General features: G+C 47.6%; 3 protein-coding genes across 31 annotated transcripts; 1 reads left to right on the forward strand and 2 right to left on the reverse strand.

Annotated features, from left to right (window-relative positions):
- The first annotated feature begins 1,360 nt into the window (after positions 1-1,360).
- On the forward strand, positions 1,361-15,671 carry LOC103306729 (zinc finger protein 501-like). Of its 6 annotated transcripts, none has more exons than XM_065594348.1 (5): positions 1,405-1,696; positions 3,161-3,287; positions 4,389-4,505; positions 6,115-6,204; positions 6,811-11,396. In XM_065594348.1, the coding sequence occupies exons 2-5, from the start codon at positions 3,161-3,163 to the stop codon at positions 8,097-8,099; spliced, it is 1,623 nt and encodes a 540-aa protein (XP_065450420.1). In that variant the 5' UTR covers positions 1,405-1,696; the 3' UTR covers positions 8,100-11,396. The 6 variants fall into 6 exon arrangements, with proteins under 6 accessions (XP_065450424.1, XP_065450425.1, XP_065450422.1 ...); XM_065594349.1 differs by having other exon boundaries at positions 1,408-1,696; positions 4,392-4,505; XM_065594352.1 differs by lacking the exons at positions 6,115-6,204; positions 6,811-11,396 and adding an exon at positions 12,222-15,671 and having other exon boundaries at positions 1,361-1,696.
- Positions 15,672-23,990: 8,319 nt separating this feature from the next.
- On the reverse strand, positions 23,991-34,303 carry LOC101951880 (zinc finger protein 501-like). Of its 12 annotated transcripts, none has more exons than XM_065594302.1 (5): positions 34,060-34,303; positions 32,479-32,605; positions 31,098-31,306; positions 28,836-28,925; positions 23,991-28,234 (listed from the first exon to the last, which is right to left on the reverse strand). In XM_065594302.1, exons 2-5 carry the CDS (start codon positions 32,603-32,605, stop codon positions 28,217-28,219), a joined length of 444 nt encoding a protein of 147 aa, XP_065450374.1. In that variant the 5' UTR covers positions 34,060-34,303; the 3' UTR covers positions 23,991-28,216. The 12 variants fall into 12 exon arrangements, 11 of the variants coding, with proteins under 11 accessions (XP_065450374.1, XP_065450368.1, XP_065450367.1 ...); XM_065594296.1 differs by having other exon boundaries at positions 23,991-28,231; positions 31,199-31,306; positions 34,060-34,199; XM_065594295.1 differs by having other exon boundaries at positions 31,199-31,306; positions 34,060-34,199.
- An 860-nt stretch (positions 34,304-35,163) lies between these two features.
- LOC101952148 (zinc finger protein 883-like) lies at positions 35,164-50,194 on the reverse strand. 13 transcript variants are annotated; one of them, XR_010600904.1, is made up of 7 exons: positions 50,065-50,194; positions 48,559-48,685; positions 46,440-46,547; positions 44,056-44,145; positions 38,054-43,450; positions 36,095-36,877; positions 35,164-35,817 (listed from the first exon to the last, which is right to left on the reverse strand). XR_010600904.1 is itself a non-coding variant. In XM_065594347.1 (5 exons), exons 2-5 carry the CDS (start codon positions 48,683-48,685, stop codon positions 42,009-42,011), a joined length of 1,764 nt encoding a protein of 587 aa, XP_065450419.1. In that variant the 5' UTR covers positions 50,065-50,194; the 3' UTR covers positions 35,164-42,008. The 13 variants fall into 13 exon arrangements, 3 of the variants coding, with proteins under 3 accessions (XP_065450419.1, XP_065450418.1, XP_008173691.2); XR_010600906.1 differs by having other exon boundaries at positions 35,164-36,873; positions 40,691-43,450; positions 46,452-46,547; XR_010600903.1 differs by having other exon boundaries at positions 35,164-36,877; positions 40,695-43,450.
- Positions 50,195-58,250: the final 8,056 nt, after the last annotated feature.

Raw genomic sequence — 58,250 nt, forward strand, 5'->3', positions numbered from 1 at the left:
CCCCTTACAGGTAAAGGAGGGATTTTATGCTACCCTTCGCTGTATGTTTATGACAGCACAGATGAAGAGTTCTCCAAGTAACTTGAAAAGTAAAGTGTATTAAGCAAAGCCACACTACTACTGTGCAACTCTCCCAGCAACATTAAAGACTGGTTTAACTAGTTGTAGTGTGTGAGGGAATAGGGTAGTATCCCTCTAAGTTATTTGTGAGTCCTTTAATGGTGCTCACTGTGATCTGTGTTTTAGAAGCCATCTGAAATCAGTCCAAGCACAGTGTGCACTAAGCAAGGTCTTGTATGTTTGTACATAAATAAACATGGTTTTGGGGGGCCATCTGTGCCTGTGTAGTTTCTTCATATAATTTTTGTTGTGCACCAAGCAAAACACATGACACTAATTATAACATTTAAAAAATATTTATAACACAATGAAACAAGTTCTGATAAATGTAGCCATTTCCCCTGCTCTTAATTTGTCTAAGAACCAATCAGGGTTAGTCCTATAAGAACGGCCATACCGGGTCAGATCAAAGGTCCATCTAGCCCAGTATCCTGTCTACCGACAGTGGCCAATGCCAGGTGCCCCAGAGGGAGTGAACCTAACAGGTAATGATCAAGTGATCTCTCTCCTGCCATCCATCTCCCCCTCTGACAAACAGAGACTAGGGACACCATTCCTTACCCATCCTGGCTAATAGCCATTAACGGACTTAATCACCATGAATTTATCCAGTTCTCTTTTAAATGCTGTTATAGTCCTAGCCTTCACAACCTCCTCAGGTAAGGAGTTCCACAAGTTGACTGTGCGCTGTGTGAAGAAGAACTTCCTTTGATTTGTTTAAAACCTGCTGCCTATCAATTTCATTTGGTGACCCCTAGTTCTTGTATTATGGGAATAAGTAAATAACTTTTCCTTATCCACTTTCTCCACATCACTCATGATTTTATATACCTATAGATTTCTTAAATTGTAACTGTCCATATAATTTCTGTGAAAACATTACCTCTGGATCTGTAACAATTCGGTTGACCGTTGCTTTTGGTTGATTCCCCCCCATGCATGTGGTATGGCTACTGTCAAATAGATACAAAATGGGGGTATGATATTTGGCAGAGTGTAGCCCAGAGAGGGAATTTCAACTCCGGGAACGGTATATTCTTGTCTCACCACTGTGGCACTTACAGCCACTCTGATCCCAGATCCAGATTTGAATAATTATTAAATAATGTATTAATTTACTAATAGACACTGTTCTGAATCTCAATCCATATTGATTCTGGTGAAATGTTTGAAAAGGCGTCTCTCACCCTGATGAATTACTAAGAAATGTTCTGTGAACGGGGGGGGCAGGAGCGGCAGCACCCCTGGTTTGAAGTGGTTTCCATCCTACACAGGGTGTCCAGCCCCCACTATAACATAGTTCCAATACCCGCCCTTGCAGCAGGGAGGGGAGGGACCGGGAGCCACCAACAAACAGGGAACCGACTTCACCTCGTCTCCCCTAGTGGCTCCCTCTGCAACTCGCTTCCCCGCCCGAGCTGCTTAAGGGTTAAAGCCACAGAGCTCCGAGTCCTCCACAGCCTAGACACGCCCAGTAATTGCTGCGGGGGGGGGGGCGGGCAGGGGCCGAGCCCGGCCCGAGCTGCGCGTGCGGAGCGAGCCCCCTCTGCAGGCTGCAGCCCCAGCGCCCGGCGCGGTGAGCGGGGCCCGGGGAGGGAAATCGCCGCCTGGGGAGGGAGCTGCTGGGACCGGAGAGACCCCCCCGGGGGCCGGTTTGTGCAGCGGTCGGAGCCCGGCAGGGTCCGCGCCCCAGCCCGCGACAGCCCGACCGACCCTCCTGCTCGCTCCTGGGGGCGGGCGGGCCCCTTCCCCGGGGCGGTGCTCCGGGGGCTGCCGGGTTCTTCCCCCTTCCCGCAGAGCAGGCACCGGCCGGGGCTGGAGGCGGGGCTGGGGGGCAGGTCCTGGCTGACAGGTCCTCTGGCCTGTGCTGCTGGGGCTGTGAGCAGCCTGCTCGGGAGAGCGGGGTCGGGGCCAGGCTGGGGCCGCTGCACACACTGGCAATGGGAGGCGCTGGGGGAGGCTGAACGGAGTCCCTGGGGACCGCGGGGGAGGGAGGTTCCTTGTCCGACTGCCCCATCGGGCAGCGTGTTGGGGATTCAACCAGAGCCCTCCGGAGCTGAAAGCCTGGGCTGCTACTGCTGGAGCCACAGCTCTCTGGCTGGGGCGCCCAGGGTGTGTGTAGGGGGCAACTCAAATCTGCAGCCGGGCTGTGCCAGCTGACTCGGGCTCATGGGGCCCAGGGGCTCATGGGCTGTTTAATTGCGGTGCAGACATTTGTACACAGGCTGGAGCCTGGCTCTAGGTCCCTGCTCTGCGTAGCTCAGGCACTTCTCTCTTTCACCAACAGAAGATGGTCCAGTAAGAGATATTATCTCCACCCCCTTGTCTCTCTAATATCCCGGGACCGACAAGGCTACAACAGTGTAACCCTAATTCCTGCCCAGTACAGAGGGCAAGCCCAGGGAGGGAGCGACTGGAGCGTGAACCAACCCTGTACTCCCCCCACAGTGCAGCTCCAGCAGCTTGTGTATTTTGTACGGCTGAGTCCAGATCCTCACTCTCACCCCGCAGCAGTGGCTCCAGCAGGGTCTTGAGGAGCTGGGCCTGGTGCCCTGTTCTGGGCATTGCCTCATGGCATGTGAGGTTGCAGTGCTGTCCAGGTTGGTCTGCCCAGCCCTCCAGCATGGTGACAGAGGGACGGGTGTGCAGGCTAAATGTAAGTGGGGCTGTGACCCGGTTGCTCTGGGTCGCAGCAACGCTCACTGAAGTTTGACCTGCCTGCTCCATCATGACAGAGGGTCAGGAGGACTAACCCTCAGCAGTGGTGCAACTCTTTGTGCCAGGATACAACACTCAGAGCAGGGGGGCGGGCCCACTGTGGGGTGAGTCACAGACAGAAAAAAAATCACAGGAAAACACTGTCCGTTACTTTTTCCACATTGTGGCAAACCTGAACCCATAATAATGGTACGAACTTTCAAGCCTCCCTGGGCCCTCCCAGTTGTGTGGACCACTTGTACATCCGCATCACCTGCTACAGCTATTCCTCTACCACTGTTTTTAACTTTGCCATGCTGAGTTGGGTTGTTTGTCCTTTCAGATGGCGGTGACGTTTGAGGATGTGGCCATGTATTTCTCCCCAGCGGAGTGGGCGCTGCTGGGCAAGGAGCAAAGGCAACTTTACAGACACGTCATGTGGGAAAATTACCAGACTCTGGTCTCGTTAGGTGAGGAGCTGTGTGTGAGAGATCAGGGCCCCAGTGCACTGGGTGCTGCACAGAGACACAGTAACTGAGATGGAACGTTAGTATGAGTGGTTGGGTGGAGAGATGTCTGTGGGGTTGGAAGGAGGGGCGCATGGGTGTGGAGGGATAGAGGTGTGTTTAATGGAGCAGAGCAACCCTTTCATGGTGAGACAAAGTGAGTGTGAGAAGCTTTTGAGCCACACAGAGCTCTTCTTCAGGGCTGGGAAAGAAGTTGGTCCAATAAAAGATATTCCCTCACCCACCTGGTCTCTCTAATATCCTTGGACTGATACAGCTACAACTACACTGCATAGCTTGAAGAGGACGCACTTTCACCCATGGTCACTAGGGCTCCACAGTTTAAGGCAAGAGAATTCTGGCTCCTGTAGTTCCCCAGACAGCATGTGAGCATTGGGTTGTGTGTTCTGCAGGCCTACAGGATGAGAGGCCAGCCAACACCACAGTTAAGGTGAAAGAAAGACTGGGTTCATCTATGCTGGAATAAACGACCCACGGCACGGCCATGGCTGGCCTGGGTCAGTTGACTCAGGACGTGGGGGTCAGGTTGTGGGGCTAAAAATTGCAGTGTAGATGTTCAGGCTCGGGCTGGAGCCTGGGCTCTGCGACCCTCCCCCCAGATATCCACTCAGCAATTTTACAGTCCCACAGCCTGAGCCCCTCAAGCCCAAGACATCTGACCCAGGCCAGCTACAGGTGTTTAATTCCTATGTAAACATATCCACAGGAGGGAGGGGGATGCTGGGCCATAGTAGAATAACTCTCTTGGGCCAAGGAGAAATATACACCATGTGCCACATCTGTTCCCCCCAATCCCCTCAGACACCGCAGTCCTCTCCAGCTCCCCTTTCCACAAGGGCCAGGTTGTTTGCAACTCAGTATCCTGCCACTGCCATGTGCAGGCAGTACTGACCATAAGCTGCAGTTCATGTTTCCATAGAAAACAAATGCAAATATGTAGATCAGCTAATTGCCACAGTGCATATGGAGCTGCGCAAAGTGCAGCAGTTCCGTGGCTAGAAGTGCTTAGCTTAGATCTAATGGACGGTGATGCTTTTCTCTAAGCAGGAATCCAAACCCCCAAGCCAGTGGTGATCTCCAGCATAGAGCGAGGGGAAGAGCTGTGTGTCCAGGGTCCCACAGAAGATGAAGATAGGGACATCCTGAGAGGCACCCGCCCAGGTGAGGAAGGAGTTAAAGTGATGTGGAGGGATCAAATGAGTAGCCTGAAGGCAGCTAAAATCCTGATACATTGTGGCCAAAGTGACAATACATCCCAGAATGTTAGTCTTTTAGTCTCATGTTGTTCGGCTTTTTTGCAACAATATCACATTGTCGGCTCTCATTCAATTCATGATCCACCGTAACCACCACATTCTTTTCTGCTGTACTGCTGCCAAGCCAGTTATTCCCCATTTTCTACTATGCATCTGATTTTTCTTTCCTAAGAGAACTACTTTGTACTTGCGTTTCTTGAATTTCATCTTGGTGATTTCAGACCAATTCTCCACTTTGTCAAGATCATATTGAATTCTAATCCCGTCCACCAAAGTGTTTGTAACCCCTCCCTAGCTGTCTGAATCATTGACCGAGCAGCACTTGGGAATCTCCCTTCCCAGTTCAGGCCCAACATGATTCCATCGTTTTTTTGGGCTCTCAATTGACATTAATAAGGGATTTCCTTATTACTCCCCAGGATGGTCTGATCAGCCAATTAGAGGCCTACCTGGCAAACGTGTACCAGCATTGGGCTGTTCTGGGCAGTGCTTTTGGCTGCTTCTTTGATCACAGGCTTACAGCGAGGTTGCAAACTATGGCAGTTTTGGCCACCTAAGCCAGACTCTTATTTAATATAAAGCCAAGGGAGAAGAATAGGAAAGAGAAGAAATAAGTTGGGGAACGAAAAGAACTCACGGTGCTTGAGGAGGTAGGGGACAAAGTCTCACATTCCAGGTGATTTTGCGGAGTTAGCCAGAACTGGTAACGGTGGCTGTATTCTCTGGCTCCCTCTCTCTGGTCCAGTCTTGTTAGGACGTTTCTTAGGATAAGGATGAAGAAGATCTGGGGTCCCAAGAGAAGTTCAGGGTGGCAGCAGGATGGTATCGCTTGCTGCAGCAGTTTTTTACACACACCTGCTGTTGCTGCTGCTTTCGAGGGTTGCATTCAGTTCCCCTCCTTTATTTCCCCCCCCCCAAAGTGTTTTCTTTTGAACCCCCCCCAAAAGGAAGTAAGGGGCAAAATAGCCCAGCCCCTCATTGAGTTTTCCTCCATTTAGGCCTAAATTCTGACATTCATTTTGGTTCATTAATTTCCGGTTCCACACTTGTCTTGTTTACCAGCCATCATTTTAACACTGTCCTTGAATTGCATTATAGGCCTTTTTTGTTTAGACTAATTCCGTCATCTTGTTTATATTTTGCACCTTTTCCCATTGACATTTATTGTTGTAGGATATTGTAACACTTTATAAACTTTCTCACAGTTTTTACAGTTATACGGCCAATTAGGGTAAATTTGTGGGCCCAATTATTACAACAGCAAGTTACTCCTTTGGGTCAGGTTCTCTCCCACCCTTTGTGTATTTAGTATATAAGCTCTTCAACATCAGGACGATCTCTCTGTGCAGCGCCTGGTGCTATGCAACTGCAAACTCAGTTGTGCTACCACAATACAAATTGAAAATCAAGCCCCCATTTTATGCATCATTGATGGTGTTGAGGAAAAGGGCTTCTCTCAGTGATATTCATTCGGTCCATGCGTTGTCAACCAAAGACCTTTTGTCTTGGTGCAGATTTTCCAGATGTAGAAGAGACCTGGGACTGGCCAGCAATTGAAAGCTCCTTGGGCTTCTTCCTCACACAAAGCTCTTCCCCTGGAGCAGGTAGGGAACCATCTCTGTCCTTTCCACCAGTGGGAGCCGGAGAGCTCATTTCATGAATCATCCATCAGCAGCAAACTCTCCTCTCACAGAGCATTACAATAGGGATTGAGGCCCAAACATGAGAAATTCTACAGCTCCTCACCCTGACATCCCCCTAGAAACTCCATCTCTCCCCTTACGCAGATTCCCTCAGTCTCTTCCCCTCCCCCATTTTCCATAGAACATGGAGGGGTTGGGATCCATCACAGTGTGAGTGTTCCATGTGTGTCCCTCAGGAGAGGGGTGTCACTGCTGGTGTGTGGTGATGCTGTTCTCCTCACTGAGATGGGCCTCAGAGTAGGGAGAGAATCGTGGGGGCTGGTTCTCATGTTCATTGACTTGGGGGGCTATTATCAGGGCCTATTCCCACACTGACCTTCTCCTCCTTTCCCAGCACTGGGGCCCCTGGGAGTTTGGCCTCTTGCACTCAAGTGTCGAGGGCCAGCCCTGCTCTGAGGGGAGAGACATGGGGCTGACTCAGGCACATCCCCCTGCTGGGAATACTAGTGGCCTCCCTTTGTGAGCAGCACAAGAAATAACATCTGGATTCTCTTTGCCACCGAGCAGGGGTGAGGAACTTGAACGGAGCTGAGGGGCAGACTCCTGAGGAAGAGCCTGGTAACCTGGAGCCACTCAGGCCTTTCCCAAGGACATCAGGGAAGAACCATTCCAAGAAATCTGAGCAAGGAAGGCACCAGAAGAGACAGTGCAAGCCACAGAGGCAGAGGAAGAACCTGACCAGGAAGGAGCCAACAACCCCAAAAAGCCAGCAAAGGAGATCCAGGTCACATCTAAAGCCTCCTGCAGAGGGACAATCTGAGCCCAGAAAGACCCTATATACCTGCCGTGTGTGCAGGGAAACATTCAAGGTGCAGAAAGACTTGATAAGTCACCACTGGACGGTTCATAGGAGACATAAATTGTATCACTGTAGCGAATGTGGGGAGAGCTTCAGGAGAAAGAAGGCATTCAAAGCCCATGGGAAAATCCACAGAAAGGAGAGAGCCCATCCCTGTTCTGAGTGTGGGAAAATATTCAACCGGGCCTCCCATCTCATTGCCCACCAGAGAATCCACACTGGAGAGAGACCCTATTGCTGTGCTGAGTGTGGAAAAAGATTCTTCCAAATATCAGCTCTTACCATGCACAAGAGAATCCACTCAGGAGAGAGACCCTATGCCTGCGCTGAGTGCGGGAAGTGCTTTATGTATTCGTCCACCCTTAACAGACACCAGAGAATCCACTCAGAGAAGCGGCCCCATTGCTGTAACCAGTGTGGGAAAGGCTTCAAACTTACATCAAGTCTTACTAGACATCTGAGAATCCACAGTGGAGAGAGACCCTTCCTGTGCCACGAGTGTGGGAAAAGATTCAACCTGCAAGAACATCTCATTAGACACCAGACAATACACACGGGGGAGCGACCCCATCGCTGCGCTGAGTGCGGGAAAAGTTTCAGTCTCCTTCAAAGTCTCCGGAGACACCAGAGAATCCACAGTGGGGGGATCCCTCATCACTGCGCTGAGTGTGGGAAAACATTCAGTTGTCTAGAAAATCTCACTAGACACCAGAGAGTCCACACGGGGGAGAAACTCCATCGCTGCACTGACTGTGGGAAAGGCTTTGTCCGTCTACATCATCTCACTAGCCACCAGAGGATCCACACTGGGGAGAGACCTCATTGCTGCACTGAGTGCGGGAAAAGATTCACCCAGTTGTCAGGCCTCACCACCCACCTGAGAATCCACACGGGAGAGCGACCCTATCCCTGCACTCAGTGTGAGAAGCGCTTTGCTCACTCGTTGTCTCTTGCGAAACACCAGAGAACCCATGGGGCGGGGACTCCTGACCCTTGAGTTTGATGGGGGGGAACCTCTGCCTGTACTCACCTCACCGTTCTCCCCGCAGCCAGTGCACAGGAGGGAGACCGTCTACCTGCCCTAAAATGCTCCCACCTCCCCATTAACCAGGTACTAGATTAGAGTTTTATTGGAATGGATATTTCAGTTTTCCCAGAGGTGGTTCTGGACTTAACGGAAACCCAGGAAGGAAGTGTTCCTAAGCTTGTGTGTGATAACCTGCATATTGCCAGTGAGGAAAGCTGCCGAGGGAAAGAGAGGGCCTCCAGCCCGGCTTTAACCACGGAATGTAGCAGATTGCCGGAAAGGGGGTTCTGTGAAAATCCTCTTCATGTTCCAGGGATGATTCTGGGTGTAAGTGAAACTCAGAAGGAGTTTGTTGTGGCTCCACAGAGCCACGCTTCTGTAGAGCAGAAAAAAGCTGGGTTGTTGCTTAGAGAAGCTCCTAGGGAGAAGAATCCTCATGGTAGTTTTTCCTAACAGTTTGCTGCAACTGATAGGTGTAAAAGTGATTTGGGTGAGTTAACTCAGGGTGAATCCATTATATAGAGAAAGCAACAGTTGGTTTGGGAGACTGGCAGTTAGGAACTGAAACCAAAGTCTTTGAGGTGTCTACATCCACTGACCCCTTGCTTTAGAAAGACCCAGTGTGGCTAGCCTAGAGGAGGTTTCAGATTCGGGGGTGGAATTGTTAGAGAAATTGAACAGCCCTGTAGCCAAGTGGCTGGGCTGGGCCATCATGTTCTCCAGGCTGATTCTTTGAGTAAGCAGTCTGGGCCTCAGAGTCTGAGGAAAGAGTGGGTTACTGGTTTTTCAGAGCAGAACAGCCTTATGACTGAACCTACAAGGATGCAGGGGAGAGCAGGCAAACTCTCATCTCTAGGCACTTGGGATTTGTTTGGTATCTCTTTAAAACAGAGTCCAGTCTCTAAGCTGTTGCTGGTGGTGGATCCACAAGGAAGCATGCAGGAGAGTGTCTGTGTAGATGTTCATAGCACAGAGGGGCTGCAGTTGGGGAACACACCTAGCCAGCAAAGGGATCTCTGTAAGCAGGGATGTTCAGTTTTCAACCTTCTAGGAGAACGGGGAGGTGGGGGTGGGGAAGGACCCAATCCTGACGAGGGGAAGAATGAGTGTCAGCCTTGAAATTGGCAGCAGGTGAGAATTTGAAAGCTAGTGTCTGGGTTGATACAATCTACCTGGCTAACAAGGGAGGGGGAGATTTGCCCCATAGCAGGTAGCACTGAGGATACACCTGGCCAGCCAAGGGATTCAGTGAGACAAGAAGCATGGTATGATCAAGATACTTATAAACACTGACTTGTAACAAATGTGGTGCTACTGTTAAGGTTTAGCCTTCTAATGTATTTGATTTTGACGTCAACCCTGGTTAAAAGGTACAATGTGTATGACTTTGATAAAAAGCCTTTTAAAATATTGGGGATAATACCTACAAACACACTGTGTACCAGAGAGCTGTATACTAGTGAAATGTTACAACTGATACCTGTAAGCAATTGTAAAACTTGTCACAGCAGAGAAACCTTTACAAATCTAGTATCAGAGGGGTAGCCGTGTTAGTCTGGATCTGTAAAAAGCAACAGAGAGTCCTGTGGCACCTTTAAGACTAACAGATGTATTGTTTACAAATCTAGTCTGCTGTATAGAAAGGGAAACTGAGGCACATTGCTGTCATGGCTAAATGCCAAGGTAATTACACCCTTGAGAGCATTAATGTCTATACTAAAGTAACGTTAGATGAGAAGACTTTCAGAAAATGAAGGTAGCCGTATATACAGAGCCTGATTTAGTCAGGCATGATTTTGATAAATTATTTCTGTTGTATACTAATACTTGTGATGTAAACCAGAAGTGTAATAATAGAGGACCAAGAATGGAAAATTCTTGTGCTGCATTCAGCAGTGTCTAGGAACACCCCTTTCCGCATCAATTTTACGTGGAGTGTGTGATGCTGAATGGAATTTAGGGGACACTTTAGGATATTATGAATATCAATATTGTAGAATGGCAATGAATTATGCCAGATAGGCCATGTAAGATATCTGCAAAAATGTCATCATTTGCCAGATATGATCTCATTTATGTGTTTGTATCGCCTTTGTATTATGAGTTATAGATATGTAGGTATGTCTGTATTTCAAACTTGTGCTATACTTCTGAGCGACACCCCCAGACAGTTTGGCATCAGCACTACCTAGCCTACTTGATGGCCCATTGAGGACCAACAGCTATACAATTGACACATTGAGAGAAGGCAGATATACCTTATGACTCAGCAAGGCATGCGGGGACATGCCTATGAAGGGAACTGGGCTTTCAAGCCATGTACTGGGCAATTTGTGTTTGGAACAAAGGAAGCACAGGCAGTGTGGCAAAATACTATGAAAGGCAGCTGCATCTTCTTCATGTTTTCAGTCCTGCTTCTTACCTCTGGAGGAACTTTGCTACAAACTGAAGCTCTGAACAAGGACTGAATGATCTGTCCAAGCTGTGTGAATGTGCTCCAGAGGGACTTTCAAGCCAATAAACTCACCAGTCCTGCTAGGAACCTGATATAAACAAAGACTTCAAAGTCCATATATGTAACTGTTTTACCATTTAACATCTTTTTGTTCTCTTTTTTTCTTTATAATCTTTTTAGTTTTAGATACTAAAGGATCGGTTGGCAGTGTAGTATTTTGAGTAAGACCAGAAAATAGCTGTTGGGGATGTTGAAATGCCTATAGTTATCCTTGGGGAGTCAGCCTACCCCTTAATGCCGTGGCTCATGAAGCCATACACAGCCACCCTGGACAGTAGTCAGGACCTGTTCAACTATAGGCTTAGCAAGTGCAGAATGGTGGTAGAATGTGCATTTGGACGTTTAAAAGCGCGCTGGTGCAGTTTACTGACTCAGATAGACCTCAGCAAAACCAATATCCCCATTGTTATTACTGCTTGCTGTGCGCTCCACAATATCTGTGAGAGTAAGGGGGAGACATTTATGGCGGGGTGGGAGGTTGAGACAAATCGCCTGGCCACTGATTACATGCAGCCAGACACCAGCATGGTTAGAAGAGTACAGGAGGGCGCGGGGGTGCACATCAGAGAAGCTTTGAAAACCAGTTTCATAACTGGCCAGGCTTCGGTGTGAAAGTTCTGTTTTTCTCCTTGATGGAACGCCCCCCTCCCCCCCCCCCGCTTGGTTCAATCTATTTCCCTGTAAGCTAACCACCCTCCCCTCCCCCTTTCGATCACTGCTTGCAGAGGCAATAAAGTCATTGTTGCTTCACATTCCTGCATTCTTTATTAATTCATCACACAAATAGGGGGATAACTGCCAAGGTAGCCTGGGAGGGGTGGGGGAGGAGGGAAGGACAAGGCCACACTGCACTTTAAAACTTATTGAATGCCAGCCTTCTATTGCTTGGGCAATCCTCTGGGGTGGAGTGGCTGGAGGACCCCCCCACTGTGTTCTTGTGCATCTGGCTGAGGAGGATATGGAACTTGGGAAGGAGGGCAGTTGGTTACACAGGGGCTGTAGCGGTGGTCTATGCTCCTGCTGCCTTTCCTGCAGCTCAACCCTACACTGGAGCATATTAGTTTGATGCTCTAGGGGCCTGAGCATTGACTCCTGCCTTCTGTCAGCAAGCTGACACCACCTATCCTCTTCAGCCCGCCACCTCTCCTCGCATTCATATTGTGCTTTCCTGCACTCTGACATTGCCTCCACGCATTCTGCTGTGCTCTGTCAGTGTGGGAGGACAGCATGAGCTCAGAGAACATTTCATCCTGAGTGCATTTTTTTTGCCTTCTAATCTTCGCTAGCCTTTGGGAAGGAGAAACATATGCAGCTGGTGAAGGGAAAAAAAAAGGGAGAGTGCTAGTTAAAAAGACACATTTTATAGAACAATGGGTACACTCTTTCACGATAAACCTTGCTGTTAACATTACATAGCACATGTGCTTTCGTTACAAGGTCGCATTTTGATGGGTTCACCCCTCCCCCCACCGTGTGGCTAAGAGCGGGAAATATGCCTGTTCAACCACAGGCAAACAGCCCAGCAGGAATGGGCACCTCTGAATGTCCGCTTAATAAAACCACCCTTTTTCAAACAGGTGACCATGAATGATATCACTCTCCTGAGGATAACACAGAGATAAAGAACGGATGTTATTTGAATGCCAGCAAACACCGGGACCATATGCTGCAATACTTTGTTCTGCAATGATTCCCAACTACGTGCTGCTGGCCTCGTGTGGTAAAGTGTCCTACCATGGAGGACGGAATAAGGCTGCCCTCCCCAGAAACCTTTTGTAAAGGCTTTGGGAGTACATCCAGGAGAGCTTTATGGAGATGTCCTTGGAGGATTTCCGCTCCATCCCCAGACACGTTAACAGACTTTTCCAGTAGCTGTACTGGCCGCGAATGCCAGGGCAAATTAATCATTAAACACGCTTGCTTTTAAACCATGTCTAATATTTACAAAGGTACACTTACCAGAGGTCCCTTCTCCGCCTTCATGGTCCGGGAGCACACCTTGAGTGGGTTCTGGGGTTACTGGCTCCAGGTCCAGGGTGAGAAACAGATCCTAGCTGTTGGGGAAATTGGCTTCTCCACTTTCTTGCTGTGAGCTATCTTCAACCTCCTCCTCATCATCTTCCTCATCCCCAAAACCCGCTTCCGTGTTGCGTTCTACTCCATTGATGGAGTCAAAGCACAGGGTTGAGGTACTGGTGGCTGCACCCCCTAGAATGGCATGCAGCTCATCATAGAAGCGGCATGTTTGGGGCTGTGACCCGGAGCGGCCGTTTGCCTCTCTGTTTTTTTGGTAGGCGTGCCTGAGCTCCTTAATTTTCATGCGGCACTGCCACGAGTCCCTGTTATAGCCTCTGTCCTTCATGCCCTTGGAGATTTTTTAACTGTTTTGGCATTTCGTTTACTGGAACGGAGTTCAGCTAGCATGGATTCGTCTCCCCATACGGCAATGAGATCCCGTACCTCCCGTTCGGTCCATGCTAGAACGCTTTTGCAATTCTGGGACTCCATGGTCACCTCTGCTGATGAGTTCTGCATGGTCACCTGTGCTGATCAGCTCGCCACGCTGGCCAAACAGGAAATGAAATTCAAAAGTTTGCGTGCCTTTTCCTGTCTACCTGGCCAGTGCATCTGAGTTGAGAGCACTGTCCAGAGTGATCACAATGGAGCACTCTGGGATAGCTCCCGGAGGCCAATGCCATCAAATTGCGTCCACACTGCCCCAAATTTGACCCGGCAAGGCTGATTTCAGCGCTAATTCCCTCGTCGAAGGTGGAGTAAAGAAATCGATTTAAAGAGCCCTTTAAGTCGAAAAAAAGGGTTTCGTTGTATGGACGGGTCCAGGGTTAAATCAAGGTAACGCTGCTAAATTCGACCTAAAATCGTAGTGTAGACCAGGCTTTAGGGTTTGGCTGTAGATAATGGAGCATGTGATGTGTCCTGGATGGAAGCTGGAGGCATGTAGGTAATTATAGTGGGAGTGGCTGGCTCACTACAAAAGCAACTTTTCCTCTCCTGGAATTGACACCTCCTCATCAATTATTGGGAGTGGACTACATCAACAAGGGTTCTCCACTTGTGAGGTAACTCCCTTCTCTTCATGTGTCAGTATAATTATGCCTGCATCTGTAATTTTCACTCCATGCATCTGAAGAAGTGGGTTTTTTACCCACGAAAGCTTATGCCCAAATAAATCTGTTAGTCTTTATGGTGCCACCAGACTCCTTGTTGTTTTAATTTTATCCTTATCCTACATACAGTTTTACTTATGTTTGACTACAGATTTTTTTCTCCCACTGCTGTAAAAGTTTATGCCCTTTCTGATTAACTGAAAACTTTATCCCCAAATTCCTCTCTGGCTGGGGGAGAATTTCTATGGAAAGGAGCTTTTTTTGAGAGAAATAGATGTTCAAAATCAACACTGTTTCCAACTGTAGTGTATAGGATTAGGGTTGTGTCTCTTTTCAGGACCCAAATGGTAGTATTCACTGTGTACTAGGTTTAGAAGTTGCTGGAAACCAGTCAGAGCAGCAGGGTATCTGTAGTGAGGTCTGGCATGTATGTGTATATTCAGCAAACATGATTATTTGCCATCCAACTGCCTGTGTGGTTGGTTCATACTACTTTTGTTGTGTAAAGAGCAAAAGACACAACACCAGCTCTTGTGATTTTAATCACAACTCCTGTGATATATGGGGATTTCCTTAAAGCGCCAGCTCCTGTAGTCATTTGATGACGTGAGAATCCCAGGTTTCCCTTGAAGAAAAATGTCAATTTCCAGCTGTTGTAGTTGAGGAAAAAAGCTTGAAAACGTGACCCTCTGAAGGCTCAAGATATTTAAAAAAAAAACAACCAAACATGATGTTTCTTATTTTTTTAAAATCTCATTATTTTTCAGCCAAACTTGTTATTTTGGGGTATTGACTCCTGAACAGTTGGGGCTGTCAATACTGGATGGGGAAGAAGAAACTCAAGCAAACAGGATTAGGGGAAAAGCTAAAGGAAAGCCTTGGGTGGGAGACCGTTGATAAATGATCCCATGTCTTGTTTTAGGTCCAGTGAATGCTGTCTGACACCCTGGGCCCCAGCCCTGCAAACACTTACACACCTGAGTGACTTTACGCATATGAGCTGTCTCAGTGAGTGCAGTGGGGCTGTTCATGCACATAAAGTTAAACACGTGCGTAAGCGTCAGCAGGAACCGGGCCACAGCCCTTTCTAAAGTGATGTGAGCAAACACCATGTGGAGAAGAAGCAACCTCCTAGTAGCTGACTGAGCAAAAACAAATGTCACAGGGGTCCCAAGCTCCACCAACAACCCTTGGAAAACAGGGGGCCTGCGCTCTCCAGAATGGAACCTCTTCCCATTACTTCGGGCTCCAATCTCAGGCAGTGGAGATTCCATCCAGAAAAGACAATAGGCTGTTTGATAAAATAAGAAAATGGTATGAACTCCTTCCAGAAACGGCTCCAGAAAGACGCCTGCTTTGACTTCAGGCAGCTGGAATGTGAATCCAGACGGGATGAGAGCCTAGGCCTCCGGCCAAGTATCCTGTCTCCAACAGGGGCCAGCACCAGAGGCTGCAAAGAAAGGTGTAAGAGCCTTGCAATGATGGCCCATAGGGGAACTTCCCTCCTCACCCTGAAGCAGGAGGGTTAGATCCCTGTCCAAGCTCTTCTTTATTTTTTCACCTTGACTATCCCAACTCTGGACTTTCCTCTTGTCATATAAATGTCCAATTTTTTCTTGAATCCTGCTGAGCTCTTGGGCTCATTGATATCGTGTAACAATGAGTTCCACTGGCTAATTATGTGTTTGTTTCCTTTTCCCAGTTTTGAATTTGCTCCCTTTCAGTTTCATTGACTGTTCCTTTTTTCTTGTGTTGTAAGATGGGGAGAACAGATGTTCCTGGTCTATTTTCTCCATCCCATTCATTATTTTGTATACATTCACCATGCCCCCTCTAATGTATTTCCACTCTAAGATTTCTGACTTTTCAATCTCTCTGCATAGGAAAGATGTATATAAAATAAATGGTTTCAGAGTAGCAGCCGTGTTAGTCTGTATCCGCACAAAGAACAGGAGTACTTGTGGCACCTTAGAGACTAACACATTTGTTAGTCTCTAAGGTGCCACAAGTACTCCTGTTCTTTTTATAAAATAAATGTCCTGAATTGGTAGGTTAATAGGCCCTGTGATCACCCAACATGACAGCAGGTGGCACCGCACACCCAATTGAGTTGCCCGAGTGCTTTACCTAAGCCACACATAGATCCGCAATGGAGTACTAGCCAATTTCCCAAATCCCCAGCCTTCCACTTCTTCTGGGATATAAACTAAGAATTATACCATCTTGCACTGCTCAGGGATCTGTACAGTGCAAGGTCATTAATATAGTTTGCTCCCCCTTCGATATGGGGATGATATGCAACAAGTCTGTGATAACCAACCTGAGATTTACCCAAACACTTAACTTAAAGAGAAGCTGGTTAAGATAAAACATAAAACAAGTTTATTAACTACAGAAAGATAGATTTTAAGTGATTATAAGTGATAACCAGATCAAAGCAGGTTACCTAGGAAATTAAACAAAAATGCAAACTAAGCCCAATATAGTAGCTAGATAGGATCTGAATAAGCAATTTCTCACCCTGACTGATGATACCAGGAGTCACCCAAGTTTCCATGCATAGGCTAAGAATCCCTTTAGCCTGGGACCTGGACTTCCTCCCGTTCAGTCTTTTTTCCTCCAGTGTTTTAGGTGTTCTCCTATGTGGGGAGTGAGGCCACAAGATGATGTCACTCCCTATCTTTTCTAGTCTCTCCAAATGGCAGGAATCCTTTGTTCCAAGCTAAGTTCCCAGCCCAGTTTGTGGAAAAATACAGGCACCAAAATGGAGTTCAGTATCATGTGGTCTGGTCACATGGCTTTGCATGCTTTGCTGAGTCATAACAGCCATTATCCATATGATGGATGAAGCATTTCCAGGAAGGCTCACCAGGTGGGAGATAATCTTATCCTAAGACCAACTGTTTCCCTTAATGGTCCATTACCTTGAATAGGCCCTTCTCGGCCAGCTATCTAGACTGGAAACATCTTGCCTAGTGGGTGTCTCCCAGGTCTAACTGCATTTGAAATACAGATATATATTAAATATTCATAACCCCAAATAAAAAAAATGATATATGCATACAGAGAGAATAATCGTATTCAGCAAATCATAATCTTTCCAATGACACCTCATATGACACATTCTGTACAAGATGCATCATGTCATAATCATATCATAACCATACCACTATGATGAATATTAGGTGCAGTGTCACAAAACTTAGGCAGGGTTTATTAATGAAATGAAAATGAAGCAAGAGATATTTGCATAGTGCTAAGAATAATAAAGTCACAGACAGACAAAGACATGAACTTAGATATGATCTTATAAAACTTCGTTGCACTGAGTGTGGGAAAAAGTTCAGGTTTGTAAGACATCTCACCGTCCACCAAAGAAATCACACTGGGGAGAAACCCCACCGCTGTGCTGAGTGTGGGAAAAGATTCACCCAGTTATGAGGCCTCATCACTCCGCAGAGAATCTGCTCAGGAGAGCGACTCTGTCCCTGCACTGAGTGCTGAAAGCGCTTTAGTCACTCGTCAGCTCTTACTAGACATCAGAGAACCCACAGAGGAGAGCGCGACCTGATCCTCATGTTTGATGTGAGGAAGCTTCTGCCAACTCTCCCTTCACCCTTCTCCCCAAAGCCTGTACATAGGAGAGGAACCGTGTACCTGCCCTGAAATGCTCCCACCTCCTCATTGACCAGACACAAATGCAGGTGCTAAGTTTGGTAAGGTGACTTGTGTAGCCCTGGGGATAGGAGCATTAACCAACAAGCCACATAAACATCCCATTGTGGGTGTTACAGGCTGGTACCGGAGGAGAGGAGACGACTGGAGTCTGGGCTGCTGTGTACAAGGCCCTGTTTCTCCCAGGCTGTTCACTTGCTCTGTCTCCCACCCACCCCAGATCCCACAGATACAGTATATTTTTTATTTCTTCTGGTTTTTCTTCTTTACCCAATTTCTCCCAAATGCAAAGTGTATTTCTAAAAAGACCAAAAAGTATATTCCTGCTTCTGAGTAACCAAAAGGTTGTGAGGCTCCCTCTGTGCCCCTCACTGCACTGATCAAAGCAGACGGCTTTGTTATAACTGCTCTTTTCTCTCAATAACTTGACTGTGTCCCTGGAAGAGGAAGTGGAATGCTAATGCCACTAAGATTGAGATATTCCCAAGTCTCGGCCCTGACGTGTAGTGGCAGGACATGGGGGAAGTTCTGTCTGGGTCCTGTCATTCTGCTTCATGGCCTGATACTCATGTACAAAAGGTTTTATGTACAAAAGGTTCTAGTTTGGGGGATTTTATAGAGGACTGTAACCAGGGCGGGGCAAGCAGGGCAGTTGCCCTGGATGCAAAGCTGTGGGGGGCAACAAATGGGGCAGTATAGGAGGGACATGTAGGGTCACGTGCTCCCTGCCCAGATTTCTGCCTTCATTTTAGCACGACTGATTAGAAGCCGGTGGGAGCCATCCAGCCCTCTTGGGCCCATGGCTCTCCGCACTGTGGGAGCTGAGGCGCTGGCTGGCTGCCTGGCAGTCCTCCCTGCCCTGTGCCCCGAACTGGGCCACCTCTGCATGACCAGGTGCTCCCCAGGCAGAGTGTGTGGCACAGTTCTGAACTGCACTCTTGCCTTTCGCCCAACAAAACCTGGCTCCAGTCAGCGACGCCCTTAGAGCTGGCCCCTGCCTGCAAAGCCAGGCTGCCATGACTCCCTGGGGCGCTTGCTGGGGGGCATGCCACGGTTTGAAAATCTGTGCGCTAAATGGATTATAATCAAATTTACAGATAGGCAAAGAAAGAAAATTGCAGGCTGAGAACTTATTATAGTCAAAATCTAGTGATTTACTTTTGAATTAAGATGTTACAAATGGACTTGCAAATGAACAGTAAAAAAACCAGGCATGATTTGTTGACAAGGATATTTACTTTGTATATTTGACATGTGATATTGACAATTTGTGTATTAATAGTTATAAAAGCTTTAACTTTTTGAATCTCAAAGTCTACTATCAGTAAGGAATTGTCTGACTTCCCTCTTTCCCATAATTTCCCACAACTGAGAAAATTCAAGTCAATAAAAATATTTTAAAAATGCTTAAAACAAACATTAATATCCATTGAAATTATTTTTAAAAAGTGAATTCTGCCAGACCTACCTGTATGCTACAGTGAGTTGACCTAGTCTTCAGTGTTGCTGTGAGAGTTGTATAGCAGTAATAAACAGCTTGGTATATTTTACTTTTCAAGTTACTTGGAGAACTCTTCATCCATGCTTGAATATTTCCACTTCCTTTCCTTTTTTAATTCCAAAATGCCATCATAGACACACCAGCTCTCAGTTTGATCAAGTCTGAGGAAACATACACAATGATTTCCAGTGTTGTTATGTCATCCTAAAAACGTAGTACCTGTAATGCAGTGGCGGCTCCAGGCACCAGTGCTCCAAGCGCGTACCTAGGGAGGCAAGCCATGGGGGGCACCCTGCCAGTCCCTGCGAGTCCCGCGGATTTGGCGGCGGGCACGCCGAATCCGTGGGACCAGCAGACCTCCCACAGGCATACCGCCGAATCCACAGGACCAGGGACCTCCTGCAGGCACACCGCCGAAGACAGCCTGCCTGCCATGCTTGGGGCAGCAAAAAAGCTAGAGCCGTCCCTGCTGTAATGACAGCACCTTTGCATTAATAAGTGCTAATGTTGATACAAATAACATTGATGTCCCAATCAATATTTGAAACATTATTTTAAATATTGTCATTTTCAAGTTATATAGAAAAGAACTAAAGAGAAGGCAAATGAAATGTTTATCTGTGGTGGGTACCTTTATATGAACAGTCAGTGAACTTATTTGAACACAGTTCATTATTTTAATATAACACTCCAGATGCATTTTGTTTTCTTTCAACTTGTATCAAGCACAGAAATCTCTGATGGAAATAGCTGAAGGTCACATTTTAGAATTTTTCTATGGTTGGACTTCACCTCCACTGTAGTGAGAGGACATTTACTGAATTGATATATGTTGCAATTGTTCACTTTGACTCTAAAATTGCAAAATAAGCAAAAAAGTCGCTAGTTATTACAATAAAATATTTTAATTAATTAAGCAATTCTTACTTTCGTGGTTAGTGCCGATCACTGGTGACACCTATATTTACTCATTCCTATGTATTTGAATTATAAGACCCCTTTTGTACACAAGAGAATTTTCTTCATGAATTACTGCAGAGAATTCCTATATAATTTAGTGCTGAGTCTGCCTCTCCATAAAAAGTTTTCATGGTCTGTAGTCTTGATCTATCCAACTACTGCACCAAACATCCACATGGAGGGGGAACGTTAATAAAGGTGCATGTGCAGAAGGGTCAGAAAAGGGCTTCAGAGATTCATAGCTATTAAGACCAGAAGGAACCAGTCAATCATCTATATCACCTCTGTAACACAGGCCATGAAATGTCTATGAATTACTTCTGTATGGAGCCCAATAACTTGTGTTTGACTAAACCATCTTCCATAAAGGTGTCCAGACAGGATTTGAAGACATCAGAAGCTGGAGAACTTCCCTTGGAAGTTTCTCCCAATGGTTAAACACCCTCACGGTCGAAAATTTGTCCTTATTTCCAAATTGAATTGGTCTTTCTTCAGACATCAGGTCTTGGTGTCCCTTCATAAGAGGAGCATTTCAGGGAGGTGAAAGTGGGTTTTCAGACACTGACCGTGGACACAAAAGTTTATTAGCCAGGGACATGCAAGTCTACTTCATGTGGGAGCCCTTTCCATGACATGCCCCCTCCGCATACAGGGCTGTATTTATGTCCCAAGCCCAGGTCCAACTGCCATAACTGCCGCTTTGGAATGTCCCATTCTCCTCCCTCCCTGGTCAGGGCTGCTAATCCCCCTCGCCCTCTGAGGGGTCACTTAGAGGTGGAGAAGATTGGCCAACTGCCAGAACTGCCAGTTTGGAAGGTCCCACTGTCCTGGAGGGGTGGGATGGGGATTGTCCTTACTCAATCTCAAAATGTGTCATTTTGGTAAAAATCCCCCTTTGCTAAAGAGAAGAGGAAAAATGAAAAGGGTCTGATTGTTCAGAAATCCAAACCAACCAAAATTAAACAGGTGAAATTTCAGCCTTTGGCATCCTTCGACTGAAGTACTCAATACTTGTTTTGCCTCAGTCTTCACAGACAAGGTCAGCTCCCACACTGCTGTCCTGGGCAACACAGGATGGGGAGGAGGTGAGCAGCCCTCAGTGGTGAAAGAACAGGTTAAGGACTATTTAGAAAAGCTGGACATGCACAAGTCTATGGGTCCAGATCTAATGCATCCGAGGGTGCTGAGGTTGTTGGCTGATGTGAATGCAGAGCCATTGGCCATTATCTTTGAAAACTCATGGCGATCGGGGGAGGTCCTGGACATTTGGAAAAAGGCAAATATAGTGCCCATCTTTAAAAAAGGGAAGAAGAAGAACCCAGGGAACTACAGACCGGGTCAGCCTCACCTCAGTCCCTGGAAAAATCATGGATCAGGTCCTCAAGGAATCCATTTTGAAGCCCTTGGAGGAGAGGAAGGTGATCAGGAACAGTCAACATGGATTCACCAAAGGCAAGTCATGCCTGACCAACCTGATTGCCTTCTATGATGAGATAACTGGCTCTGCGGATATGGGGAAAGCAATGAACGTGATATAGCTTGACTTTAGCAAAGCTTTTGATACAGTCTCCCACAGTATTCTTGCCAGCAAGTTAAAAAAGTATGGATTGGATGAATGGACTATAAGGTGGATAGAAAACTAGCTAAATTGTCAGGCTCAACGGGTAGTGATCAACGGCTCAATGTCTAGTTGGCAACCGGTATCAAGCGGAGTGCCCTAGGGGTCTGTCCTGGGGCCAGTTTTGTTCAACATCTTTATTAATGATCTGGATGATGGGATGGATTGCACCCTCGGCAAGTTCGCGGATTACACTAAGCTGGGGGGAAAAGTAGATATGATGGAGGGTGGCGATAGGGTCCAGAGTGACCTAGACAAATTGGAGGATAGGGCCAAAAGAAATCTGATGAGGTTCAACAAGGACAAGTGCAGAGTCCTGTACTTAGGACAAAAGAATCCCATACACCACTACAGGCTGGGGACCGACTGGCTAAGCAGCAGTTCTGCAGAAAAGGACCTGGGGATTACAGTGGATGAGAAGCTGGATATGAGTCAGAAGTGTGCCTTTGTTGCCAAGAAGGCTAATGGCATATTGGGCTGCATTAGTAGGAACATTACCAGCAGATTGAGGGAAGTGATTATTCCCCTCTATTCAGCATTGCTGAGGCCACAACTGGAGTATTGCGTCCAGTTTTGGGCCCCCCACTACAGAAAGGGTGTGGACAAATTGGAGAGAGTCCAGCAAAAATGATCAGGGGGCTGGGGCACATGACTTATGAGGAGAGGCTGAGGGAACTGGGCTTGTTTAGTCTGCAGAAGAGAAGAGTGAGGGGGGGATTTGATAGCAGCCTTCAACTACCTGAAGGGAAGTTCCAAAGGGGATGAAGCTCGGCTGTTCTCAGTGGTGGCAGATGACAGAACAAGGAGCAATGGTCTCAAGTTGCAGGGGGAGAGATCTAGGCTGGATATTAGGAAATACTATTTCACTAGGAGGGCGGTGAAGCACTGGAATGGGTTACCTAGGGAGGTGGTGGAATCTCCATCCTTAGAGGTTTTTAAGGCCTAGCTTGACAAAGCCCTGGCTAGGATGATTTAGTTGGTGTTGGTCCTGCTTTGAGCAGGGGGTTGGACTAGATGACCTCCTGAGGTCTCTTTCCACCATAATCTTCTATAATTCTATCCCCCCTACCCATCCCCATCCTCGCAGTGAAATGGTTCATCATGTCAGCTGGGAACTTTTATCCCGAGTCTGGGCATAAGTTTCCAACTCCCTCCCTCCCCCTCAACAGGCGAGAATGGTCCTTCCCCAGCTCAGAATGGCAGTTGGTAATTAGGAGTGGGGGCAGGGTTCTACAGTTTGAAAGTAGAGTGTGAATTGCCCAGAGAAGGAGGGTCTGGGCCTCTATTGGCTCCATCCCACAATCCAAAACCTTCACTGCAGCATTAATCCCTGGGAGCAGCAGCTGCAGGGGGCAAGAGGGGAAAATAGGCTCAGAAGGATCAAACAGTGCCTGAATTTCTAAGGTTCCCAGTGAATGTTCCCTGAGGGGCCACAACGGGCTGCCCCGGCCTCAGCCCCTGAGAGGTCACTGCCCCCCTGCATCCTATGGGGCTAATCACACTTCACAGGGATTTATGAGATCACCCCCATTTCCTTTCCTGACCATTTTCACCATTTATGGCCAGGCAGCCCTACCCCATCTCGGTGGAGGGGCATCCCAGATGAAGCTCCAGGGGCAGAGGGGACCGTGACTCAGGATCAGGTTCCTAATAAATTATTCTGTCTGAGGAGTAAATAAAAAGGGCCATAATGATAAACTGACCCTGGAGCCCATGCTGATCACTCAGCAACTGTCACGTGCGCCCAGATACACACCAGGAGAATCTGTCTGCTTGGAAATTGCTAAAGCTGGTCCAGGGGAGGGATGGGGATGGCACTTAAGGGGTGGGAGGGGAGCAGGGGTTCAGGTGGTTTCCATTGTATTGCAAGAGAATTTCAGCTTTTATTACAAAAGGTAAGTTTCTAGCTCTCATCGTAGCAGAGAAAACCTTGAAAACTTAAAACCAGTGCACCCTAACAGCTCAGAAACCTAAAGCAAGAAAAAACCTCCAACTTTTATTATTTTAGAAAAATCTCATGAGTTTTAACCATTAGGGGCTGAAAAACTGTTTCCCTACATGTCCCCCTGAGGCAGTTCAGTCTCAGGGCTGGTCCACACTAATCCCCCACTTCGAACTAAGATACGCAACTTCAGCTACGTGAATAACGTAGCTGAAGTCGAAGTATCTTAGTTCGAACTTACCGCGGGTCCACATGCGGCAGGCAGGCTCCCCCGTTGACTCCGCGTACTCCTCTCGCGGAGCAGGAGTACCGGCATCGACGGCGAGCACTTCCGGGATCGATCCGGGATCGATTTATCGCGTCTAAACAAGACGCGATAAATCGATCCCAGAAGATCGATTGCTTACCGCCAGACCTGGAGGTAAGTATAGACGTACCCTAAGTACAGCTCAGAGTCACTAAAGGGAGAAAGGGACACAATAATTGCTATAAGCAATTAGAGTTTGATAGCGAGTCAAGATGTCAGATAACCAAACTCAACCGATTTATTGATTGGAAGTAAAATCAGTGTAATACAGAAAGGTCAGTACATACCCAATCTGGAGAACTGTCTTGCAGCGGTTTACATCTTCATTCTGTTCCAAACTATGAGTTCAGTTTTGCTCATATTTGGATTTTCCTCATTTAGGAGACAGAAAATTCCAGATTCCACAGACCTTACACACCTTTTCTTATCTCATTATGCACACAACAGTTTAGCTGGCAGTAGACCATAGCACACACAAGTAGCATTAGATCAAGGAAACATTTGCACTAACTGTACCTAGCACACAGTTCATATTTGGCAAACCTTAACGGAGTATACATCTTACGTCTGACATTCGGCATATACTAATGAACAAAGGTTAGACCAATTTAACAACTAGTAAATTTGCACAATAAATCTTAGCATAAGCACAAAGTATTCTGGGAGATTTTAACTAATTCAATGCTCTAACACCCCCATTTTTAGAGTGCGGATAATAATTTAAAACAGATTACAATGGAGCTGAACTGCAGCTGGCATAACCATCTCCAAAAAGAAAGGCAAGATGGCTGCTTCTCCCCAACATCATCTCCCAAGAGTGACTGGAACATGGCAAAGTCATCACTGCACGGAAGATTGCAGGTCTTCACCTACACACATGGCAGCAGCTATTTCAGACTCATAATTCTATTGTATTATTTTATGCCCTCCAGGAATGATGACACAACAGTGAGATAAAGTTGCATCTCATCATCACCCTCCAAAAGAGAGGCACGGCCACGGATTTCCCCAGTTGGACGAACGAGGAGACACTGGCCCTGTGCTGCTGCTCAGTTTCATCTGTGAACGTTGCTGGGACTAGTTTCTTTCCCTCTCTATTTAAGACTCCCTCTCCTCAAAGAGTGCTCTCTGGGCTGTCTGTTTTCACGCAGGATTCCATCTCTGTCCCTGCCCTATGACCCCTGGCTGTTTCACACCCATGTCACACTCTGGGCTGGGACTGCAACTCCACTAGTTGTTTATTGAAAACACCTACAACTAGCAGCAAACAAGTCCCAGCCTGGAAAGTACAGCAAAGGTGCTCAGAGATAATTTCCCTCACTCCTTGGCATTACGTGTCAGGGTTGAGATCCAGGTACATCTCAGTGTTACTGGACTTAAAGTGCCACTTCCTCTTCCAGGGACATAAACTCAAATTATTCAGAAAACAAACCATTATAACAGGAAGCAGCTCTCTGAAACCTCTACTATATCAATCCCTCATCCCTGCCCTTGCCTTTTTTTCTGGCGTATGGCTTCTGATGGCACAAACAATGAATTAGATGTTGGGTAAGTGATGTAGTCACGCTATCATGGCAGCAGCATCTGGAGACATCAAGGGCATGCATCTACCATCAAGATGATAAAGGTGGCAGTCCATAACCAAATAGAATACTATTTGTTCTTGAGTGCCACAGGAACAGGATGGGGAACTGAAGAAGCCCCAGTGGGTAAAGATGTAAGTTAAACCACCTGCCACCACAATGTATCCTGTTGTAATGAAGAAGGATCTTTCATTTCATATGGCTATTCTGAGGAGCATGTGAGAGCTGATTCAGAGAGACTAGGGCAGTGGTTCTCAACATTTCCAGAATACTGAACCCCTTTCAGTAGTCAGATTTGTCTTGCATACCCCAAGTTTCACCTCACTTAAAAAATACTTGCTTACAAAACCAGACATAAAAATACAAAAAAGTGTCAGAGCACATTATTACTGAAAAATTGCTGACGTTCTCATTCTTACCATATAATTATCAAATAAATAAAATGGAATATAAATACTGTACTTACATGTCAGTGTATAGTATATAGAGCAATATAAACAGGTCATTGTCTGTATGAAATTTTAGTTTGTAACTTTCCTAGTGCTTTTTATGTAGCCTGCTGTAAAACTAGGCAAATATCTAGATGAGATGTACCCCCTGGAAGGCCTCTGCCTACCCTCAGGGATACACGTACCCCTGGTTGAGAACCACTGGACTAGGGGATGCAAATCTGACTTGTCTATCCATCAAGAAGTGCATCATCAAAATAAAATATTATCCCACACCACCTATTGCCGCTGTTTCTAAGAAATGTTGTGTCTGATGTACTGTCTGACAGGTTCAACTATTTCAGAAAAGTGGTGTCTTGACTTTAGCCATATTATCATTGGTGTGACCCAGGAAGTCCAGTCTCCAACCTTCCGGTCCTAGCTGGTATTGCTTGCCTGGCGATTAGGTGTGAAGACAGGGCCCTGGCTGCATTATGCATACAGCTTGCATCATAATTTTATCTCAAAGCCAAATCAAAATGCCCTTCCTTTTGATTCAGTACATGCGGGGGATGTCACAACCTTTCATTAACGCAGGAGAAGAAAGCTCCTTTTCAGTCTGTGCCAGAATCTTTGTCCATTTTTCCATTTTCCAAGGGGAAAAGAAAGAGGAAATAAAACAAATTCCATTAGCGGCGCCCAAGAGGATGGGAGCCACAGTGAGTGAATGGCCTGGGCCTCTAAAGCACAGTCCCGACTCCAGTCATCCCTGGCCCAGCTGCAACCCACAAGGATTGTTTTGGTGCCTCTAGGGTGAAATTCTCCCATCTCCAGGGCCACACAAATTATTTTAACAAACCCTGCACTGAACCTAATGCCTGGTTAGTGAGGAGGTGGGAGCAGTTCAGAGTGGGAGCAGGTTCCCTCTTTTACAGGCTTTGGGAAAAGAGTGAAATGAGAGATTGAAGAGGTTTCTCCAATCAAACACAAGAGTCAGGAGTCTCTATCCTATGTGGGTGCTCCGGTGTTTAGTGAGAGATGATGAGCGAGCAAAGCGCTTCCCACACTGAGCGCAGGAATATGGTCGCTCTCCTGAGTGGGTGCTCCGGTGTTTAGTGAGAGATGATGAGCGAGCAAAGCGCTTCCCACACCGAGCGCAGGAGTATGGCTTCTTTTCCAAATGGATTTTCTGATGTTTGGTAAGAGACGATGAGTGAGCAAAGACCTTCCCGCACTGAGTGCAGGGATAGGGTCGCTCTCCTGAATGGATTCTCTGGTGATTGATAAGGCCTGACGATTGGGTGAATCTTTTCCCACACTCAGTACAGTAATAGGGTCTCTCCCCAGTATGGATTCTTTGGTGGACTCTGAGTTGTACTAGACGGACAAACTTTTTCCCGCATTCACCACAGTGATGGAGTCTTTCCCCAGTGTGGATCCTCTGGTGCAGAGTGAGACTTTCTGGATGACCGAATATTCTCCCACACTCAGCGCATCGATGCGGTCCCCCAGTACGATGGATTCCTTGGTGTCTCCTGAGACTTTGAAGGAGACTGAATTTTTTCCCACACTCACCACAGCAATGGGGTTGCTCCCCAGTGTGGATCCTCTGATGTCTAATGAGATGTTCTCGTAGGCAGAATTGTTTCCCACACTCATGGCACAGGAAGGGTCTCTCTCCGCTGTGGATTTTCTGGTGTCTAGTAAGACTTGATGTAAGTTTGAAGCCTTTCCCACATTGGCTACAGCGATGGGGTCTCTTTTCTGAGTGGATTCTCTGGTGATTACGAAATGTTGATGAATCCATAAATCTCTTTCCACACTCAGCGCAGGCATAGGGTCTCTCTCCTGAGTGGATTCTCTTGTGGATGGTAAGAGCTGTTATTTGGAAGAATCTTTTTCCGCACTCAGCACAGCGATAGGGTCTCTCTCCCGTATGTATTCTCTGGTGGGCAGTGAGCAGTGATAACTGGCTGAATATCTTCCCACACTCAGAACAGGGATGGGCTCTCTCCTTTCTGTGGGTTTTCCCATGTGCTTTGAATGCTTTCTTTCTCCTGAAGCTCTCCCCACATTCGCTACATTGATACAGTTTCTGTCTTCTATGAACTGTCCAGTGGTGGCTTATCAGGTCTCTCTGCACCTTGAATTCTTCCCTGCACACACGGCAGGTATATAGGCTCTTTCTGGGCTTAGATTGTCCCTTTTCAGGCGGCTTTAGATGTGACCTGGATCTCCTCTGATGACTTCTTGGGGTTGCTGGCTCCTTCCTGGTCAGATTCTTCCTCTGCCTTTGTGGCTTGCACTGCCTCTTGTGGTGTCTTCCCCACTCAGTTTTCTGGGAATGGTTCTCCCCTGATGTCCTTGGGAAAGGCCTGAGTGGCTCCAGGTTGCCAGACCCTTCCTCAGGAGTCTGCCCCATAGCTCTGCTCAGGTTCCTCGCCCCTGCTTGGTGGGGAAGAGAATCCAGATGTTATTTCTTGTGCTGCTCACAAAGGGAAAACACTAACATTCCCAGCAGGGGGATGTGCCTGAGTCAGCCCCATGTCCCTCCCCTCAGAGCAGAGCTGGCCCTCGCCCCTTAGTGCAAGAGGCCAAACTCCCAGGGGCCCCAGTGCTGGGGAACGAGGAGAAGGTCAACGTCCCATAGGCCCTGATAATAGTCCCCCAAGTCAATGAACATGAGAACCAGCTCCCACGATTCTCTCCCTACTCTGAGGCCCATCTCACTGGGGAGAACAGCATCACCACACACCAGCACTGACACCCCTCTCCCGAGGGACACACACAGAATACTCACACTGTGATGGATCCCAACGGCTCCATGTTCTATGGAAAATGCGGGAGGGGGAGAGACTGAGGGAATCTGCATAAGGGGAGAGATGGAGTTTCTAGGGGGATATCAGGGTGAGGAGCTGTAGCACTTCTCATGCTTGGGCTTCAATCCCTATTGTAATGCTCTGTGAGGGGAGAGTTTGCAGCTGATGGATGATTCCTGAAATGAGCTCTCCGGCTCCCACTGGTGGACAGGGCAGAGCTGGTTCCCTACCTGCTCCAGGGGAAGAGCTTTGTGTGAGGAAGAAGCCCAAGGAGCTTTCAATTGCTGGCCAGTCCCAGGTCTCTTCTGCATCTGGAAAATCTGCACCAAGACAAAAGGTCTTTGGTTGACAACGCATGGACCGAATGAGTATCACTGAGAGAAGCCCTTTCCTCAACATCATAAATGATGCATAAAATGGGGGCTTGATTTTCAATTTCTATTGTGGTAGCACAACTGAGTTTATGGTTGCACAGCACCAGGTGCTGCACAAAACCACAGAGATAGTCCTGATGTTGAGCTTATCCACTAAATACACAAAGGGTGGGAGACAACCTAAGCCAAAGAAGTAACTTGCTGTTTTAATAACTGGGCCCACAAATTTACCCTAATTGGCAGTATAATTACAAAAACTGTGAGAAAGTTTATAAGTGTTACAATATCCTACAACAATAAATGTCGATGGGAAAAGGTGCAAAATATAAACAAGACGACGGAATTAGTCCAAATAAAAAAGGCCTATAATGCAATTCAAGAACAGTGTTAAAATGATGGCTGTAAACAAGAGAAATGCGGAACTGGACATTAACGAACCAAATTGAATAAGTTATAATTTAGGCCTAACTGGAGGAAAACCCAGTGAGGGGCTGGGCTATTTTGCCTATTACTTCCTTTTGGGGTTTTTCAAAAGAAAACACTTTTGGGGGGAAGTAAAAGAGCCGGACTGAATGCAACCCTTACTGACTGAAAAAACAGCAACAGCAGGTGTGTGCCAACAACTGCTGCAGCGAGCGATACCATGATGTTGCCACCCTGAACCTCTTTTGGGACCTCAGATCATCTTCATCCTTATCCTAAGAGATCTCCTAACAAGACTGGACCAGAGAGAGGGAGCCGGAGGAGATTACCACTGTTTCCAGTTCTGGCTAACTCCCTAAAATCACCTGGAATGTGAGACGTTGTCCCCTTCTCTCCTCCCCCTGCCAAGCACCATGAGTTCTTTTCCTTCCCCAACTTATTTCTTCTCTTTCCTATTCTTCTCCCTTTGCTTTATATTAAATAAGAGTCTGGCTTAGGTGGCCAAAACTGCCATAGTTTGCAACATTGCTATAAGCCTGTGATCAAAGAAGGAGCCAAAAGCACTGCCCAGAACAGCCTAACGCTGGTACACATTTGCTAGATAGGTCTGATCAGACCATGTGCCATGCCTGTGTTTCTCCGTTGCAAGGCTGCAAGTAAGAGTCAGCCAGAGACGGAAGCTGCATCTTCTACCTTCGCTGTTCTTTTCTCTTCCCTCTTGTGTGCGTTTGTCTTGTTTTGTCTTCTAAAAAACAGCATCAGATTTTAACGTCAACAACAGCTCCAGCCCATTTCAACTAACTGCTTCTCTTTTCCCCAGAAGGACAGTTATTACCATCTTTAATACCATCTAAAAGACTTTCAAACAGAGGCTTTTTGTCTAAAGACTCTCTTCAGCTAAAGGGCAAGGAAACAAGGGATGTTGTTAAAATAAAAGTCACACTTAATAGTTGACATTTCAGATGTCTTAACTCTTTTCCTTCTTTTTCTATATCTTTAATAAAAGGTTAGAAAGAATATGGCATGGTGTTTGCATGGTACTAAGCAGGCTACAGTCTCTGAATTCCAAACCCCCAACCTTATTTAACACTCTTTAATATTGGGGCATGACAGTGTCATGTTAATGCCTTTGTCTCTCTGGGCCCATGTAGTCTATATGAATTAATACAATATTGTCCAAGCTCAACCAGCATCGCAGTGGCAGAATGAGGAATAGAGTCCAGGTCCCCTCACTCTCACAACATGATGTTGCCTCCCAAGTAGTCCTGGGGAGTAATAAGGAAATCCCTTATTAACGTCAGCTGAGAGCCCTCAAAAGCGATGGGACAATGTTGGGTCCCTACAAAACTGGGCCTGAACTGGGAAGGGAGATTCCCAAGTGCTGCTCGGTCAATGATTCAGACAGCTAGGGAGGGGGTACAAACATTCTGGTGGATGGGATTAGAATTCAAAATGACCTTTACAATGTGGAGAACTGGTCCGAAATCAACAAGATGAAATTCAAGAAACACAAGTACAAAGTAGTTCGCTTAGGAAGGAAAAATCAGATGCACAACTAGAAAATGGGGAATAATTGGCGTGGCAGCAGTACAGCAGAAAAGAATGTGGTGGTTACGGTGGATCATGAATTGAATGAGAGCCGACAATGTGATACTGTTGCAAAAAAGCTGAACAACATTGGACTAAAAGACTAACATTCTGGGATGTATTGTCACTTTGGCCACAATGTATCAGGATTTCAGCCGTCTTCAAGCTACTCATTCTTTCCCTGCACATCACTTTAACTTCTTCCTCACCTGGGCGGGTGCCTCTCAGGATGTCTCCATCTTCTGTGGGACCCTGGGCACACAGCTCTTCCCCTCGCTCTATGCTGGAGATCACCACTGGCTTGGGGGTCTGGATTCCTGCTTAGAGAAAAGCATCACCCCTAAGAACTTCTAGCAACAGATCTGCTGCACTTTGCACAGCTCCATATGCAGTGTTTGTGCCAATTAGGCGATGAACTAATCTATGTATTTGAATTTTTTCCCCATGGAAACATGAACTGCAGCTTATGGTCAGCACTCCCGGCGCCTGGCAGTGGCAGGATATTGAATTGCAAACAACCTGGCACCTGTGGGAAGGGGAGCTGGAGAGGACTGCGGTGTCTGAGGGGATTGGGGGGAACAGATGTGGCACATGGTGTATATTTTCCCTTGACCTAGGAGAGTTACTCTACTATGGCCCAGCATCCCCCTCCCTCCTGTGGATATATTTAAATAGGAATTAAACAGCTGTAGCTGGCCTGGGTCAGATGACTTGGGCTTGAGAGACTTGGGCTGTGGGACTGTAAAATTGCTGAGTGGCTATTGGGGGGGGAGGGTCCGAGTGCCCAGGCTCCAGCCCGAGCCTGAACATCTGCACTGCAATTTTTAGCTCTGCAGCCTGAGCCCCACGTCCTGACTCAACTGATCCAGGCCAGCCATGGCCCTGCCGTGGGTCGTTTATTCCAGCATAGATGAACCCACAGTCTGTCTCTCTCCTTAACTGTGGTGTTGGCTGGCCTTTCACCCTGTAGGCCTGCAGAACACACAGCCCTTTTCTGCTCATGTGCTCTGTCTGGAGAACTACAAGAGACAGAATTCTCTTGCCTTAAACTGTGGAGCAGTAGTGACTATGGGTGGAAGGATCTCCTCTTGAAGATATGAAGTGTAGTTGTAGATGTATCAGTCCCAGGATATTAGAGACCAGGTGAGTGAGGTAATATCTTTTACTGGACCAACTTCTGTTGGTGAGAGAGAGAAGCTTTCCTTTCCCAGACCTGAAGAAGAGCTCTGTGTGGCTCAAAAGCTTGTCTGTCTCACCAACAGAAGTTGGACCAATGAAAGATATTACCTCACCCACCTGGTCTCCCCATGAACTGGTTGCTCTGCTCAATTAAACATGTCTCTATCGATCCAGACCTATGCACCCCTCCTTCCAACCCCACAGACACCTCTCCACCCAACCACTCAGACCAATGCGTCATCTCAGTTACTGTGTCTCTGTGCAGCACCCAATGCACTGGGGCCCTGATCTCACACACACAGCTCCTCACCTAACGAGACCAGAGTCTGGTAATTTTCCCACATGACATGTCTGTAAAGTTGCCTTTGCTCCTCGCCCAGCAGCGCCCACTCCGCTGGGGAGAAATACATGGCCACATCCTCAAACGTCACCGACATCTGAAAGGACAAACAACCCAACTCAGCATGGCAAAGTTTACACACCGATAGAGGAATAGCTGTTGCAGGTGATGTGGATGTACAAGTGGTTCCCGCCCAGGGAGGCTTGAAAGTTCGTACCATTATTATGGGTTCAGGTTTGTCACTGTGTGAAATAAGTAATGGACAGCGTTTTCCTGTGACTTTTTTTCTGTCTGTGACACCCCCCACAGTCGTGGCTCTGGCAGCTGGACCCGGCCCCCTGCTGTGGGTGTTGTATACTGGCACGAAGAGTTGCACCTCCTCCTGACCCTCTGTCATGATGGGACAGGCAGGCCAAACTTCAGTGAGTGTCGCAGCAACCTGGAGCTCCAGGTCACAGCCCCACTTACATTTAGCCTGCACACCTGACCCTCTGCCACCATGCTGGAGGGCTGGGCAGACCAAACCTGGGCAGCTCTGCAACCTCACATGCCATGAGGCAATGCCCAGAACAGGGCCCCAGGCCCAGCTCCTCAAGACCCTGCTGGAGCCACTGCTGCGGGGTGAGAGTGGGGATCTGGACTCAGCCGTACAAAATACACGAGCTGCTGGAGCTGCACTGTGGGGTGAACACATGGTAGATTCACTCTCCAGTCGCTCCCTTCCTGGGCTTGCCCTCTGTACTGGGCAGGAATTAGGGTTACACTGTTGTAGCCTTGTCGGTCCCAGGATATTAGAGAGACAAGGGGGTGGGGGTAAAATCTCTTACTGGACCATCTTCTGTTGGTGAAAGAGAGAAGTGCCTGAGCTACGCAGAGCAGGGACCTAGAGCCAGGCTCCAGCCTGAGTACAAATGTCTGCACCGCAATTAAACAGCCCATGAGCCCCTGGGCCCCATGAACCCGAGTCAGCTGGCACCTGCCAGCCACAGGCTTTTAGTTGCTGCCTAGGCAGACCCTGGGCGCCCCAGCCAGAGAGCTGTGGCTCAAGCAGTAGCAGCCCAGGCTTTCAGCTCCGGAGGGCTCTGGTTGAATCCCCAACACGCTGCCCGATGGGGCAGTCGGACAAGGAACCTCCCTCCCCCGCGGTCCCCAGGGACTCCGTTCAGCCTCCCCCAGCGCCTCCCATTGCCAGTGTGTGCAGCGGCCCCCGCCTGGCCCCGACCCCGCTCTCCCGAGCAGGCTGCTCACAGCCCCAGCAGCACAGGCCAGAGGACCTGTCAGCCAGGACCTGCCCCCCCAGCCCCGCCTCCAGCCCCGGCCGGTGCCTGCTCTGCGGGAAGGGGGAAGAACCCGGCAGCCCCCGGAGCACCGCCCCGGGGAAGGGGCCCGCCCGCCCCCAGGAGCGAGCAGGAGGGTCGGTCGGGCTGTCGCGGGCTGGGGCGCGGACCCTGCCGGGCTCCGACCGCTGCACAAACCGGCCCCCGGGGGGGTCTCTCCGGTCCCAGCAGCTCCCTCCCCAGGCGGCGATTTCCCTCCCCGGGCCCCGCTCACCGCGCCGGGCGCTGGGGCTGCAGCCTGCAGAGGGGGCTCGCTCCGCACGCGCAGCTCGGGCCGGGCTCGGCCCCTGCCCCCCCCCGCAGCAATTACTGGGCGTGTCTAGGCTGTGGAGGACTCGGAGCTCTGTGGCTTTAACCCTTAAGCAGCTCGGGCGGGGAAGCGAGTTGCAGAGGGAGCCACTAGGGGAGACGAGGTGAAGTCGGTTCCCTGTTTGTTGGTGGCTCCCGGTCCCTCCCCTCCCTGCTGTAAGGGCGGGTATTGGAACTATGTTATAGGGGGGGCTGGACACCCTGTGTAGGATGGAAACCACTTCAAACCAGGGGTGCTACCGCTCCTGCCCCCCCAGCGCCCTGAGTTCCAGCCCCCCCGTTCACAGACCATTTCTTAGTAATTTATCAGGGTGAGAGACGCCTTTTCAAACATTTCAGCAGAATCAATATGGATTGAGATTCATAACAGTGTCTATTAGTAAATTAATACATTATTTAATAATTATTCATATCTGGAACTGGGATGTGAATCAGTAGCGTAGCTAGTGGGGTTCAGGGGAAGCGGGCGCTTCCCCTGACCCCACATTCCCCAAAAGTGGCGCTCCGGCCGGCTGGCAGAACGGGGCTGCGGGCTGGCCGGCTCCCGGCGCTCTGGACGGCCAGTGGAATGGGGCCACGGGGTGGCCGGCTCCCAGCGCTCCCGCCAGGACTCCAGCCCTGAGAGCATTGCCGGAGGTCTCGGTGCCCCGGACAGCGCTCTAGATGGGGAAGTGAGGCGGCCCTGTGCATGCGCCGCTCCATCTTTCGGCAGCATTTCGGTGCATGCACAGGGCCGCCAAAATGCCACCGAAGGACTAGCACCTTTTTTCGCCACCGCTCCTCCTCGGCTGCAACCCTGGCCACGCCACTGATGTGAATGGCTGTAAGTAAGAAAATACTTTTTGGGATATTCTAAGTGCCATTAAGGTGAGAGAAGATAATTCCCAGAGGTGAAATTCCATGTCTGGGCTACACTCTGCTAAATATCATACCCAAGTTTCTATTCTGTATCTGATTTGACAGTAGCGATACTACATACATGAAAAAAAAAATCAACCAAAAGCAATGGTCAACCAAATTGTTGCAGATCCAGATTTAATGTTTTTACATAGTTTATATGGACAACAGTTACAATTTAAGAAGTCTGGAGGACTAACCCTGCTTCCTTCTTAGACAAATTAAGAACAGGCAAAATGGCTACATTTATCAGAACTTATTTCATAGTTGTATAAATATCTAAAATGTTATCATTAGTGTCACGTCTTTTCCATGGTGCACAACAAAAATTATATGAAGAAACTATCAGATACAATTGGCCCCCCAAAATATGTTTATTATTTATATACAAACATACAAGACCTAACTTAGTGCACACTGTGGTCAGACTGATTTCAGATATCTTCTAAAACATCGACGACAGTAAGTACCATCAGAGGGCTCACAAACAACTTAAAGGGATAATTCAACCCTATTCCCACACCCACTACAATTAGTTAAATCAGTCTTTAATGTTGCTGGGACAGTTGCACAGTAGTAGTGTGGTTTGGTATCCATTACTTTTCAAGTTACTTGGAGAACTCTTCATCTGTGCTATAATATCTCCAATTCCATTCCTTTTAAATTCCAGAATTCCATCACAGAAATGCCAACTCTCGGTTTGATCAAGTTTTTAGGAAACGTGCAAAATGCTTCCCAGTGTTGTGTCATCCTAACAGTTTTGTGCCTGTAATGACAGCACCTTTGCTTTAATAAGTGCTAATGTTTATTCAAGTCACGTTGATGTTCTTTACTGAACTAATCAATATTTGGAACACTACTTTTAATATTAATCTTATATCCAAGTTACATTGAAAAGAGCTAAAGAGAGGGCAGACGAAGTATTTATCTGGCCTAGGAACATTTCTTTCTTTGAACAGCCATAGAATGTATCTGAAAAGATGCAGTGCTGTACAGTACTTTAATATAACACCCCAAATGCATTTTGTTTTCTCTCAACTTACATGCACAGAAATTGCTGGTGGAAACAGCTGAAGGTCACATTTTAGAATTTTTCTGTGATTGGACTTAATCTCCAGTGTAATGATTAAAATGCATGGTTCACCATTAATGAGATGACACTTACTCAATTGACGTATGTTGCACTTGTTCACTTTGACTCTGAAATTGTAAAATAAGCAAAAAAGCTGCTAGTTATTATACTACAGATATTTTAACTAATGAATTTGTGCTTTTGTTGTTCGTGCTGAACACTAGTGACACCTGTGTTTACTCATTCCAAGGGGTTTTATTATAAGATGCAGTTTTGTGCAGAAGGGAATTTTCTTCACCAATTACGGCACAGAATTCCTGCATAATTTGATGCTGTGTCTGTCTCTCCATAAAATGTTCTCCTGGTCTGTAATCTTGACACAACCAACTACTGCACCAAACATCTACATGGAGAGGGAACGTTGGTAAAGGTGCAGAAAGGTCAGGAAATGGCTTCAGAAATTCATAGATATTAAGGCCAGAAGAGACCAGTCAATCATCTATATCATCTGCATAACACAGGCCATGATATTGCAATGTATTACCCCAATATGCAGCCCAACAACTTGTGTTTGGCTAAAGCATCTTCCATAAAGGTGACCCGACAGGTTTTGAAGACATCGGGAGCTGGAGAATCCATCACTTCCCTTGGGAGTTTGTCCCAGTGGTGGATCACCCTCACTGTAGAAAATTTGTTCTTATTTTCAGTTTGAAGTAGTCTTTCTTCCACTTCCAGCCATCAGTTCTTTTTCTGCCTTTGTAGGAGGAATATTTCAAGGGGGGGAGAAAGTAGGTTTTCAGGTACTGACCCTGGATACAAATGTTTATTAGTGAAGCTACTTTATGTGGGAGCCATTTCCCCCCCACCCCTCCTCCGCATACAGGGCTGTATTTATTTCCCAACTCCACGTCCAACTGCCATAACTGACAATACAGGGTTACTGTTACCCCAAAAAATGGCTTTTGGGGCACTTCTTTATAAGCCGCCTATTCCCCCCTTAGTCTGTTATTAGTGAGGTAAAAGTTCCTGGGGTTGTTAAGGAAACACTAAAGCTCACGGATATAATCTTCTGATAATGTAATTGGCATAGGCAGTATTCTTTTCAAAACAAAGTATCTGATTAATATAACTAATATTGATTAATATAAATAATCCCCAATAAAGTGCATCCTAAAACTCCTAATTAAGGCAGAAAAATCCTCGAGGCACAAATCCCATATTGCAAATTAAAGAGCACTTAAACTACAATCGCATATAGTTCAAATGATTCTAAGCAAAGCAATTCATTGCATGTAGCCAGTTTGCAACAAATCACTGACAACAGATCTTAAATTACTTTAAAATTTATATATGTATACACTGGTGCTGCACCGAGGGCCACGTGCTGCCCCTGGCCGACTGTCCGAGCTCCGGGGACGGGGACGACCAAAGCACACAGCCGCGTGGCTGCGCTGCCCAGCCCACTCCCAGAGCCTGGGGCCAGCCGGAGCACGCTGTGGCTGCACTGCCCGGCCCCCTGTCTGAGCTCTGGGGGTGGGACCGGCAAGAGCACACAGCTGCGTGGGCGCACAGCCTGGCCCAGCGCAGAGCTCAGGGGTCGGACTTGGGATACCTCCCCAGCCCCGGGTATGGTAGGATGGGGCCGGGGCGGGGGAAGGGCAGGATGGGGAAAGCGTGGGGGTCCTGGGCTAGGAATGGGGCTGGGAGGAGTCACGGGGGGAGATCCTGGTCCCCAGGCTAGGGGTGAGGCCGGGAGGGGTCACGTGGGGAGGTCACGTGGCACCCTTAGGGTGGTGCCCCTTTAGCCTCCCTCCCCACTAGCTGCTGCTATAAGTATACTTAAAAACACACACACACTTAAAGCATACACATACTAACCCTATATACAGCCCTATACATTAAACCATCATTAAAAGAATATTAAGCTTACGCTATAAATCTGTTGCTGTTTTCTTTTAAAAGTCAAATCACTGCTATGGCTGCTGTTCAATTCCTGCTCAGTCAGCTCTGCCCTGCTCCAGCTTTCTTTTCTATCTCTGCCGCAGTTCTTCTTTGGCTTCTCTCGCTGGCTTCCCGGCTCTTCCTGCACGCCGCTCTCCTTTTCAGACCTAGCCTCCGGACTTCGAAACTATTGCTGGCAACTGGCCTTTATGGTTATGCTACATAGTACCTCTGTATCTTCCTATTTTTAGAAACAGTTCCCTCACTTGCACATGCTCAGTCTTGACCACTACCCCAGAATTCGGATTGACAGCTCTGACCTTTAAAACAAGGTATGACCAGGACGAGTGGCTGCTGACCAACCAGCTGCTTAACTGACTGGTCTGTCTGTTACCCCCTACTGCACATGCTCCATAGCTGCCGATCGCGCACATGCTCCCTGTTGTCCTTTTACTCCCCCCGCCCCCCCCCCCAGCTGTGATTCTGCACAGACACATCCACACACACTTGGCTCTTTGCCAGCAGCCAGGGCAACTTTTTTTTCTGAAGAAATCCAAAGTTCTTATTGAGCCTGCTCAGGGCCCACAGCAGCCGTCGCAGGGAGCAGTGACTTCTCCTTATTCAGAATGGAGATCAGAGCTACAACGCAGAGACTGGAGAATTGTCTCTAGTCACACACACACACACACACACACCACTGTAAGCCAGGAGAATTTCAGCTCTCATGACAAAAGTTTCTAACCCTCATGGTAGCAGAGAAAACCTTGAAAACATGAAACCAGTGTACCCTAACCACTCAGAAACCTAAAGCAAGTAAAAACCTCCAACTTTCATTTTTTTTAGAACTGTCTCATGAGTTTTAACTATTTGGGGCTGGCAAACTGTTTAGCTAACATGTACTCCTCAGGCAGGTTAGTCATAGTACAGCTCAGGTTCACCAGCAGGAGAGAGAGGCACAATAACTCCTATTTGCTTTAAAGTTTCATAGTGAGTCGAAATGTCAGATAACCAGACTCAACAGATTTATTGATTGGAAGTGATTTGAGTTTGAAATCCCTGGTCTAGATGGAAACCTTAAGCTGTTCCTTTGTTAAAATGCAGATTTCTCACTCACAACCTTTCCCCTACCCAAACAGCAGCCACTTAGCCAAATATCAGCAAAATCTAATGGACTATCACCTGGTTGAGGGGTCAGTCTGCCTTTTTGTCTCTGAGGAACTGGTCTGTGGGTTTTCTCCAGAACTGTGACATGTCTAAGTAACATCATACAGTAGAATCATATAACTTTGCATAGAATGTTGCCTCCCATATTTTCACAAGATAATAATGTTCAGCACATTAGGAGTTTTCAAATGATACTTCAAAAGGCTTTGTACAAAATTGATCATTATCCTGAGAAGGGGTGAACATAGAGGTACAGACTGTCACAGTAATACAGAAAAGTAAGTATGTACCCACTCTGGAGAAATGTTTTGCAGCAGATATCTCTTCAGTCTGTTCTAAACTATGAGCTCAGTTTTGCTCATATTTGTATTCTTCTGATTTAGAAGACAGAAAATTCCAGACTCCACAGACCTTACACACCTTTTCTTATCTAATTATGCACACAACAGTTTAGCTGGCAGTAGACCATAGCACACAAGTAGCATAAAACCATGCAAATATTTGCCCCAACTGTACCTAGCACACAGTTTATATTTGGCAAACCTTAACAGAGCATACATCTTGCGTCTGACAGATTCCACGTATTCAATGGAAAAAGGTTAGAACAACTGAACTACTAGTAAATTTGTACAATAAAGTTTAGCATGAGCACAGGGTATTTTGGATGATTTTAACTAGTTTAGAGTCCTAACACCCCCATTTCTTGAGTAGAAATAATGGTTAAAAGCAGACTACAACTGAGCTGAACTGCAGCTACCATAACCAGCTCCAGAAAGGAAGGCAAGATGGCTGCTTCTCCCCAACATCATCTCCCAAGAGTGACTGGAACGTAACAGAGTCAGCACTGCAGGGAAGATTGCAGGTCTTCACTTACACACATGACAGTGCAGCCATTTCAGACTCATATTTCTCTTGTATTATTTCATTCCCTCCAGGAACGATGAGACAACAGTGACAGAAAGTCCCATCTCATCATCGCCCTCCGACAGAGAGACACGGCCACGGATTACTCCAGCTTGAGGAATGGGGAGACAATGGCTCGATGCTGCTGCTTAGTTTGATCTGTGGATGTTGCTGGAATTAGTTTCTCTCCCTCTCTATTTAGGAGTCTGTCTCTTGAAACAGTGCTCTCTGGGCTGCCTGTTCCCATGCAGGATCCCACCTCTGTGCCTGCCACATGACCCCTGGCTGTTTCATACCCATGTCACACTCTGGGCTGGGACAGCAACTCCACAACTTATTTACAGAAAACACTTACAACAAGCAGCAAACCCGAGTCCCAGCCTGCAACGTAGAGCAAAGGAGCCCAGAGAGATTTTCCTGCACTCCTTGCCACTTAGTGTCAAGGCTGAGATCCGGGTACGTGTCAGGGCTCGTCTACACTACCGCGCAGGGTCGATCTAAGATACCGCAACTTCAACTACATGAATAGCATAGCTGAAGTCAGCGTAATTAGATCTACTTACCGAAGTGAAGACACCGCGGTAAGTCTATAGCTGACGCTCTCCCGTCAACTGCGCTTGCGCTCCTCGTTCTGGTGGAGTACCGGTGTCAACCCTCGCTGGATCGATTGCTGCCCGACGATCCAGCGGGCAGTGTAGACAAGCCTTAAGTGTTAGGGCGAATGTACACTAGAAGTGCTACAGCTCCTGATAGTGTTCAAGACACCAAACTAGCATACAAGACACTCTAACCCAATGCGAGAGAGCTTGCCTGTCAGCATAACACCTCCACCTCTATGAGAGGCGGTAGCTATGTTGGCAGGGAAGCTCTCTCATCAACATAGCTCAGTTTACACCAGTGCTTAGGATGGTATATTTTACATCGTGCAGGGATGTGGATGAGTGTTCTGGTAAGTGATAAGTTCTATGTAGACAAGCCCTAGGTGGCATTAAAGTGCTACTAACTCATCCAGGAACACAAATTTGAATTATTAAAAAAAAAAAAGTGCCATTATAACAGGAAGTAACTGATATCTCTCATCTCTGCCCTTGCCTTTTTTATGACTTCTGATGGCACAATGAATTAGATGATGGGTAAGTGATGTAGTCACGCTAATCATGACAGCAGCATCCATAGATGTCAAGTATTTGCATGTACCATCAAGATGATAAAGAAGGCAGTCCATAACCAAACGGCATGCTGTTTGTTGATCCGGAAACTCCAATCTCCAACCTTCCAGTCCTAGCTAGTATTGCTTGCCTGGCAATTAGGTGTGAAGACAGGGCACTGGGTGCATTATGCGTGAAGCCAACTATCAGGACAGCTTGCTTCATAATTTTCTCTCAAAGCCAAATCAAAACAACCTTCCTTTTGATTCAGTACTATGAGGGGCACACAGGGGATGTCACAGCCTTTCATTACCTCAGGAGACAAAAGCTCCTTTTCAGTCTCTGCCAGACTCTTTACCCATTATTTCTTTTTCCAAATAGAAAAAATAAAATAATTAATTCAATTTGTGGACCCTACGAGGGTGGGAGCCGCAGTGAACAAACAGCTTGAGAGAAACCAGGACCTCCAAAGTGCAGTCTTGGCTCTAGTCATCTCCCTCTTAGCTGCAGCCCATAATGAACACAATGGAATGTTTCAGTACCTCTAGGGTTAATGCTCCCATCTCCAGGACCATGCAAATTATTTTAACAAATCCAGCACCTAAACTCATGTCTCCTTAGTGAAGGGTGGAACATTTCAGAGTGGGAGCAAGTTCTCCCTCTCTTACAGACTTTGGGAACAGGGTGAAGTGAGAGGTTCCCTCCATTAAACACCAAGGTCAGGAGTCTCTATTCTGAGTGGGTGCTCTGGTGTTTAGTAAGATATGATGAGCGAGCAAAGCGCTTCCCACACTGAGCGCAGGAATATGGTCGCTCTCCTGGGTGGGTTCTCTGATGCTGAGTAAGAGATGATGAGCGAGCAAAGTGCTTCCCACACTGAATGCAGGAATATGGTCGCTCTCCTGAATGGATTTTCAGATGTTCAGTGAGAGATGATGAGTGAGCAAAGCACTTCCCACACTGAGTGCAGGGATAGGGTCGCTCTCCTGAATGGATTCTCTGGTGGTTGGTGAGGCCTGACAATTGGGTGAAACTTTTCCCGCACTCAGTGCAGCAATAGGGTTTTTCTCCAGTGTGGATTCTCTGGTGGCTCTTGAGATGATGTATATAGACAAAGCCTTTTCCACAGTCAGTGCAGCGATGGAGTTTCCCAGTGTGGACTCTTTGGTGTCTAGAGAGATTTTCTGGATGACGGAATATTTTCCCACATTCAGCACAGCGATGGAGTCTCCCCGTACTATGGATTTCCTGGTGTCTCCTGAGACTTTGAAGGAGACTGAATTTTTTCCCACACTCAGCACAGGAATGGGGCTGTTCCCCAGTGTGGATCCTCTGATGTCTAATGAGATGTTCTCGTAGGCAAAATTTTTTCCCACACTCGTGGCACAAGAAGGGTCTCTCTTCGCTGTGGATTTTCAGGTGTCTAGTAAGACTTGATATAACTTTGAAGCCTTTCCCACATTGGTTACAGCGATGGGGTCTCTTTTCTGAGTGGATTGCCTGATGATTACGAAATGTTGATGAATCCATAAATCGCTTTCCACACTCAGCGCAGGCAAAGGGTCTCTCTCCTGAGTGGACTCTCTTGTGGATGTTGAGAGCTGATATATGGAAGAATCTTTTTCCGCACTCAGCACACTGATAGGGTCTCTCTCCCGTATGTATTCTCTGGTGGGCAATGAGATGCGATAACTGGTGGAATATCTTCCCACATTCAATACAGGGATGGTCTCTCTTCTTTCTGTGAGCTTTCCCATGTGCTCTGAACTCCTTCTTTCTCCTAAAGCTCTCCCCACACTCGCTACAGTGATACAGTTCCTGTCTCCTATGAACCATCCAGTGGTGGCTTATCAGGTCTCTCTGCACCTTGAATTCTTCTCTGCACACACGGCAGGTATATAGGCTCTTTCTGGGCTCAGCTTTTCCCTCTGCAGGAGGCCTTAGATATGGTCTGGATCTCCTCTGATGGGCCCTTGAGGTTTCTGGCTCCTTCCTGGTCAGATTTTTCCTCTGCCTTTGTGGTGTGCACTGCCTCTTGTGGTGTCTTCCCGGTTCAGATTTCTTGGAATAGTTCTTCCCTGATGTCCCTGGGAAAGGCCTGAATGGCTCCAGGTTGCCACGCCCTTCCTCAGGAGTATGCCCCTCAGCCCTGCTCAGGTTCCTCGCCCCTGCTTGGTGGGGAAGAGAGTACAGATGTTATTTCTTGTGCTGCTCACAAAGGGAAAACACTAACATTCCCAGCAGGGGGATGTGCCTGAGAACGCTCCACACCCCTCCCCTTAGAAGAGGGCTGACCATGGTCACTTGAGTGCAAGAGGCCAAACTCCCAGGGGTCCCAGCACTGGGGAAGGAGGAGAAGGTCAGTGTCCCATAGGCCCTGATAATAGCCCCCCAAGTAAATGTGAAAATCAGCCCCCACAATTCTCTCCCTACTCTGAGGCCCATCTCACTGGGGAGAACAGCATCACCACACACCAGCACCGACACCCTTCTCCCAAGGGACACACATGAAAAACTCACACTGTGATGGGATCCCAATGGCTCCATGTTCCATGGAAAATGGGGGAGGAGAAGAGACTGGGGGAATTTGCGTAAGGGGAGAGATGGAGTTTCTAGGGGGATGTCAGGGTGAGGAGCTGTAGCTGTAGCACTTCTCATGTTTGGGCTTCAATCCCTATTGTAATGCTCTGTGAGGGGAGAGTTTGCAGCTGATGGACAATTCCTGAAATGAGCTCTCCAGCTCCCATTGATGCAAAGGACAGAGCTGGTTCCCTACCTGCTCCAGGGGAAGAGCTTTGGGTGAGGAAGAAGCCCAAGGAGCTTTCAATTGCTGGCCAGTCCCAGGTTTCTTCTGCATCTGGAAACCCTGCACGAAGACAAAAGGTCTTTGGTTGACAGCACATAGACCGAATGAATATCACTGAGAGAAGCCCTTCCCCCTGCACTGTAAATTACTCATTTATGGTCACTGTTGTACTGTGGGCTCCACAATGCACAAGAGGGGAAGCTATTTGGGACTCGACAGTTACTTTGTACTGTGGTAGCGCAACTGAGATCTTGGTTCCATAGCACCAGGTGCTGCACAAAATTACAGAGAGATCGCCCTGATGTTGAAGAGCTTATATACTAAATACACAAAGGGAGGGAGAGAGCCTGAGTCAAAGGAGTAACTTGCTGTTGTAATACTTGGGCCCCATAAATTTACCCTAATTGGCCGTATAACTGTAAAAACTGTGAGAAAGTTTATAAAGTGTTACAATATCCTACAACAATAAATGTTGAGGGGAAAAAGTGAAAAATATAAACAAGACAACGGAATTGGTCCAAACAAAAGAGGCCTATAATGCAATTCAAGGACAGTGTTAAAATGATGGCTGTAAACAAGAGAAGTGTGGAACTGGACATTAACGAACCAAAATGACTGAGTTTAATTTAGGCCTAACTGGCAGAAAAACAATGAGGGGCTGGTCTATTTTGTCCATTACTTCCTTTTGGGGATTCTCAAAATAAAACACTTTCTGGGGAAAATAAAGGAGCAGGACTGAATGCAACCCTTGCTGACTGAAAAAACAGCAACAGCAGGAGCATGCCAACAACTTCTGTGGTGAGCGATACCATCATGCTGCCACCCTGAACCTCTTTTGGGATCCCAGAACTTCTTCATCCTAAACCTAAGAGATGTCTTAACAAGACTGGACCAGAGACAGGGAGCCGGAGGATATTGCCACCATTACCAGTTCTGGCTAACTTCCCAAAATCACCTGGAATGTGAGATTTTTGTCCCCCTGTCCCTCTTAACTCCCATGAATTCCTTTTCATTCCCCACCATATTTCTTCTCTTTCTTATTTTTCTCCCTTTGCCTTCTAGCAAACAAGAGTCTGGCTTAGGTGGCCAAAACTGCATAGTTTGCAAACTTGCTGTAAGCCTGTGATCAAAGAGGCAGCCAAACACATTGTCCAGAACAGACTAACGCTCGACAGGTTTGCCAGGCAGGTCTCCAATTGGCTGATCAGACCGTGTGCCGTGCCTGTGTTTCTCCAGCCGTGAAGCGGCAAGTAAGAGTAAACCCGAGTCAAAAGTCACATGTTCTATCTTTGGTGTTCTTTCCTCTTCCATCTTGAGTGGGTTTTGTCTCCAAGGAAACGGGATCGGATTTTAATAACAACTCCAGCCCATTTCAACTAGCTGCTTCTCTTTTCCCCAAAAGGACAGCTATTACTATCTTTAATACCATCTAAAAGACTTTCAAATAGAGGCCTTTTGTCTAAAGAATTAAGGGTAAAGAGAAAGGCAACAAGGGACATTGTCAAAATAGGAGTCCTTAGGTCATATCTGACATTTCAAATGCCTTAACTCTTTTTCCTTCTTTTTCTATATCTTTAATAAAAGAATAGACAGAAATTTTTGTGGTGTTTTCCATGGTACTACGCTGGCTTCTGTCTCTGTATTCCAAACTACAAACCTTATTTAACACTCTTTAATGCTGGCCATAACAGTGTCATGTTAACACCTTTGTCTCTCTGGGCCCATGTAGTCTCTATGAATTAATACAATATTGTCCAAGATCTGCCAGCAGCTCATTGGCAGAGTGAGGAATAGAGTCCAGGTCTCCTCACTGCCACAAGATGATGTTGCCTCCCAACCAGTCCTGGGGAGTAATAAGGAAATCCCTTATTAATGTCAACTGAGAGCCCACAAAAGCAATGGAACAATGTTGGGTCCCTACTGGGCCTGAACTGGGAAGGGAGATTCCCAAGTGCTGCTCGGTCAATGATTCAGACAGCCAGGGAGGGGGTACAAACACTCTGGTGGACAGGATTAGAATTCAAAATGATCTTGACAAAGTGGAGAATTGGTCCAAAATCAACAAGATGAAATTCAAGAAACACAAATACAAAGTAGTTCGCTTAGGAAGAAAATATCAGATGCACAACTAGAAAATGTGGGATAACTGGCTTGGCAGCAGTACAGCAGAAAAGAATGTGACGGTTATAGCTGATCACGAATTGAATGAGATACTGTTCTAAAAAAGCCTAAACATTAGACTAAAAAACTAACATTCTGGGATGTATTGTCACTTTGGCCAAAATTTATCAGGATTCCAGCTGCCTTCAAGCTACTCATTTGTTCCCTGTACAACACTTTAACTCCTTCCTCACCTGGGCGGGTACCTCTCAGGATGTCCTCATCTTCTGTGGGACCCTGGGCACACAGCTCTTCCCCTCGCTCTATGCTGGAGATCACCACTGGCTTGGAGATTTGGATTCCTGTTTAGAGAAAAGCATCATCGCTAAGAACTTCTAAGAACACTGTGCAGCTCCATATGCAATGTTTGTGCCAATTAGGCTATGAGCTAATTATGAAGGCTAATAGGCAATTCATTTCCATGGAACATGAACTGCAGCTTATGGTCAAAACTCCTGGTGCCCGGCAATGGTGGGATATTGACTTGCAAACAACCTGGCACCCGTGGAAAGGGCAGATGGAGAGAACTGCGGTGTCTGACGGGATTGGGGGGAAACATGTGGCAAAAGCTGGATATTTCTTCTTGACCTAGGAGAGTTACTCTACTATGGCCCAGCATCCCCCTCCCTCCTGTGGATATGTTTACCTAGGAATTAAACACCTGTACCTGGCCCGGATCAGATGACTTGGGCTTGAGGGGCCTGTGCTGTGGGATTGCAAAATTGCTGAGTGGATATTTGGAGGGAGGGTCCCAGATGGGGCCATCCCTACCTATATGCAAAGTACGCAGCTGCATAGGGCACCAGGAAATTTGGGGCACCAAATTTCTTGGTGTCCTACGCAGCTACATGCTGCTCCAGCCCCTGCTCTGCCTCTTCCCCTGCTCATAGATTCATAGACTTTAAGGTCAGAAGAGACCATTATGATCATCTGGTCTGATCCCCTGCATGTCGCAGGCCACAAAGCCGTCCCTACCCTTTCCCTTGACTCTGCTGTTGAAGTCCCCAAATCCTGTGGCTTAGTGACTTCAATTGGCAGAGAACCCTCCTGCTAGCGATCCCTGCCCCATGCTGCGGAGGAAGGCGAAAAACCTCCAGGGCCTTTGCCAATCTACCCTGGAGGAAAATTCCTTCCCGACCCCAAATATGGCGATCAGTAAAACCCCGAGCATGTAGGCAAGAGTCTCCAGCCTGACCCTCATTGGCCATTATACTATTTACCTACCAAGGCACGGTATTCATTTTGCTAAAATCATGTTTTTCCATTAAACCATTCCCTCCATAAACTTATCTAACTTAATCTTGAAACCAGACAGGTCCTTCGCCCCCACCGTTTCCCTCGGAAGGCTGTTCCAATATTTCACCCCTCTGACCGTCAGAAATCTTTGTCTAATTTCAAGCCTAAACTTCCCCACAGCCAGTTTATATCCATTTGTTCTCGTGTCCACATTAGTACTGAGCTGGAACATGCTCTACCCCAGGTCCGCCTCTTCCCCCCTGCTCCACCCCAGTCCCACTCCCACTCCACTCCTTCCCAAAGCCCCCATCCCTGCTCCACCCCCACCATGCCCAAGCCTTGCCCCCACTCCCTTGAGGACTGCAACAGGGTCGGGCTCCAACCCGAGCATGAACATATACACTGCCATTTTTACTCCCCAGTCTGAGTCCCACGTCCTGAGTCAACTGACCCAGGCAAACCACGGCCGTGCCGTGGGTCTTTTATACCAGCATAGATGAACCCAGTCTGTCTCTCTCCTTAACTGTGGTGTTGGCTGGCCTTTCACCCTGCAGGCCTGCAGAACACACGGCCCTTTTCTGCTCATGTGCTCTGTCTGGGGAAGTACAAGAGCCAGGATTCTCTTGCATTAAGCTGTGGAGCAGTAGTGACTTTGGGTGGAAGGATCTCCTCTTGAAGATATGCAGTGTAGTTGTAGACGTATCAGTCCCAGGATATTAGAGAGACCAGGTGAGTGAGGTAATATCTTTTACTGGACCAACTTCTGTTGGTGAGAAAGAGAAGCTTTCCTTTCCCAGACCTGAAGAAGAGCTCTGTGTGGCTCAAAAGCTTGTCTCTCTCACCAACAGAAGTTGGCCCAATGAAAGATATTGCCTAACCAACCTGGTCTCCCCATGAACTGGCTGCTCTGCGCAATGAAACATGCCTGTATCCATCCACACGCACACACCCCTCTCCTTCCAACCCCACAGACATCTCTCCACCCAACCACTCATACCAATGCGTCATCTCAGTTACTGTGTCTCTGTGCAGCACTCAGTGCACTGTGGCCCTGATCTCACACACACAGCTCCTCACCTAGTGAGACCAGAGTCTGGTAATTTTCCCACATGACGTGTCTGTAAAGTTGCTTTTGCTCCTCGCCCAGCAGCACCCATTCTGCTGGGGAGAAATACATGGCCACATCCTCAAACGTCACCGACATCTGAAAGGACAAACAACCCAACTCAGCATGGCAAAGTTAAAAACACTGATAGAGGAATAGCTGTTGCCGGTAAGGCAGATGTACAGTGGTTCATGGACTGGGAGGGCCCTGGGGGGTTTGAAAGTTTGTACCACTACTATGGGTGCAGGTTTTTCGCAGTGTAAAAGAAGTAATGGACAGTGTTTTCTGTGTCTGTGACTCACCCTACAGTGGTGGCTCTGGGAGCTGAGCCTGGCCCCCTGTGGTGGGTGTTGTATCCTATCACAAAGAGTTGTACCACTGCTGAAGTCCAAACCTCAGTGAGTGTCGCAGCAGCCCGGAGCACCAGATCCCAGCCTGACTTACATTTAGCCTGTACACCTGACCCTCTGTCACCATGCCGGAGGGCTGGGCATATTGAACCTGAGTAGCACTGCAGCCCCTCCAGCCATAATGCAATGCCCACAGCAGGGCACCTGGGCCCAGCCAGCCCCATAGGACCCTGCTGGAGCCACTACTGCGGGGTGTGGGTGGGGCACTGGAGTGGCATTGTGGGGTGAGTACAGGGTTGGTTTGCTCCCCAGTCGCTCCCTCCCTGGGCTTGCCCTCTTTCTTGGGCGTAAATTAGGGTTACACTGTTGTAGCTGTTTTGTTCCCAGGATATGACAGAGACAAGGTCGGGGAGATAATATCTCTTACTGGACCAAATGTATTTGTTCTTGAGCTACACAGAGCAGGGTCGTAAAGTCCAGGCTCCAGCAGGAGCCCAAATGTCTGCACCGCAATTAAAAGAGCTGAGCGCCATGAGCAGGTGTCAGCCTGCACAGCCCAGCTGCAGATTTTGAGTTGCCGCCTAGACAGACCCTGGGCGCCCCAGCCAGAGAGCTGTGGCTCCAGCAGTAGCAGCCCAGGCTTTCAGCTCCGGAGGGCTCTGGTTGAATCCCCAACACGCTGCCCGATGGGGCAGTCGGACAAGGAACCTCCCTCCCCCGCGGTCCCCAGGGACTCCGTTCAGCCTCCCCCAGCGCCTCCCATTGCCAGTGTGTGCAGCGGCCCCCGCCTGGCCCCGACCCCGCTCTCCCGAGCAGGCTGCTCACAGCCCCAGCAGCACAGGCCAGAGGACCTGTCAGCCAGGACCTGCCCCCCCAGCCCCGCCTCCAGCCCCGGCCGGTGCCTGCTCTGCGGGAAGGGGGAAGAACCCGGCAGCCCCCGGAGCACCGCCCCGGGGAAGGGGCCCGCCCGCCCCCAGGAGCGAGCAGGAGGGTCGGTCGGGCTGTCGCGGGCTGGGGCGCGGACCCTGCCGGGCTCCGACCGCTGCACAAACCGGCCCCCGGGGGGGTCTCTCCGGTCCCAGCAGCTCCCTCCCCAGGCGGCGATTTCCCTCCCCGGGCCCCGCTCACCGCGCCGGGCGCTGGGGCTGCAGCCTGCAGAGGGGGCTCGCTCCGCACGCGCAGCTCGGGCCGGGCTCGGCCCCTGCCCGCCCCCCCGCAGCAATTACTGGGCGTGTCTAGGCTGTGGAGGACTCGGAGCTCTGTGGCTTTAACCCTTAAGCAGCTCGGGCGGGGAAGCGAGTTGCAGCGGGAGCCACTAGGGGAGACGAGGTGAAGTCGGTTCCCTGTTTGTTGGTGGCTCCCGGCCCCTCCCCTCCCTGCTGCAAGGGCGGGTATTGGAACTATGTTATAGTGGGGGCTGGACACCCTGTGTAGGATGGAAACCACTTCAAACCAGGGGTGCTACCGCTCCTGCCCCCCTGCGCCCTGAGTTCCAGCCCCCCCGTTCACAGACCATTTCTTAGTAATTTATCAGGGTGAGAGACGCCTTTTCAAACATTTCAGCAGAATCAATATGGATTGAGATTCAGAACAGTGTCTATTAGTAAATTAATACATTATTTAATAATTATTCAAATCTGGAACTGGGATGTGAGTGGCCCTAAGTAATAAAATACTCTTGGGGGTATTGTAACTTGTGCCATTAAGGTGAGACAAGAGAATTTCCAGAGGTGAAATTCTCTGTCTAGGCTACGTGCTGCAAATATCATACCCCAGTTTCTATTTTGTATCTGATTTGACAATAGTCATACCACATGTATTGGGGGGGGGGGGGGGGAAATATCAGCCAAAAACAATGGTCAACCAAATTGTGGCAGACCCAGATGTAATGTTTTTACATTGTTTATATGGACAACAGTTACAATTTAAGAAGTCTGTAGAACTAACCCTGCTTTATTCTTAGACAAATTAAGAACAAGAGAGAAGCTAAATGTATCAGAACGTATTTAATTGTTGTATAAATAAGTAAAATGTTATAATTAGTGTCACATCTTTTGCATGGTGCACAAGAATTCTATGAAGAAGCTATCACACAATTGTTCCCCCAGAACCATGTTTATTATTTACATACAAACATATAAGGCCTAGCTTAGTGTACACTATGGTTAGACTGATTTCAGATGGCTTCTAAAACACAGATAACAGTAAGTACCATCAGAGGTCTCACAAACAACTTAAGGGATAATACAACCCTATTGCCCCACCCCTAGTTAAACCACTCTTTAATATTGCTTAGGGTGACCAGATGTCCTGATTTTATAGAGAAAGTCCTGATTTTGGGGTCTTTTTCTTATATAGGCTACTATTACCCCCCACCCCATGTAGCAATTTTTCACATTTGCTGTCTGGTCACCCTAATATTGCTGTGGGAGTTGCACAGTAGTAGTGTGGCTTGGTATACATTACTTTCCAAGTTACTTAGAGAACTCTTCATCTGTGCTATAATATCTCCACTTCCTTTCCTTTTTAATTCCATCACAGAAATGCCAACTCTCAGTTTGATCAAGTTTTTGGAAAGGTACAAAATGGTTTCCAGTGTGGTATGTCATCTTAACAGTTTTGTACCTGTAATGACAGCACCTTTGCTTTAGTAAGTGCTAATGTTTATTCAAATCACTTTGATGTTCTCTACTGAGAACACTATTTTAAGTATTAATCTTATATCCAAGTTACATGGAAAGGAGTTAGAGAGGGCAGACAAAGGATTTATCTGGCCTAGGGATATTTCTTTCTCTGAACAGTCAATGCACTTATAAGATCAGTATAGTACTTTAATATACACTCCAAATAAATTTGAGAGAAAACAAAATGTAATGCCATCATGCATAGAAATCCCTGTGGAAACAGCTGAGGATCACACTTTAGAAGTTTTCTGTTAATGGACTTTACCTCCAGTGTAACGAATAAGCTCCATAGTTTACCATTAGTGAGATGACATTTACTCAATTGATATATGTTGCATTTGTTCACTTTGATTCTGAAATTGTAAAATAAGCAAAAAAGCTGTTAGTTATTATACCACAAATATTTTAAATAAGCAATTTATGCTTTTGTTGTTAGTGCTGAACACTAATGACACCTGTATTTACTCATTCCTAAGGGGTTTTATTATAAGATGCCATTTTGTGCAGAAGGGAATTTTCTTCACCAATTAGTGCAGAGAATTCCTGTATAATTTGATGTTGTGTCTGCCTCTCCATAAAAAGCTCTCCTGGTCTGTAAACTTGACACAACCAGTTACTGCATCAAACATCCATGTGAAGGGGAAAGTTGGTAAAGATGAATGTGGAGAGGGATCATGTAACAAGGTTGGGACTCACCACCACACCACCTCCTACTGGTTACTCTGGGAATTAGCTCAGTCCAGTGGAGCATCCCCTCTCGGTGGTATCCCACCCATTGTCTTGCCCTCGGTTGGCTTCTGAGCCTATGTTGCTCACCAACTTGCGGCATCCTCTTCTGGACTACTGCCCTCCAGCAGTGCGCCTTAGTCCTTCCACACCCCCTTCTGTGAGGGGGGGGGGGGAGACACGCACACACAGGGGTGAATCATTAGTCTCTATGTCCAGCCACCGTAGTCAACCACACACCCCAAAGTCTAATCCCTCCTGTCAGGGATCTGGCGTGGTCTATACTAGCCACTCCCTATGGCCAATGGCTGGGTGTACTACAAGGGAGGAACCCAGGCCCACCCTCTACTCTGAGTCCCGGCCCAGGGACCCTCTGGCGGCAGTCTTGCTGTCCTCCTTCTCTCCCCTCCGTCTGTCCGCTTCCCTGGGTCGCTTCGCCTACGGCCCCTTGCACCCGCTAGGCCTTTCCCTTCAGGGTCTGGCAGGCCTCAGGCTAGAGCTCCCTTTTTGCTCCCTGAGCCTGGCCAGCACTGCGCTGTCCATAGTGCTAGTCTCCCCACTCTGGAGACAGACCTTCCCCTGTCAAAGGCCTGGGACAGACTGACTGCTTTCTCCCTGAGCAGCCTTCTTATAGGGCTGAGCCTGGCCCCGACTGGCTGTCTCCAACCTGGGCCCTGATTGGCTCTCAATAATTCTTCTCCCATTGGCTGTGCGTCTGCGCAGGCCCACTGGTCTGCCGCAGCCCATACTCTCAGGGAGTGGGGCAGCCGCCCCACTACAGATCAGAAAAGGGCTTCAGAAATTCATAGATATTAAGGCCAGAGAGACCAGTCAATCATCTATAACATGTGCATAACACAGGCCATGACATTTCAATGTATTACCTCTGTATAGAGCCCAACAACTTGTGTTTGGCTAAAGCATCTTCCATTATGGTGTCCCTGAGACACAAATCACATATTGCAAATGAAAGAGCATATATACAATAGCATATATAGTTCAAGTGATTTTAAGCAAAGCAATTCATTGCAAGTAGACAGTTTGCAACAAATTGCTGACAACAGATCTTAAATTACTTTAAAGTTTATATATGTATACACTTGCGCCACATAGGGGTCTCATCAAAGGCCACGTGCTGCCCCCAGCCTGTTGCCTGAGCTCCGGGGGCAGGGATGGCCAAAGTACGCAGCTGCATAGCCGTGCTGCCTGGCCCAGTGCCAGATCTCAGGGCCCGGACCTGGAATAACTCCCTGGCCTCGGATAAGGAAGGATGGGGCCGGGGGGAAACATGAAGGATGGGGAGAACGTGGGGGTCCCGGGCTAGGGATGGGGTGGGGAGAAGTCATGTGGGAGGTCACGGCCCCTGGGCTAGGGGTCTGGCGGGGACAGGTAATGTGGGGAGGTCACGTGGCCCTCTTAGGGTGGTGCCCACTTAGCCTCTCTCCCCACTAACCGCTGCTGTAAGTATACTTAAAACACACATGTCGGAGAATAACAGAGTTCTCACTCTTTGTTTGGGTACAGCAAATCAGAAACTTTATTCTCTTTAACAGCTGTGTAAAGGAAGAGAGTGCACTAGGACACAGGGTCTCCCCCTCCTAGGCAGGTCTCTTCTCAGGTAAACAATTACAGCAAGCATTTATACCTTTTGTTACAGACAATGAAAAGCAACGACGGCAGCATTTTGTTTATACATAAGTCATTCTGATATCTTGTTTTTCTCACTAATATAGACTCTTAGTCTACATTCCATATTGTTTACACATTATCTACACAAGGTCGAAACACTTCTCACACAGTTCTTTCCCACTCGCCTCACACAATCCTCGCTTCTACAAATCTCACGTTATTAGGGTTACAGTTAGCCTGACTCTTGCTAACAAACTGTCATGCATTGCAATCCCCTTCCCGTCAGTTCTTTCTCTGCTTCCACACACACACACTTAAAGCATACACATACTAACCCTATATACTGCCCTATACACTAAACCATCATTAAAAAAATATTAAGCTTATGCTATACATCTGTTGCTGTTTTCTTTTAAAAGTCAAATCACTGCCGTGGCTGCTGTTCAATTCCTGCTCAGTCAGCTCTGCCCTGCTCCAGCTTTCTTTTCTATCTCTGCCGCAGTTCTTCTTTGGCTTCTCTCGCTGGCTTCCCGGCTCTTCCTGCACGCCGCTCTCCTTTTCAGACCTAGCCTCCGGACTTCGAAACTATTGCTGGCAACTGGCCTTTATGGTTATGCTACATTGTACCTCTTTCTTTATGTATCTTCCTATTCTTAGGCCTGGTCTACACAATGAGGTTAGGTCAACTTTAGCCTCATTAGATCGATTTTATAATGAATGCGTCCACACAACCAACCCCGTTCCACTGACCTAAAAGTCTCTGAAAATCGACTGCTGTACTCCTCCCTGAGGGGAGTGGTGCTAAAATCGACCTTCCCCTGAGTCGAATTTGGGGTAGTGTAGATGCAGCGCTGTGCAATTAAACGTTCTTGGCCTCCGGGAGCTATCCCAGAGTGCTCCAATGTGACCGCTCTGGACAGCACTTTCCACTCCGATGCACTAGCCAAATACACAGGAAAAGCCCTGGGAATTTTTGATTTTTCCTTATTCAGGATGGAGATCAGAGCTACAAAGCAGAGACTGGAGAAATATATCTAGTGACACCATGTTTCCTCCACCCCCCTCCCCTATCCGCCCCCATGGGCAGGACAACAGGGAGCGGCCTCCCTGGGCTGGGGAGGGACCATTCTACCCTGAGACAGGGGGGATGGCAAATTATCCCAACTCAGGATTTTTAATCCCCAGATTTAAAAGGAGCCAATAATGTAACCAAAGAAATTTTTCTTTAAAAATTCCTGACAGCAAAATAAAAACAAAAATAAAACGGGCGCCCCCGTTACTTTATCGCCCCTGCTCCTGCCACCAGCGAGATGGCCCTAAACTCCCAACTCATAGGACAAACCATTTCCCTTTTGGGCAGAAGGGCTCATGCTGCATAAAATGCCCAAGGTTCAGAATTGACCTGTTTAATTTTGTTCCTCTATATTTTTAAATTCGGATCCTTTAAAAGGTTTCTCTTCTCTTTAGTGACGGGGGGGGGGGAGCATTTACCAAGTCAATAGGTTTGAAGATTTTATTAGTGATCCCGCCCCCCTTTCCAGCTGAGAATGGGCCCTGCCAAAGTGGCAGTTATGGCAGTTGGACTGACCCTTCCCCTCCCCCCTCCCCAACTGCCCACCTCAATGGGAAATGGCTCAGCCTGGCCTGGGGGGACTTTAATCCCTTCAGTCTATGGCAGAGTAGAGATTAATTCGGTCTGTCTGTCCTGTCTCCACCGGGGAGTTAAGGGCTGAGGAGGGGGAATCCACCATAGACAGGGAAACCCCAGGCTGGTCAAGGCTGCTGACCCCCCTCACCCTCTCAGGGGGCAGTTGAGGGTGGGAAAGGGGGCTGGCCAACTGCCATAACTGCCACTTTGGAAGGTCCCACTCTCCCAGCTGGCAGGGGGTTATCCTTACACAATCCCCAAATCTGTCACTCTGGTAAAAATCCCCCTTTGCTAAGGGGAACAGGGAAAATGAAAAGGATGTGATTGTTCAGAACCCCCAAACCAACATTAAACAGGTGAAATGTCAGCCTTTGCCACTTAATCCCCGTGACGTTGCACTCCATATGCTTTCTGAAAATATGCTTATGAATGTGAATATGACATTACTGGAATATGCTTTATGCTAAGTATGCCATGTAGCATATCTTTCAAAGGTTATGATCTACTGAATATATTCATCCTATTTGTATGCCTGTATCATTTTTATATCTGAAGTTATGAGCATTGGCTCTATTGTATTTTAAGTGTTTGCTGTGGGAAACACCTAAGGGAGGTTTGGCCAACCTACTCTTGGTGTCACTAGGCATAGCTACCAGGTAACTCGGGGGAGTGGAAGGCCATAAGTGCCGATGAAACTCCCCTGCTCTGGGTCTAAGTGAACCACAGAACTCCATCTTGTGAACTTTAACCTACCTCCATGCTAACAGCTTAAAAAGCAGAAATGTAATGATTAGCTTTTTAGCAGACAGCTGCAGTTTCGCTCACACTAGCAGAAGCAGAAGTGATAACGGGGGGGGAAAGGAGGAGGGAAAGGCCTATTACGTAGAGCTTGCAAGGTCGAAGATAAGCATACGGATGAGAACTTTTCTCATGTGCTACAATGTAATGCCTGCTGTAACCGCTGTCGGGGAGGGAGGGGTAGTGGGGGAGAAACAGACAAAGCTTACACAGAAACAGCTTGGAATATAAAATGGGACACTTGCTTGTATTTGCTGCGCTTGATTTGAGACATGCTGGTCTCCTAGTGCCTATTCAGAGCTCTTGAATAAATTTGGTTTGCTTCTCCACCCTGGTGTGTCTATTGGTGCGACGCACACTGGGCAACGAACCCTGTTGCCCCCCCCCCCCCCCTCAGGCCCTCTGGACCGGCAACACTACTGTGAAGGGATTATTCAAGTAATTGGAAGAACTTGACTGACAATGGATTTAGGGAGGCACCAATCCACATCTGCTGAGCTAACATGTAAACAATGGCCTTGGCCTGCAAAAAGCTGAATCATTCATGGATATGTGACTTGCCCATGTGGCTACAAATGCCATCTTGCTGCTGTGATTTTGCACCAGAAGAACAAAGGGGTTTCCCCCCACAAGAGAGAGAATATAAAAGGTCCTGGAAGCCTCTCCATTTTGTCTTCAGCTGGCTCAAACGGCTGCCAGTCAGGAGAACACCCGTTTATCACCTGAGATGTAAGCTGAAACTAACAAGGACTGTACCAGAGAAAAGGATCGGGCCCAGGCTAGGAAAGAATCCAGTCTGTGAAGAGCGTGGCTCCAGGCACCAGCGCTCCAATGTGTGTCTGGGGCGGCAAGCCATGGGGGGTGCCCTGCCGGTCCCTGCGAGGGCGGCAGTCAGGCACCCTTCAGCGGTATGCTTGTGGGAGGTCCTCCGGTCCCATGGCTTCGGCAGCAATTCGGCCGCTGGTACACCGAATCCACGGGACCGGGGACCTCCCGCAGGCAAGCCGCCGAAGGCAACCTGCCTGCCGTGCTTGGGGCAGCGGAATAGCTAGAGCCACCCCTGTCTGTGAAGCATGTTTATTGGAACATCTCTGAGGATGAGATATTACCTGTAACTAGATCCTCAGTGTATTAAGTTAGCCTTGTGTATGTTATTTTACTTAGTAACTTACCTTGTGCTGTCTGTTATTACTTGAAACCACTTACATTCTACTTTTTAATAATTTACTTAATAAAATCACTTTTGTTTACAGGTCTGTCTCATCTTACGCTGGGGTTACGTTACGCAGTCAGCGCCTAAAGTGAAAATCGCCTATAGTCAAAATTACATTGAGTGTAATGGCGGGCGGAATTGCCCGCACTACAGAAACAGTATTTAAATTGTTATTTTTCTTTTTTTGTTTTGTTTTGCCGATCGTGTAAAGCTGAAATCGCACATGTTAAATGCGCCTAAGATGCGACAGACCTGTATTAATAAACGCAGAGTAAGTGATTAATACCTGGGGGAGCAAACAGCTGTGCATATCTATCAGTTTTATAGAGGGCAGTCAATTTACTAATTTACCCTGTATACGTTTTATACATAGTAAAACAGATTTATTTGGGGTTTGGATCCATTGGGAGCTGGGTGTCTGAGTACTGGGGACAGGTAACTTGCTGGGCTGTTTTCAGTGAAGCCTGCATCTTTGGGGGCATGGCCCAGATGCTGGGTCTGTGTTGGGCAGGCTAGCGTGTCACAAGACAGGAGTCTGGGGGCCCCAGGCTGGCAGGGACTCAGGCAATTCCTGCACATCAGGTGACAGTTCCAAGGGGATCTCTGTGACCCAACC

This window comes from Chrysemys picta, chromosome 4 (genome assembly GCF_011386835.1).
Source record: "Chrysemys picta bellii isolate R12L10 chromosome 4, ASM1138683v2, whole genome shotgun sequence".
Taxonomy (NCBI): domain Eukaryota; kingdom Metazoa; phylum Chordata; order Testudines; family Emydidae; genus Chrysemys; species Chrysemys picta.

What these genes read in the sequence shown, in the direction of transcription:
- LOC103306729 (XM_065594348.1), top strand. Translation starts at nt 3,161, where the DNA reads ATGGCGGTGACGTTTGAGGATGTGGCCATGTATTTCTCCCCAGCGGAG. An exon ending in CCTGAGAGGCACCCGCCCAG is followed by an intron (nt 4,506 to 6,114) that starts GTGAGGAAGGAG and finishes GTCTTGGTGCAG; the next exon opens with ATTTTCCAGATGTAGAAGAG. An exon ending in AAGCTCTTCCCCTGGAGCAG is followed by an intron (nt 6,205 to 6,810) that starts GTAGGGAACCAT and finishes GCCACCGAGCAG; the next exon opens with GGGTGAGGAACTTGAACGGA.
- LOC101951880 (XM_065594292.1), bottom strand. Translation starts at nt 33,202, where the DNA reads ATGTGTTCACCCCACAGTGCAGCTCCAGCAGCTCGTGTATTTTGTACG. An exon ending in AACCTGAACCCATAATAATG is followed by an intron (nt 32,606 to 32,725) that starts GTACGAACTTTC and finishes TTGTCCTTTCAG; the next exon opens with ATGTCGGTGACGTTTGAGGA. An exon ending in CCTGAGAGGCACCCGCCCAG is followed by an intron (nt 28,926 to 31,198) that starts GTGAGGAAGAAG and finishes GTCTTGGTGCAG; the next exon opens with ATTTTCCAGATGCAGAAGAG.
- LOC101952148 (XM_065594346.1), bottom strand. Translation starts at nt 48,685, where the DNA reads ATGTCGGTGACGTTTGAGGATGTGGCCATGTATTTCTCCCCAGCAGAA. An exon ending in CCAGACTCTGGTCTCACTAG is followed by an intron (nt 46,548 to 48,558) that starts GTGAGGAGCTGT and finishes TTCTCTAAACAG; the next exon opens with GAATCCAAATCTCCAAGCCA. An exon ending in CCTGAGAGGTACCCGCCCAG is followed by an intron (nt 44,146 to 46,439) that starts GTGAGGAAGGAG and finishes GTCTTCGTGCAG; the next exon opens with GGTTTCCAGATGCAGAAGAA.